This window comes from Somniosus microcephalus, chromosome 31 (genome assembly GCF_052327205.1).
Source record: "Somniosus microcephalus isolate GS21.2 chromosome 31, FLI_Smic_1.0, whole genome shotgun sequence".
NCBI classification, from domain to species: Eukaryota; Metazoa; Chordata; class Chondrichthyes; order Squaliformes; family Somniosidae; genus Somniosus; species Somniosus microcephalus.
Window position 1 is genome coordinate 20,955,826 of NC_141017.1, and position 63,452 is coordinate 21,019,277.

The window sequence follows — 63,452 nt, forward strand, 5'->3', positions numbered from 1 at the left end:
TAGTGGCAGTTTGGAGAACTACCCCCACTGACTAACTCGGCCACCGCGGGAGCCTCGGACTCGGACTCAGCACCATTGCCGGTTATTGAGGTGTTGTTTTCGGAGTATGAATTTTGCTGGTTAATAGAGAATTCTGGATATTTAGGTGCCGTTTAAACGAGAGTTTCCTGTAATAGTTTACATTGGGTCCCTCCCTTATTGACCTCCCCTTTAAACATAAACTCCAATCTTTCTCATACTTAATCAGCTTGCACGTTGGATCATTTTCGTTGTTCTTCTCCAATGCAGTTATCACTATTTGGAAACATGGGTGGGGGGGTCAGTTTGGGAGACGGACGCGATTAGTTGAGCGCAAGTTTTACTTTCCCTTCGATGATGTATATACTGTAATGGGTGGTGCATCTGATCCCATCAATCTCCCGCCTGGTGGGTTAGGTTCAAATTACCCCCATAGTCGCTCTAATTCTACCTCAAGTGAGACCTGCTCAGTACATTTCAAAGTCCCAGCCGCAAACTTGGCTCGCGTCCTGACCTACCGCCGGATGATATGTCCAACAGGGTCAGGGGGGGCATTTTTGTGGCCGGGGCGGCGGTAATTAAAGGGCAGCTGCCGGGCGGCCATTTTCTTGCGGGCCGCCTGCCAGCACCTGCCCCCTCTGGCCTCCTGCGGGGAGCCGGCTGCGATCGGTCAGCCCCGCGCTCCTCTTGCGTGTCGGGCTGATTTCCCGGCACCCCGCTCCCCGGTGGTCCAGCAGAGCCCCGGTGCGCGCTGAGCTAGGCCCCTCCCCATTAATCAGGGGAGGGAGGCCTGCAGTACCACGGCGCTATGTGCCGGCGCGTGTGGCGCTGTTGCACGTAGCGCCGCAATATTCAATGGAAGCGCCCCAAGAGGGAGGGGGAGCGCTTCCAGTAGTCCCGCCTCCTGCTTGAGGCGCTACCACTCAATTTCGGGTGCGGGGACGTTAACTTTTTCCAAAAGTAGCGCCCCGGTGAAGTTAGTGCCCCAAAGGGGGCGCGACCCAATTTTTCCCCTTTGTACTGTACTGTTTGGTTTGTGCGTCCCAAATTCAATTTGTGTTTTATAACTGTTTTCCCACATTGGGGATAATTTTAACCCCAAAAAAACACGAGGGGGTCGGCTGGGAGGCTAAAGTATTAAAAAGGTGAATCCCAACACCAACCCGACCCCAACCCGGCCCCAACCCGCTCAACGGAGGCGGGACGGGGGTAGGCAGCCAATCCACTGTCAGGAGGTGTGCTGGAGCCTGGGAATTTAACCTGATTTTGCAGGTTTTACTGTGGCCGGAGGGGCAGCCTCAGGTGGGGGGGCAATCCTTGTGGGCCGGGAGGAGCAGGAGTGCTTCCTCCCAGCCCCCTCAGGCTCCCCCACCACCCCCATTCAAACCCCCTCCCACCCCCAGGGATAGGGCCTACCTGTGGTTGCGGCCTCCTGTCCAGCGTTCCCCGCCCGACTGCCAGCCAGCCTGTCCATCCGTCTGACGTCCCGGGCGGGGAAACGTGTCCGTCACGTCACACGTCGAGTTAAACCTCCACAGCGTGCCGGGGAATCCTGGACATTCCGGGCTTTCCTGTGCTCAACTGGCCCCCGCCCCGCCCCACCCCCCCCCCCCCCCACCCCGCTCCATTGTCTCAGGATTGTCTCTGTAATACAGAACAAGGCGTGAATTAGCCTTTCCCATCAGTTTTCTAGTTGTGGTTATGGGGGGTCATTTTAACCTAACTCGCCCCGGAGGTCGGGTGCAATGCTGGTTTTAGACCCCTCCCCAATATTGACTTCAATGGAGAGCGAAATTGGGTGAGGGTGTTAAACCAGCGTCGCGTTCGATCCCGTCAGATTCCCGAGGGCTGGCTGGGTTCAAAACTCCCCCCTGTGTCTCTACTGCTTCAGTTACACGCGTGACTTCAATCTATTAGGAGCCTGACCTTATTCTTGTTGGTGTTTATTTACCTGACGTTTCCTCACAAGAATATTGGGGTTTGCACCACATCTAACTGTGGAATCTTCAGCTGCCGGGGCCCTAAGCTCCCTGAACCTCTCCGCTTCTCTCTCCTCCTTTAAGACGCTCCTTAAAACCGACCTCTTTGACCAAGCTTTTGGTCACCTGGCCTAATTTATCCTTATGTGGCTCGGTGTCAAATTTTGTTTGACATTCGCTCCTGTGACGCACCTTGGGATGTTTTACTATATTAAAGGCGCTATATAAATGCATGTTGTTGTTGTTGCGAGATACAACCCAACAAGCAGAGATATTCCGCGATCATTACTTTCCAATGATCTGTTATTACAAAATGACAGAGCAGGATATTTAAAGCAGAGAGAGCTTAGTACTGAAGCATTGCGATTTGTGTTTCTGGACCCGGTTGGAGCTGAATGCTGGGATTCAGTGATTTATTTTCTCGCTCTGTGTTGTTTCCCCCGTGTCAGAGATCATCCAGAGCACCGCTGGCTTAGTGGTGGGATCATCCGTGGTCATCTGTACCTGGGAAAAGATAAAATGATAGATTTTACATCTCCAGCGGCGACCTATCCATATCTTGGAACACCAAAGCAATCCAGCATGGTTGTAACAGCAAGACTTCTGAATTGTCTTTCGGATGAGATGTTAAACCGCGGCCCCATCTGCCCTCTCAGGTGGACGTGAAAGATCCCACGGCCACTATTGGAAGAAGAGCAGGGGTAAATCCCGTTTGCACACACGCACCCACTATAAGTGGTGGGGTCTGTGGTTAAAGGCAGACTAAAAAGTAATTGCAGTCCTACAGCTGAGTTGTCTCGCTCTGTGCATTGAGTGATGGGCTTTGTTACTGTCGAGCAGTAAGGGATTCCATCCAAAATCATCACTAAAAGTAGCGAGGCAGGTTACCAAGGCAACAAGACAAAAGCAAACAAAGCACCGGGGTTCATTTCTAGAGCGATAGAATTGAAAAGCAGAGAGGTTCTGTTAAACTTGTACAAAAGCAAAATACTGCGAATGCTGGAATGTAAGCTCGAGGAACAGCACCTCATCTTTCGATTAGGCACTTTACAGCCTTCTGGACTCAACATCGAGTTTGACAATTTCAGACTGTAACCTCGGCCCCTATGTTTTTTTCCCATTTTGTTTCACTCTCTCCCACATGGCAGCTGTCAATCATTCTGCCATTTACACTTCATCTAGAGCCATCTTTTGTTTCTTAACTTGTCCCATTACCATCTCCTTTTGCCTCGTAGCATCATCCCTTTTGTCTCTTAATCTCTCCTGCCTTCCATCCTATCACAGACCTTCCCTTTTGTTCTTTCCTCCCCTCCCCCCTTTCCTTGCCCCTACATAGAGTCATAGATAGAGTCATAGATTTATACAGCACAGAAAGAGGCCCTTCGGCCCATCGTGTCCACGCCGGCCATCAAGCCCTGTCTATTCTAATCCCATCTTCCAGCACTTGGTCCGTAGCCTTGTATGCTATGGCGTTTCAAGTGCTCATCTAAATGCTTCTTGAATGTTGTGAGGGTTCCTGCCTCTACCATCCTTTCAGGCAGTGAGTTCCAGATTCCAACCACCCTCTGATTGCTTACACTTGCTTCAAAACCTGTTCCATCTCCAACTTTTTCCAGTTCTGACGAAGGGGCATCAACCCGAAACGTTAACTCTGTTTCTCTCTCCACAGATGCTGCCTGACCTGCTGAGTATTTCCAGCATTTTCTGTTTTTATTTCTGTTAAACTTGTCCCTTGGTTAGACCACACTTGGAGTATTGTGAACAGTTCTTGGCCTTCACATTACAATAAAAGATATAGAGGCACTGGAGAAGGTAAAATAAAAATTTACAAGGATGTTACCAGAAGTGCGAGGTTATAACTATCAGGAAATAATGAACGGGCTGGGGCTCCTTTCTCTAACAACGAGAAGGCTGAGCGGCGACCTGATAGAGGTCTTTAATATTGTGAAGCGGTTGGATAAGGTAGACGTAGAGAAGGTGTTTCCACTTGTGGGGGAGACCAAGACTAGGGGACATAAACAATGCTCCCTGTAACTTTGTTTGAGGCCACGCAACCCCTTAAAAGGGCAAAGTACCACTCATGTGTGGATTTTCTATTGAAAACATAGAAACATAGAAACATAGAAGACAGGAGCAGGAGTCGGCCATTCGGCCCCTCGAGCCTGCTGCGCCATTCAATGCGATCATGGCCGATCATCCAAATTCAGTACCCGGTCCCTGCTTTCTCCCCATATCCCTTGATCCCTTTAGCCTTAAGAAATATATCCAACTCCTTCTTGAATATATTTAATGAATTGGCCTCAACTACCTTCTGTGGTAGAGAATTCCACAGGTTCACCACTCTCTGGGTGAAGAAATTCCTCCTCCTCTCTGTCCTAAATGGCCTACCCCTTATCCTTAGACTGTGACCCCTGGTTCTGGACTCCCCGACCATCGGGAACATCCTTCCTGCATCTAGTCTGTCCAGCCCTGTCAGAGTTTTATAAGTTTTGATGAGATCCCCTCTCATTCTTCTAAACTCCAGCGAGTACAAGCCCAATTGACCCAATCTCTCCTCATACGTCATTCCTGCCATCTCAGATATCAGCCTGGTAAATCTTCGCTGAACTCCTTCCATGGCAAGAACATCCTTCCTCAGATAAGGCGACCAAAACTGCACACAAAAGCCAGCAAGCAGGCCGCGTGGGACCACTGAAGCGTTGCGCGGTCACGCAGCTTACAGACAACATTGGCCATCAATATCAGATAGTCACTAATAAATCCAACAGGGAATTGAGGAGAAACCTCTTCACCCAGAGAGTGGTGAGAACGTGGAACTCGCTCCCACAGGGAGTGGTTGAGGCGAATGGCAGAGATGCATTTAAGGGGAAGCTGGATAAGTACATGAAAGGAACAGAAGGATCTGCTGATCGGGTGAGATGAGGAAAGGTGGGAGGAGGCTCGTGTGGAGCATAAACGGCCGGCATGGACCTGTCGGGCCGAATGGCCTGTTTCGGTGCCGGACGTTCTGTGTAATAAAAGAACTGGTTCTTCCTTGGTTACTCACTGACATGAATCGGTCATTCATGAAAGAAAGACTTATGAAATAATAATGAGCGGCCTACGGGTGGCGCTGTCCAGGGAGAGTATAAATACTCGGGCATGGGCCCAGCTTGCGCAGAACACTCTTAACAGGAACTAGTGAAGGACACAACTAAACCTCTATGTTGTAAAACAGTTGATTAAAGGTTTGTTTAACGCTTAGACCAAGTGCCTCGTAGTTTTCTTACGTCACTCACCATTATCTTGGAACTGTTCAACATGGAAGAGCAGGTGTCTGACATTTCTGTTTTCTTTGGCCTGTAAATTCTGATAAACCATTTCCAGTATTCTTTCCTCACCTGTAGATGTAGCAAAATACAGGACAGAAATAGTGGGCAACCCAAGTGGGACATAAAACTGGCTGACAGAAAAATGTGACAATGACAGGAAATACCTGTTACACAACAGGAAGTGCATGCAAAAGATAGAAAAGAGAGAGATTACCATGGGCTTTAATATTTTTGAGAAGTTTCACGTTGTTTTAAGTTCAACCAATTCTCGCAACTCTACACACGCACACACGCGCGCACACTCAAACATGCACAAACACACAAATGCACACACATACATACACACTCAAAAATACACCCACATGCAAATGCACACACAAATATGCACACAAACATACACACACAAAAATACACACAAAACCACACGCAAATGCATACACAAATATGCACACAAAAATACACATACACACATAAATGCACACACACCCAAAAGCAAATGAATACACAAATACGCACACAAACATACACACACACAAAAATACACACACAACCACATGCAAACGCATACACAAATACGCACACAAACATAAACACACACACAAAAATACACACACACCCACACACAAACACATACACAAATACGCACACAAACATACACACACACACAAAAATACACACACACCCACACACAAATACGCACACAAACATACACACACACACACAAAAATACACACACACCCATATGCAAACGCATACACAAATACGCACACAAACATACACACACACAAAAATACACACACACATCCACACAAACATACACAAAGGCACACACATAAATCCACAGACACACAAACACATGCATGCACAGGCACATAAACTTCCACCCATAAAATCTATGTACTTTGCTGTATAATGCTCTCAGATCAGTTGATGCTGGTGTACGTGCATTGCCTGTGGAAGCGCGATTTACTGCAACTTTCCAATTAGGACAGCGCGTGCATGCAAAATTCATGTTCCAAAGTCGTCTACCTGTTTGTTTAACACGCAGTGAATGCAGAAAATGAACAGACCCTGGGTAACGTTCAATATGGTGAATAGATATGACATCACGATGGTCCCCTCATTAATCTGAAACAAGCCGAAGACCCAGGAGCAGCCCAGCAGGACAAACTGTGCCACGGCTTTAAAGGTGAGCATCCTGTGAAAAGACAAGAACCGGTTCCGTGTGAGAGCTTACATAAGAACAGAAGAAATAGGAGTAGGGGTAGGCCACGAGGCCCCTCGAGCCTGCTCCGCCATTCAATAAGATCATGGCTGATCTTCGACCTCAACTCCACTTTCCCACCCTATCCCCATATCCCTTGATTCCCTTAGACTCCATAAAACCAATCGGTCTCAGCCTTGAATATACTCAACAACTCGACATCTGTGGTAGAGAATTCCAAAGATTCACAACCCTCTGAGTGAAGAAATTCCTCCTCATCTCAATCCTAAATGGCCGACCCCTTATCCTGAGAATATGCCCCCTATTTCTAGAGAGATTGGGTCGATTAGGCTTATATTCGCTAGAGTTTAGAAGAATGAGAGGGGATCGCATTGAAACTTATAAAATTCTAACAGGACTAGACAGAATAGATGCAGGAAGGCTGTTCCCGATGGCGGGGGAGTCCAGAACGAGGGGCCGAATGGCCTACTCCTGCTCCTATCTTCCATGTTTAGACTCTCCAGCCAGGGGAAACAGCCTCTCAGCATCTACCCTGTCAATCCCCCTCAGAATCTTATACGTTTCAATGAAATCACCTCTCAGTCCTCTAAACTCCAGAGAGTATCGGCCCAATCTACTCAATCCCTCCTCATGGGGCAAAACTTCTCATTAAACCCTTCCAAATGTAGAAAAATACTAGCGATATTGTATCCTGAAGATGCTGAGTATGGTTTTGTAAGTGGCAAGTGTGCTCCAGGACATCCCAAAATGAGCGTTATTCATGAGTATGGATAGGCTATTTGATCATGGAAGGCCTCGCAACAAAGTTTGATCCCGTCCTTGTCTGATGTCCAATTTCCAACAGGGGTTGCTGAATAATGACTCGGAGCAGAAACCCGGGCTGATGTTTCCATTCCAGAATTCACAAGTTGTTGTGATCTGGAATGCGCTGCCGGAAGGGGTGGTGGAAACAGATTCAATAGTAACTTTCAAAAGGGGAATTGGGTTTATATGTGGAAAGGAAAAATTGCAGGGCCACAGGGAAAGAGCAGGGGGGAAGCGGGACTAATTGGAGAGCTCTTTCAAAGAGCCGGCACAGGCACGATGCGCCGAATGGCCTCCTTCTGTGCTGTGTCATTCTATGAAGAGGATTTGAGTACAGGAGCAAGGATGTCTTACTACAGTTATACAGGGCCTTGGTGAGACCACACCCGGAGTACTGTGTGCAGTTTTGGTCTCCTTACCTAAGAAAGGATATACTTGCCATAGAGGGAGTGCAGCGAAGGTTCACCAGACTGATTCCTGGGATGGCAGGACTGTCGTATGAGGAGAGATTGGGTCGACTAGGCCTGTATTCACTGGAGTTTAGAAGAATGACAGGGGATCTCATTGAAACATATAAAAGTCTGACAGGGCTAGACAGACTGGATGCAGGGAGGATGTCTCCCCTGGCTGGGGTGTCTAGAGCGAAGGGTCACAGTCTCAGGATATGAGGTAGGACATTTAGGACTGCGATGAGGAGAAATTTCTTCACCCAGAGGGTGGTGAACCTGTGGAATTCTCTACCACAGAAGGCTGTGGAGGCCAAGTCACTGAATATATTTAAGAAGGAGATAGATAGATTTCTAAACACAAAAGGCATCAAGGGGTATGGGGAGAGAGAGGGAATATGGTATTGAGATAGAGGATCAGCCATGATCATATTGAATGGTGGAGCAGGCTCGAAGGGCCGAATGGCCTACTCCTGCTCCTATTTTTCTATGTTTCTATGAAGTTCGGAAATTTCCTCAGACCTGCTCCCACACCTGGGCCGTAACTTCACCAAACATGTGGCGGAAAGCTTGTTTACATGCCTGAGCAGAGTATCCGCTGTACCTTCGGTAAATTGTTCCTGTGACAGTGCGGGAGCAGCACTGCGGAGATTTCTGGTCTTCATAGAACCTTACAGCACAGAAGGAGACCATTCGGCCCATCTCTATACCTTCGACCTCAGGACATCTCCAAAGTGCTTTACAGCCAATGAAGTGCAGTCACTGTGGCAATGTAGGAAGCATGGCAGCCCAATGGCAAACTTCAACAAACAGCAATGTGATCATTTGTTTTAGTCACGTTGGTTGAGGGATAAATAATGGCTAGAGCACCAGGGAGAACTCCCCTGCTCTTCTTCGAAATAGTACCACTCAATCATTTACGTCCACCTGAGAGGGAAGATGAGGCCTGGATTTAACGTCTCATCTCTTGTTTGGCACCCCATCCACCACCTTAAACATTCACTCCCTCCACCACTGATGTACCCTGGCTGCAGTGTGTACCATCTAGAAGATGCACTGCAGCAACTCGCCAAGGCTTCTTCGACACACCTCCCGAACCCGCGACCTCTTCCACCTAGAAGGACAAGGGCAGCAGGCGCATGGGAACACTACCACCTCCAAGTGCCCCTCCAAGTCACACACCATCCCCACTTGGAAATATATCGCCGTTCCTTCATCGTCGCTGGGTCAAAATCCTGGAACTCCCTCCCTAACAGCACTGTGGGAGCACCTTCACCATACGGACTGCAGCGGTTCAAGAAGGCGGCTCACCACCACCTTTTCAAAGGCAATTAGGGATGGGCAATAAACGCTGGCCTTGCCAGCGATGCCCACATCCTATGAACATATTTTATTCAAATCCGAAAGACAGCACCTCCGACAGTGCGGCACTCCCTCAGTGTTACACCGGAAGGTTTTGCCCAGATTTTGTGCTCAAGTCCCTGGAGTGAGGCTTGAACCCACAACCTTCTGGCGCAGAGGTGAGAGCGCTACTAACTGAGCCACGATTGACGCCATCAACACCAAACATCATTAATTGCTCATTTGGACCATCGCTAATCTATGTTGATTGAGAATCAAAATCATGATCATGGCACCAAATAATTCTCAATCCTCGGATTGATAAATTATGGTTCACCTATTTTCCAGTGCGTTTTCAACACCTACCGAGATTCATTAATTGTTGAAACATCGGCGTTTAGGCTGGAAATCTTCTCTTTCAGGATCCAGAGTGTAATTGAGAACAGAATTGTATTAACCTGCAAAATAGGAGCATTCAGTTCACCCGTCTTAACCGTGATAATTCCTCATCGTTAGTATGATGCAAAAATTCACACTAGCTACAGGAAACAAAGGGCAGGCAATGGGAGGAAAGCCTCTGTCCATGTGTGACGCAGTTCTGAATCGGTTGGGCCACTTAGTCCATATGGATTATTTAAAGCTGGACGCCTCCATGAAGACGGTGTCAGGGACGCTCGAGTCCACTCCAACTGAGTGGCTCCTGGTGCTGTCCCGCTTTGCCCCACTTGCCATTTGCCATGATGCCACTGTGTTCGGTGAGATGGGAAAAACCACAAACAACACCGACATTCCCACCACGAAAGCGCTTAAAATCACGCCGGCCACTCTGGAAAACAGCAGCCGATATTCGCGCAGCTGGTATCGACCCACTATCCAGACGGACGGAATTGTGGGACGCACGCCACATAAAGAACCAACACCTCATCACTGCCCCAACAGCAGAGGTCCCTGGCTTCGACCTCCCTCGAAGACGGTGGACGGCGCTCAACCCAATCCGTACAAGGCACGGACAATGCGGCCGCCTGCTCCACAAGTGGAGGATGAGGGACAAATCGAAGTGCGGCTGTGGCCACGAGTCCCAGACCATGGAACACATCACATCAACCTGCCCACTGAGATATGCTGCGGGAGGCAGTTCATTTCTCCCCTCAGCCTCTCAGGAGGCCATCGAATGGACAGCCAAACTAGACATCCCATCATAAGCTTTTCCCGTCATACAGAACAATCTTACCAGAATTACGAAACACACTGGTCCCAGGAAACTCCACAAAAATCCTTTCTCCAGATCTAACCAGCAGCTGTAATGAAAGAAACATTTTTAATCCACTAAAGTGGTTTTAAACCCATAATGCATTTTCAAAAAATCTGCTTGGCCTTCCTGTCAATCGTTCCCATTGTCAATTGCTACATCCAGGTTTACAATGGAAACTGCAAATGTAACCTGGTCATGCTGTAGTTGCAGCCTCCCACCAGTGGGGGAGGTATTTGTAACAGGAATCCAAAAATGATGACAAAATCTGTGGCATTAAAATGACAGCTGGATGACATATCCATGCCACAATTCAATTACACTCTGCCCTTTAACCTCACTTTACCTGAATACTACACATGGTGCTGACAACCCGGGGTGGATCTTGACTTTGTGAGCTAACAACTACAACAACAACTTGCATTTATATAGCGCCTTTAATGCAGTGAAAATTCACAGGAACAAAATTTGACACCGAGCCACATAAGGTGACATTAGGGCAGCTGAACAACAGCTTGGTAGGTTTTAAGGAGCGTCTTAGAGGAGGAGAGAGAGGTGGAGAGGCAGAGAGGTTGAGGGAGGGAATTCCAGAGCTTAGGGCCCAGGCAGCTGAAGGCACGGCTGCCAATGGTGGAGCGATTAAAACTGGAGGAGTGCAGAGATCTCAGTGGGTTGTGGGGCTGGAGGTGGTTACAGAGACAGGGAAGGGCGAGCGAGGCCATGGAGGGGTTTGAAAACAAGGGTGAGAATTTTTAAATTGAGGCATTGCCACACTGGGAGCCAGTGTAGGCCAGCGAGCACAGGGGAGGTGGGTGAACGGGACTTGGTGCGAGTTAGGACACGGGGCAGCCGAGTTTTGGATGAGCTCGAGTTTATGTACGGTGGAAGATGGGAGGCCGGCCAGAAGAGGGCTGGAATAGTCAAACGTAGAGGTAACAAAGGCATGGCAAGTGTAAAATGGGTGATAACGAGTCTTGCAACGCGGTTTACATCTCTCCTAATTGAAGTCAACGGAAATAAAAATGGGGAGAGTAGTAAAACGGGCTACTGACTCACTATCCCATGTTTTACACAATCGCACAAAGTCAAGATCTACCCCACTGTTTACAACGCCACGGGAGATGGATTCGTATGTCTAAAAAGTGAACGCAAACTCATTGTCAATTTCCTAACAAGGTTTGGATCTTAATATGAATTTAGTCTATGCCTCCAGTATGGACAGATGCACATCACAGAGCATGGATATACACAGAAGGTAAATTTGACATCTCTCTCATGGTGGTTTAGTCTCTTATCTACTATTACAGTGTCAAAAAACAGGAGAATGTTCCTTATAGCAAGGACAGTTAGTGTTACCTGTTCAAATGTTGGTCCACCTATGTATATAAGTCATGAAATAAAACAAAGAATGCAGGAAATACAGAGGAGATCTGATAGCTTATGGAAAGAGAAAGACAGGTTAATGTTTCAGGATCAGAAGGCAGGAGACCTCCTTCATGGCAATACCCCAAGCAAAGAGACACAACAACAACAACAAGCATTTATATGACGCCTTTAATGTGGTAAAATGTCCCAAGGCGCTTCATGGGAGCGATTATCAAATAAAATAAAAACTGAGCCAAATAAGGAGATATTAGGGCAGGTGACCAAAAGTTTGGTCAAAGAGGTAGGTTTTTAAGGAGCATCTTAAAGAAGGAGAGAGAAAGGTAGAGAGGTAGAGAGGTTTAGGGAGAGAATTCCAGAGCTTAGGGTCTAGATGGCGGAAGGCACGGCCGCCAATGGTGGCGCGAAGGAAAAGGGGGATGCATAAGATGCCAGAATTGGAGGAGTGCAGAGATCTCGGAGGATTGTCGGGCTGGAGGAGGTTACAGAGATAGGGAGGGGCGAGGCCATGGAGGGATTTGAAAACAAGGATGAGAATTTTAAATTCGGGACGTTGTCGGACCGGGAGCCAATGTGGGTCAGCGAGCACAGGGGTGATGGGTGAACGGGACTTGGTGCGAGTTAGGGTACGGGCAGCAGAGTTTTGGTGAACAAGTAGTACTCACTGGTACAGCGATACTTATGGTCACAGAGGTATACCATGGGTTAGTAGCCTGTAAATAGATTATTTTTTTAAGTGTTGCAGGTACTTCATCCAGTGATTGTTCCTGGTGTGGTTGCCTAGACACAAGGGTCCGTAGAGTCTTAGACAGAGGTGTCGCATTGGAGCCTGATTCTGTCGTCACTCCAGCAGGTTAGTGATCAGGATCAGGGACCCCCGCTGATCTTTTCCTTTCCTAAACGAGGGATACCAAGACCAATTGTAGAGCCCCCCGCTCAGATCAGCTAACTTAGCATAGACCTGGGATAGACCCTCAGCGCTTCCCGGTCCGCTGTGCTCAGTAGATTGTGAGGCAGTGGAAGTGTTATCCGTGGCTCAGTTGGTAGCACTCTTGCCTCTGAGTCAGTGGTCGTTGGATTCAAGTCCCACTCCAGAGACTTGAGCACAAAATCTAGGCTGACACTCCAGTGCAGTACTGTCGGAGGTGCCGTCTCTCAAATAAGACATTGAACTGAGGCCCCGTCTGCCCTATGAGTATAAGATCCCAAAGCACCATTTGGAAGAAGAGCAGGGGAGTTCTCCCTGGTGTCAGGGCCAACATTCATCCCTCAAGCCAACATCTAAAACAGATCATCAGGTCATTTATTTTAATGCTGTTTGTGGGATCTTGCTGTGAGCAATTTGGTTACTCAGTGGGTAGCACTCTTGCCTCTGAGTTAGAAGGTTGTGTGTTCAAGTTCCACTCCAGGGACTTGAGCACAAAAATCTAGTCTGACACTCCCAGCGCAGTGCCGAGCAAGTGCTGCACTGTCGGAGGTGCCGTCTTTCGGATGAGATGTTAAACTGAGGCTCTGTCATTACATCAGTGACTACACTTCAAAAAGGTACTTAACTGGTTGCAAAGCACTTTGGGACATCCTGAGGTCGTAAAAGGCACTATAGAAATGCAAGTCCTTTTTTTATTTACCCAGTGAGGAGTCTCCGGTGGTTCAGTAATGTAGGATTTTGCAATAATTTTGACATTTTCTACAGCTCCGAAGATTATATTTTTGATCAAAGATAAACCTGGGTAGAATATACCTTTAAAAATCCAGGGGTCAAAATGGCCATCAGACCTCATGGCAGAAGACAAAAGACAGTCTCTCTTCAAAGCACGGGCTGACAAAAAGGACTTAAAAGGCAACCTGTGTGCCTGTGAAAAAGGAAAATCAAAGATGGCTGTCCGGCCTCGTGGCAAAAGACACAACACAGCCTGTGTGCATATGGAAAGGAAAATCAAAGATGGCTGACAAAGGGTTTAGAAAAAAAAAACAGCCTCTGAAGCAATGAGGTATTTAAACTGTCAATCAAAGGCAGTTTAGGGAGTTTCCCCACAGGACAATCAATGTTTGTTTACAGGAAGTCTACAATGTTGACACAAAGGCTTAACCACTTAAAGCTGTCAATCAATTGCGGTTGCACTGACCACAGGACAATGGCTTTGTTTACACTAACATCCAAGGGCTGTTTACCCAGCAATTAAGGAAACAGACATTTTTTTTCAAACTGAGACAGCTTTATTCAACCCAGTTTAAACAAATGGGTAATTCATCCAAACCCCATCACAGTCAATGGGGGCAGTTTGGATCCCTTTTGTTTAGCCCAGATACTTCCGGGTTTGGCCGTGAAGATTTTGACTCCAAATGGGGTATAAAGATAGCTTCTCAGGAAGCCATCTCGCTCTCTCTCTCTACCGCCTCGCCTCCATGCTCTGCCTGCAAGGAAGAACAACTCGACAGCCCGCCCAAAGGAGTGGATTACCAGCAGTTACTTTTAAACACTGAGGTATCTCCATTTCAGGGTGGTGAAGAATCTAAGACCGCAAGGGCACAGAGCAGGCGTCCTCTGGTGAGCATAGATTTTCTGACCCATCACAAAGCAACTTAGATAGGTATTTAGGGGTGGGAATTAAGGGGAATTATTGTTAAATTGTGATTTTAGTCAATTTTCCCTCGTTGTGTCCGTTCTCTCCTCCCCTATTAAGTAAGAGTGTAGTACTAAGCAAAGGTGCTGTAGTAAGCAAAGTGTACTGTATTAAAGGTGTGCTGCACTAGTTAAAAGTGCTGTATTTAAGTAAAAGAGTGTTGTACTAAGCAGAAGAGTGCTGTAGTAGACACTAAGTGTACTGTGAGAAGTAAAGTGCTGTATTTAAGTAAAGGAGTGTTGCACTAAGCAAAAGAGTGCTGTAGTGGACAATAAGTGTACTGTATTTAAGTATAAGTGCTGTATTAAGCATAGGAGTGTTGTATTGATTATTTTCAGTTTGTTTCTTTTATTTCAATAAATACTGGTCTGTTTTGCACCCAACCACGAGTCTCGTTTCTGTCTACATCGCTGCTGAATAAGTCCGGCGGTCAGAACCAGGAAAGGGGAGCGATTTGAAACTGCACGGGGCTCTGGAGCAGCTCAGAGACTTCTGACTGGCTAGAGGCAATAACCCCAAACCCACCCCCCTCTCAATTCCTACAGTAACCTAATGGAATGCTCGCTGTCTGCTAACCATGTTTGATTGTCCTATCAGATGTGCTCCCTCTCACGGTCTATGGCTCAATCAGAATCCTTGGCCTGTGTGTCATAAACTTCTCCCTACACAGTGCCTTGACTTCAGTGCACATGCATCGCTCTGAAACACAATGGATGCGCAGGCAGCCTCTTTACTTACAGTGTGTCGGTCCCATAGCCTTCGTGATTTACCGCGGCAGACACGACCACAATCACCGCCGGACACCCATAGCCGACGGGGTACATGATTCGCCTTGGAATGATACGGGTGCGGGAGAAGTTCACAACCTTGAGGTTTAGCACCATGAGACAGAGCTGGACTGCCTCCAGACACATCCAAGCAAAGGCGGCCAGGAGCAAGTAATGTAGACCACCGGCTACGATGCCACATAAAACCTAAACAGCAACAAAGATCCTTCATTACAAGGTTGTTATTACTTTGTTTTTATTCGTTCCTGAGATGTGGGCGTCGCTGGCAACGCCGGCATTTATTGCCCATCCCTAATCGCCCTTGAGAAGGTGGTGGTGAGCCGCCTTCTTGAACCGCTGCAGTCCATGTGGTGAAAGTGGTCCCACAGTGCTGTTAGGGAGGGAGTTCCAGGATTTTGACCCAGCGACGATGAAGGATCGGCGATATATTTCTAAGTGGGGATGGTGTGTGTGACTTGGAGGGGAACTTGGAGGTGGTGGTGTTCCCATGCACCTGCTGCCCTTGTCCTTCTAGGTGGAAGAGGTCGCGGGTTTGGGAGGCGCTGCTGAAGAAGCCTTGGTGAGTTGCTGCAGTGCATCTTGTAGATGGTACACACTGCAGCCATGGTACGCCGGTGGTGGAGGTATGGTAGCATAGTGGTTATGTTACTGGACTAATAATCCAGTGAGCCTAGACTAATGACCTGGGTAGAAGATGAGTTCCTATTCCCAGCACAGCTGCTGGGGAATTTAAATTCAAGTGAATGAATCTGGAATGAAAAACTAGTGTCAGTAATGGTGACCATGAAACTACCAAATTGTTGTAAAAAGCTGTCTGGTTCATTAATGTCCTTTAGGGAAGGGAATCTGCTGTCCTTACCTGGTCCGGCCTATATGTGACTCCAGACCCACAGTAATGTGGTTGATTCTTAACTGCCCTCTGAAATGGCCCAGCGAGACACTCAGTTGTACCAAACCGCTACAAAGCACTGTGAGCCTGGCTGGTGTGACGAGCTTGTCCCCTCTGCTCTAGATGTTTTGTGATGTTCATGCACCATCAACTAGCATGACAAGAAATTTCAGCCTGTATGTCTCTCCTCTCATCCTATCCTGAAGGCACCAACCAACTTGAGCTAGGGGGCAGTCCAATAAGTTCCAGACACCACCCAGTATTTCACTCAAGTGCCCCTCCTTTATGGGCGAGCCTTGGTAACAAGTGTTCCTATCTCTGTAACCTCCTCCAAGCCCTCCGAGATCTCTGCGCTCCTCCAATTCTGGCTACTTGCACATCCCCGATTTTAATCGCTCCACCATTGGCGGCCGTGCCTTCAGCTGCCTGCCTGGGCCCTAAGCTCTGGAATTCCCTGCCTAAACCTCTCCGCCTCTCTACCTCTCTCTCCTCCTTTAAGATGCTCCTTAAAATCTTCCTCTTTGACCAAGCTTTTGGTCAGGTGTCCTAATATCACCTCATATGGCTCGGTGACATATTTTGTTCAATAATTGCTCCTGTGAAGAGCCCTGGATCGTTTTACTAAGTTAGAGTGGCTATACAAATGCAGGCTGTTGTTGTTGATAGATTACGGAGGGTATCACAGTCTACTCACTCGTGCACTTCTTTTGATCAGGAATGGGGAGCCTTGTCTGACTTTTGACCTCTCTTGCCCAGGGAATGCCAGCCCATCTACTGGCCAGGCCTGAAGTCAGGTACACACCCAGGGATGAAACATGGGCTCTCGTGGTTTGTGTAACTCAACACCACACCAAGTGATGCCTTTACCCACTTAACCCAGGGTACCTAGTTTATTGTTCCTGCCATTTTGAGTCCCAAACCATTCCTGTTAGGAGTGATTTGGTCACCTCCACAGCTGAAACTTCACAAGGACAGTCAGCTAATTGTTGACCTACACCTAAAATCGAACCATAAAATGTCCAGTTGAGAAGCGTTGCGTTCTATGTTAATTATAAAACACTCCTCCAGTTCTAATCATCAGGAGGATGCAATCCACAAAGGGAAATGGTGCGAAGCTTTGAGGACGGTTTTCTTTGGTCCCTATATCCGGAGAAGTTGTAAGCGTCTCCTTTTAGGATACGTTCACCGTTTCTCCAGCTATAAGCAAAAAAGGAAACCTCAACTTTACCTCGCAGATGCTGAAAGTGCCATTAGCCGCCAGTGATCGCATTATAAACTTTGGATCAGTGGGTAGCACACTTGCCTCTGAGGCTAGATGGTTGTGGGTTCAAATCCGACTCCAGAGATTTGAGCTTAGGCTTATATTCACTAGAGTTTAGAAGAATGAGAGGGGATCTCACTGAAACTTATAAAATTCTGACAGGACTGGACAGACTAGATGCAGGAAGGATGTTCCCTATGGCCGGGGGAGTCCAGAAACAGGGGGTCACAGTCTAACGATAAGGGGTAAGCCATTTAGGACAGAAAGGAGGAGGAATTTCTTCACCCAGAGAGTGGTGAACCTGTGGAATTCTCTACCACAGAAGGCAGTTGAGGCCAACTTATTAAATATATTCAAGAAGGAGTTGGATATATTTCTTAAGGCTAAAGGGATCAAGGGATATGGGGAGAAAGCAGGGACAGGGTACTGAATTTGGATGATCAGCCATGATCTCATTAAATGGCGGAACAGGCTCGAGGGGCTGAATGGCCTACTCCTGCTCCTATCTTCGATGTTTCTATGTTCAAATTCTACGCTGTCATTCCAATGTATTGCTGAGGGAGGGCTGCACTACCAAATAGTACGGTCTTCCAAAACATAGAAACATAGAAGATAGGAGCAGGAGTAGGCCATTCGGCCCCTCGAGCCTGCTCCGCCATTCAATGAGATCATGGCTGATCATCCAAACTTAGTACCCTGTCCCTGCCTTCTCCCCATATCCCTTAGTCCCTTTAGCCTTAAGAAATATATCTAACTCCTTCTTGAATATATTTAATGAATTGGCCTCAACTGCCTTCTGTGGTAGAGAATTCCACAGGTTCACCACTCTCTGGGTGAAGAAATTCCTCCTCATCTCAGTCCTAAATGGCTTACCCCTTTGTTGGGTCTGTGTAGAATAAGACACAGACTGCAGGAGAACGGTACACAGGTGTTTACTCAACGTGGCTTACACGGGAACTGATCTGTACAGATTACTATTCAGTGCTATATACAGGTGTGGTCACTGCCGGTACTGCAGTATACATGAGCTGTAAAAGATAGTTCCCCCCTTAAAGGTATATACATTACAATTCCTCCCCTTTTAGATTAACAGTACCATAACACTCATTTAACAATTAAATATCAAACTAATTACAATTAACACTTTTAACATGCAACATTAGCTGAAAATAGTCTATTTATATATTCAGTCTTTGGGGAGGCTTCCTGATCCTTTCTGGATAGCGCCTTTCCCGAGTGTCTTGCTCTTGGTGCGGGGGCGATTCTGGCCCCCTGTCGTCGGTTGGTTCATCAGCTTCCGATGCTACTGTTTCTGGGGTAGATGCGACCTGTACGTCGGGTTCATCACCAGGTACGTATGGGCGAGGCATGGGGTTGACTTGTTCCTGTGACTCTCGGATCTGGTCAGCATGGCATCTCACTATGCTCTCCCCAACGTCCACTGTGTACATTAGTGGGCCCTGCCGTGTGCATATTGTTCCTGGCTGCCATTTTTCTGTTCGGTAGTCGCGGGCCAAGGCTGGTTGCCCTACATTGAAGCTCCTTGTTGGCTTCTCATGGGTGTGCTGGAATTGCTTACTCTCAACATCTCTTCGTACGTTTGGTCTGAGCAAATCCCGGCGAGATCTTAACCTTCGGTTAAAGAACATCATGGCTGGGGCCTGGTTGGTGACTGCATGTGTCGCATTCCGGTCGGCGAACAGGAAATTGTCCACCTTGTGCTGCAGCGGAATGTTGTCATTGTACATAGCCTTTATTGCCTTCTTAAAGGTTTGTACTGTTAAGTATGTGTATTGTATTGAACAATTAACACAAAGACTTAAACGTATAACTCAAACAGGTCTTTACTGGTTGGAGGTAGGGACTGCACGTAGGTCTTTACTTCATGCCCACAGGCGGGAACTGAGGGGAGATCAGTACCCACAGTACTATTTATACCCCTATGGCCAGGAGTGGTACTGCGTATCACTACGCCCTACAAGTAGTGCAGTCCTGTCCATAGGTTCAAAGTAGCACACATATTACATACACAACATTCCTCCCTTCTTAGCTTTACAGTCATCTCCCCATTTAACATAACGTAATAACATATATACATATATAACTTCAGGTTTACATAACAGAATAACATAGATACATAGATAACTTCATGTCAAAACAGATCACAGATTCAGTCTCTGCGGAAAACAGTTCACAGATTCAATCTCTGTGGTGTAGTCGGTTCACGTTGCTGGAGTGACTCATTCAATAGTCCTTCCATGGATTTAACAGTTTGAACTTCCGAACTGAATTGGCTCCTTTCGGAGGGACCACGTGTGTGATCTGGTAGAGGTAATAATGGTTCAGATGGGTCATCTTCTGTTTCGACTTTTCCTTTTCTGCTTCTTGGAGACTCTCTGGGCTCCACTGTCAGCTGCCAGCTGCATGCGCAGTTCCTCCTTCTCTTCCTCCTTTTTCCGTAGTAGAGCCACCCTCTCCCGATGTTCCGTAGACTTTCGGTGCTCCTCCATGATTTCTGTATGGTGGGAGTCGAAGTTACAAGTTGGGCAGGACAGGACATAGTAATATTCGGTGTCGTCCTGATCTAGGCCAGCGAGAGGGTCTTCTATTTCCTCCATACCCAGCTGGGCGTTAGCCAGCTTTTGTTCCAAGTCCAGACATCTTTCCTGAAGAGACTTCTTCATGCGTACCTCTTCATCCAGCTTTTTCTGGGCTTTCAGCAAGTCGTTTACTAATGACCTCATTTGAGATTTTACTACTTCAACTTCTTTTGGAGATTGATTGATCGGACTATTCAATCCCTCTACCGGAGCAGCTGTTTCAGCGGTCTGTTGTTCCATGTTGACGTGAGTCAGCGTACTTTTGGCATCCAAGGGCTGCTCTGTTGCAGTCATCTCAGTCTGTGTTGCCACCTCAGCTCTTCCAATAACCTTTGAGAGCTCCAAACCCCTTTCGTTTGAATATTGAAGTTCGTGTTCAAGTTTTTCCCATTTCAGAGTCCTGTCCTTCAGCATATGCAGGAGTTGGCTGACCGTTAACTCCTCTGACATCAGACGTTTTGTGTGCTCCTGCTCCATTTTCTCCATCAGCTGCTTCTGTTGTCTTTCCAGATTCTCCAACTCTATATCAAAGAACTCTTTCGTTGCATTCAACTCTTGCTCAAAACGGCAAAGCATTTGTTCTAATTGCTGTTGTAGTTTGAAATGGAGTTGAGTTCGAGCCCGGCGTCCCTCAGAAATGGGCACATCAGTAGACTTGCCAGACTCAGAATCCACAGTTAAACTATGTTGTTGTTGCTCAGTGGAATTCTGTGCTGAAACTTTGTCTTTTGCACCTGAGTTGGGCTTACCATCATCCGTTCCAGAGTCTGGGCCGACTATCTTCACCGAGTTCTCACTCGTTATTGTTTGTAGGAAATGCCAGTCCATATTCATTTTCCTAATCCACTCCCGTCCTAGTAGTGGAGGACCTCCCTCAGATATCACATATAAGTCCATTATTTGACTGTCTTCGCCCTTGTGGACCACTGCAACCTCTATTTTCCCGATGGGGTACACTCTTTGCCCCGTGTATGTTTTCAATATAATCCCCGTATCCTGTAGGGGAATATGTTGGAATAACTTTCCGTAATCTTTCTTATTTATGACCGTCAATGCCGATCCAGTGTCCAATTCCAGTTTTACTTGGACTCCTTCTATCTGAAGAGTGACCCAAATTGTCTGGAGGTCTGCACCCTTACCAGCGTTGAGTACTCTTAAGCTAGCCAGTTCATTACTGCTAGCGTCTGAATCGGACTCCTGTTCGGTCACCTTGTGTACCTTTGCGTATTTTCCTTGCGGTGACTTCTTGTTGCTGGTCTTCTTCGCTGACCTGCATACTCTAGCTATATGTCCAAGCCTAACACAAGTTCTACATTCTTGGTTTTTAAACCAACACTGGTTCTGATCATGCGTTGTCTTTCCACAACGATAACATTTGCCAGAACTCACACCCAATTTGTGTGCACTGAGCTCCGGTGACCGTAGCTGCATTACTGCCGTGCCTCTCGCTGCGGCTTCGTGTGCTGCTGCCATAGTGACCGCCTTCTCAAGCGTCAGCTCATTCTCCTCGAGCAGTCGCTTTTGTGTATCCTGTTTAAATAAACCACACACAAATTTGTCTCGTAGTGCATGTCAGTCCCGTTCCAAACTGGCAATATTTCGCTAATTTACGCAATTCCAGCAAATATTCAGCATTGCTTTCATGCTGTAGCTGCCTTCTGTCGTAAAATTTAAATCGTTCCGCTAGCATCAGCGGCGTGGGGTTTAGATGATCTTTCAGGACAGTAACAATCTCATCGAACGTCTTATCCGCCGGTTCATCTGGTGATAACAGGTGTTTCAATTGCCCGTATGTCTTCGCACCCATTAAATTTAATAACGTTAGAGCTTTATCTTGGTCACGAATTTTATTGGCCTTACAATAATTTTTTACTCTTTCAACATATATGGCCCAATCTTCGAGGTCACTATCAAAGGTGCTAATATTCCCGTGTTTAGGCATTGTAGATTTGCAATTTCTCAGATTTTATTTTCTTTACTTGTTATCAAAGATGGCGGCTTCCCGCTCTTGCCGTCGTCCTCCGCCCACAAAATGGCGGTTTTCCCGCGCTTGGCGGTCTTCACCCGTCCCCGACGCCGTCTCCCTTCAGCCCCCGAGTGCGGCCCTTATCTTCGCCGCGATCGCTGGCCCGCGCTGCGCCTCGCACTTGAAGCGGCTCCCGGCCTCTGGCTCACCCGCTCGCGCGGCTCTTGCTCGCTCCCTCCCGGGCTCTGGCTTACCCACGAGGTTATGGAGGCTTCAGGGTCCTAATGCCTGTCGCTTCCAGTCGCTGGAAGCTGTCAGGATTTCTGCTGCTCTTCAGTTTTGAGTGGGGTGTTGAGGATTGAAACCTCTCTTCAACGTCCTGTCTTTGGACGAAGCCGCCGTGGAATAACTGCCGCAGGGTTCGAACCGACTCGTCGCCAGTGTTAAGTATGTGTATTGTATTGAACAATTAACACAAAGACTTAAACGTATAACTCAAACAGGTCTTTACTGGTTGGAGGTAGGGACTGCACGTAGGCCTTTACTTCATGCCCACAGGCGGGAACTGAGGGGAGATCAGTACCCACAGTACTATTTATACCCCTATGGCCAGGAGTGGTACTGCGTATCACTACGCCCTACAAGTAGTGCAGTCCTGTCCATAGGTTCAAAGTAGCACACATATTACATACACAACATGTACGAACCTCTCAGCCAATCTATTTGTGGCTAGATGATACGGGGCGGATGTGTAATGCCTTACCCCATTCTTTTTCAAGAACCTCCAGAACACTTCGGACACAAACTGTGGTCCGTTGTCGGAGCAAATCTGTTCTAGCAAGCCATTCCTGGCAAAAATGGTCCGTAGGACTGCAATAGTTTTCTCCGTGGTGGTGGAGGACATTTTGATGACCTCAGGCCATTTCGAGTGCGCATCCACGGCTATTAAAAACATTGAGTCCATGAATGGACCAGCAAAATCAATATGCACCCGTTGCCATGGAGATGAGGGCCACTCCCATGGGTGTAGAGGGGCCTGTGGTGGTGCATTTTGGACTTTCTGGCATCCTGAGCAGCTCTTGGTCAGGTCCTCGGTTTGTTTATCGATTCCCGGCCACCACACATAAGCCCTGGCTAGGCTTTTCATTTTTACCCCTCCCAGATGACCCTCATGAAGCTCATTGAGCACTCTATCCCTTAACTTGGGTGGAATTACCACTCGGGATCCACACATCAAGGTCCCCCGGCACACTGACAGCTGTTCTCTCCTTGTCGAGAATGCTGGCAACAGTGAGTTGCCATGTGCTGGCCATCCCTTCACCGTCAAATCATATACCCGAGACAGTGTCGGGTCATTTCAGGTTTCCTTTTCGATACAAGCGTTAGTTACCGGTAGGTATTCAACTATAGTCGAATGGAATATTTCGACAGGATCCACTGCTGGTGCTTCCTCCGCAGTAGGCAGTGGCAGGCGTGATAGCCCATCAGCATTTCCATGCTGTTTCGTGCCCTTATATTCAATCTCATAGTGGTGCGCCCCTAGAAAAAGTGACCATCTTTGTAGTCGTTGCGCAGTCATCACCGGAACGCCCTTCTTCGGATTAAAAATGGAGACAAGAGGCTGGTGATCAGTCAGCAAGGTTAATTTATGCCCGTGCAGATAGTGATTGAACTTTTTCACTCCCCACACTAGGCTGAGGGCCTCCCTGTCAATCTGGGCGTAGTTACGCTCGGCTGAGGTTAGTGATCGTGACGCAAAGGCTATTGGCCTCTCTGAGCCGTCCGAGAATTTGTGCGACAGCACCGCTCCAATGCCGTAGGGTGACGCATCACATGCCAACCGAATTGGTAATGCCGGGTTGTAATGGGCCAATACCTCTTTCGATGTGATTAGTGTTTTGCTCTTCTGGAAAGCTCGTCTACATTCGTCACTCCACTTCCATGGCACCCCAGTTTGCAGTAGGGTGTTCAGTGGGTGTAGTATTGTAGACAAATTTGGCAAGAACTTATGGTAGTAGTTTACCAGCCCGAGGAACGACCTCAGTTGTGACACATTTTCCGGTGCTGGAGCCTTGACTACTGCCTCAATCTTCTCTGGGGACTTATGTAACCCCTCTTTATCGATAACGTGGCCACAATACGAGATCTGTTTTCTAAAAAACTCGCATTTGGGGCGGTTAGCTCGGAGCTCATATTCCTGCAATCTAGTGAGCACCTGCTCCAGGTTGGCAAGGTGATCACTGTCATTTTTGCCCGTGACCAGGATGTCGTCCAAATAACACTGGGTCCCTGGGATCCCTTGCAGGACTTGTTCCATTGCCCTCTGCCAAATAGCCGGAGCTGATGCTACCCCGAACACCAGCCGGTTGTATTGGTAGAGACCTTTATGGGTGTTGATTGTGAGGTATTTTTTTGATGCTTCTTCTACCTCCATTTGCAGACACGCCTGGGCCGGATCAATCTTAGTGAAGCGTTTCCCTCCAGATAGCGAGGCGAAAATATCTTCAATCCGTGGAAGTGGATATTGTACGGTGTGAAGGACCGGGTTCACTGTTACCTTAAAGTCCCCACAGATGCGAACCTTCCTTGGTTCCCCAGGCGTGCTGCTCAACGACTTTTTCATCACAGGGACGATGCGTTTAGCCCACTCGCTCCAGTCTACCTTGGAAAGTACACCTGAACGTTCCAGACTCTCCAGCTCTGCTTCGACGGCTGGGCGGATCGCATAAGGTACTGGTGTGGCCTTAAAAAATTTTGGGCTTGCGTTTTCTTCAATTTTAATCGTCCCTGTCATGCCTTTTAGTGTTCAGAGTCCTTGCTGGAACACGTCTTTCGCGTCAGTTAGGATCTTTGACAGTCGCCCAGGTGTGACGTCGTCATCCTTTTTGTCAGCCACAGTCAATGCCTGTATGGAATGCCAATCCAGTTGTATTTTCCGGATCCATTCATGTCCCAGTATTGGTGGTCCTCCATCTTGCAATACATACAGGTCTAGTTTTGGTGTTTCCTTACCGTTATATATAACGGTCACCCTTGTTTTTCCTTTGGGGTAGACTTTTTGCCCCGTGTACGTCTTCAAAATAATTTTTGTGTCTCTCAAGGGTATGTGTGAGAATAGCCGCTCGTAGTCCCATCGGTTTATGACTGTTAGGGCTGATCCTGTGTCCAATTCCATCTTTACCTGGACTCCTGCTATCTTGAGAGTGACCCAAATGGTTCGGTGATCCTCCGTTGTGATCACATTATGTAGTTTCAGACAACTCAGTTCCCTGCTTTCGGAGTCGTTATCACTCTTTTGTTCGTCTGAACTATTCTCCGTCATCTTATGTACCTTCTTGTACTTTTCTTTGGTAGGTTTCTTATTGCTGGTTTTCTTTCCCGACCTGCAGACTCGTGCTATGTGTCCTACTTTTCCACACTGTCTGCACACTTTGTCTTTGAACCAGTAATCATTCTGGTCGTGTGTTGTTCTGCCGCAGCGATAGCACTTCTCTGTTCTATATGACATTTCGTTTGTGCCATTTTTTTTTGGTCTCTGTTGTATCTCTGCAGCGCCCCGTACTGCGGCTTCATATGATACCGCAATGCTGAAAGCCTTTTCCAGCGTAAGGTCCTTTTCAGATAAAAGCCGTTTCTGGGATCCTTCACTTTGAAGCCCACACACAAACTTGTCCCTTAAGGTATCTGCCAGTCCCGCTCCAAACTGGCAGTGTTTCGATAGTTTGCACAGTTCTGTTAAATAATCAGCATTGCTTTCATCCTTATGCTGGTTCCGTTTGTGAAACTTGAATCTTTCTGCTATCAGCAGCGGTGTGGGGTTTAAATGTTCCTGTAGTATCGTTACTATGTCTTCAAAACTCTTTTCCATTGGCTTCGTTGGGGTTACTAGATTTCGTAATAAACCATACGACTTTGCACCCATTAAATTTAACAATACCGATGCTTTCTTGTCATCTGACACCTCATTTGCCTTGCAGTATACCTCTATTCGTTCGGCATATGTAGTTCAATCTTCGACTTCATTGTCAAACGCGGTGATACTGCCACTCTTCGGCATTTTGGGTGTGGTTTAAAATGGCGTCTCCCAATGGCTTAAAATGGCATCTCCCGTGCTATCCTTCCTCCCCCGCTGCTGCCAACGCTGCTCCCGGCGGTTCTCGTGGCAATGGCAGTGCCCTGTAGGTTTCGCGCGCTTCTCCTGCGCTGCTGCCAATGCCGCTCTCAGCGGTCCTCGTGGCAATGGCGGCGCCTCTCGGGTTTCTGCGCGTCTCTCTCTCCCTCTCTTCGACGCTGCTCGGCCCCTGAACACCGGCTGCGCCCTGTGTGCTCAGCCCTCTCTCTCTCTCCCCCGTCGACGCTGCTCAGCCCTTTGCTGTGCCGCTCGGTCGGGCTCTAACCCGCCGCTGTCCAGGAAGGGTCTGCGCACTACCTGTTGCCAGCCCGTTTTGCTGGTCCACCTCGACTGGAAAGCCAAGCCTGGCTCTCGACAGCCTCCCCCGCAATTCTCGAGTCTCTGCTGGATGACTGGGCGGTTGCCCGTGGTCGACGCCTGAATCTCTGGCCTTGACCTCCAATCCACTGATCTCCAGGAACGAATCCCCGGGAGGTTGCAGGTAGGTTCAAACTTGCCTTGTCGCCAATGTTGTGTCTGTATATAATAAGACACAGACTGCAGGAGAACGGTACACAGGTGTTTACTCAACGTGGCTCACACGGGAACTGATCTGTACAGATTACTACTCAGTGCTATATACAGGTGTGGTCACTGCCGGTACTGCAGTATACATGAGCTGTATAAGATAGTTCCCCCCTTAAAGGTATATACATTACACCCTTATCCTTAGACTGTGACCCCTGGTTCTGGACTCCCCCTTCATCGGGAACATCCTTCCTGCATCTAGTCTGTCTAGTCCAGTTAGAATTTTATAAGTTTCAATGAGATCCCCTCTCATTCTTCTAAACTCCAGCGAGTATAAACCAATCGACCCAATCTCTCTTCATACGTCATTCCTGCCAACCCAGGTATCAGTCTGGTGAATCTTCGCTGCACTCCCTCCATGGCAAGAACATCCTTCCTCAGATAAGGTGACCAAAACTGTGCACAATGCTCAAGGTGTGGTCTCACCAAGGCCCTGTACAACTGCAGCAAGACATCCTTGTTCCTGTACATGAACCCTCTCACTACGATATTAAACTGAGTTTGTAGGTGCTGTCGAAATGCAAGTCCTTCTTTCTTTGAAGGCTTTAGTAGAAATGGCTTGTGGTATTCATACCGGGGCTGCCCTGCCCTGCCAGTCCAGACAATGAAGAGGTAGGATTTTAAAAGATGATGTACATGTAAATAACAGCTATTTTAATGCACCTCTAACCCCTGTAAATTATATTTTAAAATTTAATTCCAATTTTCTGTATAGCCGTATTGGTACATACAATGGCCGTTCTACATATGGTGTGCAGTCCTCAGTCTTGAGAATTTAAATTTATAGTTGGAAATTAGACAGCCTGGGACCCAAATTCAGAACTTAAACATCACCATTGATAAGGCATTGTCAGCGGGTTGTAAGGAACCTTACCGTTTCGGTATCAATGGATATTGCTATCAGAAACACCACCTCCGCCAGGAACAGACTCAGACATAAGTGCGCTCGGATCGTGGTGTTCAGGTTCCGAATCGCCTGGCAGCAGCAGAAGGTCCCCATTGATAGCAAAAGGCACAGCATGGACACGGGCAATCCGAAATAGGTGATGCAGTTGAGAATGGAACTGTGGAGTGGATTCTATGGAATCGATTAGAGACAAAATTAATATTGTTAAGGCATCAGATTCCATTGCTCCACGTGGCTCAAGTCTAACAGTGCAGTGGGACATTTTCCGAACTTGCATTGCAATATCTATTGGAACTGATTTTGTGTGTCTCAGTCTTTGTGTGTCTGTGTATCTGTCTGCATGTGTGATTGCTTGTGTGAGAGCTTGTGTCTGTTCCGCTCGCCCATCACCCACTGTGCTCGCTGACCTACATTGGCTCCTGGTTAAGCAGCGCCTCGATTTCAAAATTCTCATCCTTGTTTTCAAATCCCTCCATGGCCTCGCCCCTCCCTATCTCTGTAATCTCCTTCAGCACCACAACCCCCTGAGATATCTGCGCTCCTCTAATTCTGACCTCTTGAGGATCCCTGATTATAATCGCTCCGCCTTTGGTGGCCGTGCCTTCTGTTGCCGAGGTCCTAAGCTCTGGAATTCCCTGCCTAAACCTGTCCGCCTCGCTATCTCTCTTTCCTCCTTTAAGATGCTCCTTAAAACCGACCTCTTTGACCAAGCTTTTGGTCACCTGCCCTAATTTATCCTTATGTGGATCGGTGTCAAATTTTTTGTCTTAAAATACTCCTGTGCAGCGCCTTGGGATGTTTTACTATGTTAAAGGCACTATATAAATACAAGTAGTTGTTGTTGTTGCTTTGCATGTATTTGTCTGTCTCTGTTTATGTGTGAGTGTGTGCGTGTGTGTGTGTGTGTATGTTTGTTTGTGTATCTGTGATCCCAAATCAAAACCATACTTGGTTTAAAATCAAATTGCGTGATATCAACAGTGAATAATTAACACGCTTACATGGAATGTTAAGTTATTTTAGTGCAGGCGGCAATTAATGCCTTCCTTCAAATAGCAATAGAATTGACACATTTGTTACTAATATCACTATGATTTCACCCTGATTGTATTTGGAATCACTTCCATTAAATATCACTAGAAGTGGTTTTAAAAGTAACTCCTGTGCACCCTCGCCTGAACATTTACCCCCCTATCTTTCTGTGGGAGTTCATTTTAACAAGTTCAGAAATGCAGAGGGAAGCACTGGGGGGCGATGGGCGAATACAGAAACCACCTGATCCAAAACAAATCGTCACGAGCAAAGTAGCTTCATTTTACGTAGTGCCTATACTCGAAAACTCAGGATAATGTGGGGGAATGAAGCAACGTTTCTGAGTGTAATGGGCTGCGGATCACTGGCGACGGGGTCACTCGTACACCCAGCAAGAAGGATATATTGGCCTTGGTGAGGGTGCAGCACAGAATCACCAGAATTCACTGAAAGGGTTAAATTATGAGGACAGGTTGTATAGACTAGGCCTGGATTCCCTCAAATATAGAAGATTAAGGGGTGATCCAATTGAGGTGTTTAAGATGATTGAAGGATTTGAAGGGTAGATCGAGAGAAACAATTTCCTCTGGTGGGGGGAGTCCAGAACAAGGAGGCAGAACCTTAAAGTTAGAGCCAGGCCGCTCAGGGGTGATGTGAGGAAGCACTTCTTCACACAAAGGGTCGTGGAATTCTGCAACTCTCTCCCCCAAAAACTGTTGAGGCTGGGGGGTCAATTGAAAATTTCAAAACTGAGATTGACAGAAGGGTTACGGAGCCAAGGCAGGTAGATGGAGTTAACATGTAGATCTATTAGCCATGATCTAATAGCGGAACAGGCTTGAGGGGCTGAATGGCCTAATCCTGTTCCTATGTTCCTTCCCACATTACAACAGTGGCAACACTTCAAAAGTGCTTCATTGGCTGTAAAGCGCTTTGAGACGTCCGGTGGTGGTGGTGAAAGGCGCTATAGAAATGCAAGTCTTTCTCTCTTTTCTATGTGGAGAAAGTGCTACCTGCAAGCCTTGGGTAAGGGGCGCAGTGAGTATTGGAGGTTCAGGCTGGTTCCTGTGCGACTGACTGCTCATTGCTACCCCCAGGTGAGCAGTAGTGCCTGGGCGTGGACTCAGGACAATCGCCCCCTCAGTGTGATCCAAAGGCAATGGGGAGTGTGAGCTCTACCGTTATGTCATAGAGGGCCATTAGCACCGCGAAGCTGGACAGGTGATTGCAGCTGCATTCGGTGTGTGTCTCGTTCTGAACCATCAGTCGGCAGCCTTCCGTAGACCAGTAGCCACTCGTCGCGCTCGCTTTCCAAAAGGCGCAAACTTTCCTTCTGCCAGCGACGCCTTCCTGTGGAAAAGAAGCAGCTTCCATGAACCGTTGCCATGACACTGGGGGGCGCTGCCAGTCCAAGGCACAGGTGGGCGCACGGTGTCAGCTGTGGCTCAGTGGGTAGCACGCTTGCCTCCAAGTATAGTAATCTGGGATGTAATGCTTAAGTTATCCACCAGATGGAGGCAAATATTAAGGGATCACATTTACCAGTGTTAAGGTAATGTCCTGTTACTCCAGTTATTAAGGTAATGTGGCATTGTGGGTATGACTCAGAGGTTGATCCTCCATCTTGGTGATCGCACAGTAAGAATTGGAAGTGCTTTGCCTGCAGCTGTAAGAGATGTTTCTCTGCTACATATGTTCTTGACCTTACCACTCGGATATCACACCAAGTCAAAAGGTTGTGGGTTCAAATCCCACCCTGCAGGGGGGAATTTTGCCAGCCCTGGGGAGGCGGGTATGGAGGCGGGACTGCCGGGAAAATGGCAGAAACTGGGAGCGGGCGCCAAACTCGCTCCTGACCCGCCTCCGTGCCATCTCCCCGGGAGGCGGGCCCTCGACTCGCGCAGGGACCCGTCTCCTCGAGGCGGGAAGGGGATTACAGCCAATTAGTTGCCTGTTAACAGGTAGGGCTTAACAAGGTCAATCAAGGGAAAATAGCGTGAGTTGGCCGGACGTCGCTGGGGACGGGACAGAAACCCAACAACCAGCAGTCCCGCCCCCAACATGTCCCCATTGAGAAAATCCAGCCCCATGAGACTCGAGAACAGAATCTGATACTCCAGTACAGCACTGAGGGAGCGCTGCACTGTCAGAGGTGTTGTCTTTCGGATGAGACACTAAACCGAGGCCCCATCTGCCCTCTCAGGTGGACATTAAAGGTCCCATGGCACTATTCAAAGAAGAGCAGACGAGTTGGCCCTGGTGTCCTGGGGCCGATATTTATCCCTCAACCAACATCACTAAAAACAGATGATCTGGTCATTAGCGCATTGCTGTTTGTGGGAGCTTGCTGTGTACAAATTGGCTGCTGTGTTTCCTACATTACAACAGTGACCACACTTCAAAAGTGCTTCATTGGCTGTAAAGCGCTTTGGGACGTCCTGAGGTCGTGAAAGGCGCTATATAAATGCAAGTCTTTCTTTTTCAAATCAGATCATTACTATCAGTGCAAGACATTGGAGTGTCACTGGGTTAAGAGTGTATTGTAATTGATTGATAACACAGTTTAATGATTTACAGAAATCGCATTAATCTGTTAAAAACTTATACAACAATTGCATTAAGTGCACAAACCTCTTTCCCTTGGAAAGTAATGTTAACTGTTCCGTTCAGTTTATGTGTCCTTGTGTTCCCTTTTGTCACAGTTACTATCTTTGAATTAAACTGGCTCTTCAGTAGCTTTCTGGAGCCGTTGCTATGCTCCTTCAGCAACGCTGCATCAAAAATGGACTCCACATCACTGTAGGAGATGAAGGCGAGTAAAGCTGCCGGTACAGACAGAAGAGACGGAAACAAAATCAGACCACTAAAACATTTGTATTTCAGAATGTGTGGGGTGAAATCATGCAGGGTGATACTAGTTAAAATTCCAAACTCTACTATATCCTAACTCGCACTTAGTCCCAGTCACCCATCGCCCCTGTGCTCGCTGACCTGCATTGGTTGCCGGTCCAGCAACGCCTCGATTTTAAAATTCTCACCCTTGCGTTCATGGCCTCGCCCCTCCATTTCTCCGTAACCTCCTCCAGCCCAACAGCCCTCCGAGATCTCTGCGCGCCTCCAATTCTGGCCTCTTGCGCATCCACGAATTTCATCGCTCCACCATTGTCGGCCGTGCCTTCAACTGCCGAGGCCCTAAGCTCTGGAATTCCCTCCCTAAACCTCTCCACCTCTCCGCCCCTCTCTCGTGCTTTAAGACGCTCCTTAAAACCTACCTCATTGACCAAGCTTTTGGTCGGCTGTCCTATTATCTCCTTATGTGGCTCTGTGTCAAATTTTGTTTGATAATCGCTCCTGTGAAGCACCTTAGGACGTTTTACTACGTTAAAGGCGCTATATAAATGCATGTTGCTGCCGTTGTTGTGGTGAACAAATTAATTTTGTTTGGATTTACTAAGGAAGGTGTGTCCCTGGGAGGGTGTCCCTCATTTGCAAAGGGGGTTCCCAGGAGTGCGTCAATACTTTCAGGGTGGGGCCTCAAGGTGCATCAATGTTTGCAGGGGGGTCCCTGGGCATGTGTCACTGTTTGCAAGTGGTCCACACAGTGGAAAAGTTTGAAAGCTGTGACGCAAGCCATTTGCTCGCGAATACTAGGAAACAGAATGGATGTAAATAATGTAGAAATATACCAGAATCATCATCACCGATAATCGTACTGGAGTAAACGGTCATGGTGTTTTCCTTGGCATTTAAAGTCATGATGTCACTGCCTGTGATCTTGTCCCTTTTAACGAAACCAATTTCAAGATCTGAGGGGGATAAGGGAAGATGATTTTAAAACCACAGTTGAATTTTTGTAGACAGGATAGTTTAGGACTATGGGGTAAAAATTGGCACAGCGCCTTTCGTGACCTCAGTATGTCCCAAAGCGCTTTACAGCCAATTAAGTACTTTTGCAGAATAGTCACTGTTAAAATGCAGCAGCCAATTTGCGCACAGCAAGCTCCCACAAACAGCGACGTGATAATGACCAGATCATCTGTTTTTTTTGTTATATTGATTGAGGGATAAATATTGGCCCCAGGACACCGGGGATAACTCCCCCACTCCTCTTCGAAATAGCACCATGGAATCTTTTACATCCACCTGAGCGAGTAGAGGGGGCCTCGGTTTAACATCTCATCTGAAAGACGGCGCCTCCGACAGTGCAGCACTCCCTCAGCACTGCACCAGGAGTGTCAGCCTCGCTTTATGTGCTCAAGCCCCTGGAGTGGGACTTTAACCCACAAACCTTCTGACTCAGAGGCGAGAGAGAGTGCTGCCCACTGAGCCACCTAAGGTGGGAGCAGGATCAACTAACAGAGAACCAGGTTTTTCTTGTACAGTGTGTAGTACGCTTTGAGTATTCTCTGTTTATGAGGTAAATGTCGGGCTTTACCTAAGGCGGGACTTGATCGTTTTGTCTTTATGTCGCTGCGTAAGCCCAGGGCAGCTGCAATGACGGCGCTTTCCATGACCTCCAGGAAGCGGCTGGCTGCTCTCTGTCGCTTCTTGCTCTCTAGACTTCTCCAACGGGTTACGTTGCTGAGCAGACTCTGCGAAAATTCAATGACCTTCTGTGGAGTGAGACAACACCTTAGTTTTGAGTTACGGCAAAGATTCTTTTTTTTGAAATAATATTCAGCAGAGAAAGGGGGCTGAAGGGTTCGTTCTTTCTCCTGAACAATATGACATCCAAGGTCAAATAGATAACGGTCATGCGAGTAAAGGTCAAAGGTCAGATTAATAACGCAGCATCCAGATCATCCAGCACTTTCTCCCTGCCACAGCTTTTGTTACTTCGGGGGCAATTTTGCGTTGGAGGCGGGACGGCTGCTTGTCAGGTCGTTGTCCCGCCTCTGTCGACTTGTGGCCAACCCACACTATTTTCCCTTGATTGACCTTGTTAAGACCATCCAGCGGGCTCAGCAAGCCAATTAAGGGGAAGCCGGTTACAGAGAATGTCAGCGTATGATGTGTCATCTGTCAAAATTCTTTGACAGATGAATTGTCATCGTTTGACAGCTCCGTGAAGCTGCCAAACACTGACATTCTCTGTAGTTTGATGAGTCCTTGTATTCAAGACTCACCAAACCTCTTTCTTTAGCAGAAATTAGATGGTTGTTGCATCGGAGAATGCAGCAGCCATCTGTCATCTCTGCCGGTGAGATGCGAGACTCTCCGCATCCCCAACGTTTGAAGCCTGCAGAAAGAAACAAAGGTAAGTAAACATTTTCTATCACTTTTCACTCACCTCACATACTCACTTGCACCCATCACTCACCTCCACAGCGCACTTTTGCACCCCTCGCAGACCCACTACTCGCCTCGGTGACCCTGGCGGGGTTTTCCAACGTCGGGAAGCCCGTGCCTCTCTTGGAAAAATGGGGATAATCCTCTTAACTGCCTGTTAACTACCTGTTAACAGGCAGTTAAGTGGCTGTAATCCCCTTCCCGCCTCGCGGAGACGGGACCCGGCGCGGGACGGCTACCCGCCTCCCGGGAAGATGGTACAGAGGCGGGTTGGGAACGGGATGGGCACCCGCCCCCAGATTCTGCCATTTTCCCGGCAGTCCCCCCTCCAAACCCGCCTCCCCAGGGCTGGCAAGATCGCGCCCTTCGGCTCAAAGTCCAACTGCACGACAAAAATGAAAACTTTGTAAAATGATAAAGCTGGAAAAACGAAAGAGTTGAACAGATCTGTTGGCGTGTTCAAATACAGCGTGACCAACAACAACTTGCATTTATATAGCACCTTTAGCGTAGTAAAGCGTCCCAAAGGCGCTCCGCATGAGCGTAATCAGACGAAAATTGACAACGAGCCGAAGAGGGCGCTATTCGGACAGGTAATCAAAAGCTTGGTCAAAGAGGTAGATTTTGAGGAGCGTCTTAAAGGAGGAGAGAGGCGGAGAGGTTTAGGGAGGGAATTCCAGAGGTTAGGGCCCAGGCAGCTGAAGGCGCGGCCGCCAATGGTGGGGGGGGGGCGCGAAGGAAGCCAGGGATGGGCAAGAGGGCAGAATTGGAGGAGCGCAGAAATCTCAAGGAATGCGGAGTCCTCACGCGCAAGCAAGGAATTGCTGGCGGGGTTTTGATGGCTGCCTGACTTGCCGAGACGCTCGTTGGCCTCACAGCTCATCAGCACCATCACTGCATCCTTTCGATTAAAGGCTCCGCTGGTAAATTGCTCCTGATAATTAAACGCTGCCTTTCTGTTTGAGAATCCTGCTCGATAAAGGATTCGGGGATAGCTCACCTGCACAGGAAAACCGGCTTCAGACGTTTTGCACACGTCCTGGTTGAAGAATGTGGTCCAATTCATGAAGTTACAAAATGTAGCGTCCGTGGTGGTTTTCTGTTGTGTAAAACAAAGCGTCGAGCACTTTAAGAAATTATAACAGAGCACGCAATGGTCTATTCTTTCATTGCCACCTAAATTGTACAATTAAATATAAGGGGTGGCCCACCATTGCCAGCTGCTGCACTGCAATGGAGAAATATAAAGCATTTATCAGTAGAGATCCCCGTCTCCCCCCCCTCCGCACACACCCACCCACCAACCACTTACACCGTCCATGCTGGAGGGGACAGATGGAGAAAGTGGCTGGGACTTGGGAGGTGGGTTGGAGGATTCGACAATAGGTCAGTAGAGGACAAGTGGAGCGCCTTTCAAAGCATAACGCCGAGCATGCGGAACCAATGCTGTAAGGACCTCGGATCGCCAAGCACCAACTAAACAATGTGACCCTAAATGGATGAACAAATTGATCAGCGGCACGATAAAGAGGAGAAACAACGTCTGCAACGTCCTCCAGGGGGAAATGTGAGAAGGAATCGATTATATCAGAACAGGCAGCTGCATGTTAAATAATGGTCAGCGGCGCAAAGGCTAGCTGCAGATGGAAAATATAGCAAAAACAACAACTTGCTTTTATATAGCGCCTTTAATGTAGTGAAACATCCCCGAGGTGCTTCACAGGAGCGTTATCAAAGAAAATTTGACACCGAGCCACATAAGGAGTTATTAGGACAGGTGACCAAAAGCTTGGTCAAAGAGGTAGGTTTTAAGGAGGGTCTTAAAGGAGGAGAGAGAGGCGGAGAGGTTTAGGCAGGGAATTCTAGAGCTTAGGGCCTGGGCAGCTGACAACAGTAAGAGATTCTTTCAGTTCTTAAAAGTGAGACCGCAGTCAAAGAAGAAATGAGAAGGGGCCGAAACCGAGGATGCAGACCAGATAGTTAATATACTACATAATTACTTCCTCCAAATATCCTTTAAGGAAGATGTGAGCCTTCCTCAAGCCAGAATAACCCAAAGAAGGATTAACAGCTTCAACTTCAATACACCAAAGTCTTAGACAAGCTTTTCAATACTCAAAACCAACAAATCGGCAGGGACGAATCGAATTTACCCCAGAGGCTGGAGTAGGATTTCTGAGTCACTGAGGGATTGGAAACAAGGCTAACCTGGTGACAAGGCAGGATGAAGACAACTTCAGACCCATTGGTCCTACTTCAATACCTGCCTGGATGAGTGCAGCTCCAACAACACTCAAGAAGCTCGACACCATCCAGGACAAAGCAGCCCGCTTGATTGGTACCCCATCCACCACCTTAAACATTCACTCCCTCCACCACCAGCACACCGTGGCTGCAGTGTGTGCCATCTACAAGATGCACTGCAGCAACTCGCCAAGGCTTCTTCGGCAGCACCTCCCAAACCCACGACCTCTACCACCTAGAAGGACAAGGGCAGCAGGCGCATGGGAACACCACCACCTCCAAGTTCCACTCCAAGTCACACACCATCCTGACTTAGAAATATATCGGCCGTTCCTTCATTGTCGCTGGGTCAAAATCCTGGAACAGCACTGTGGGAGCACCTTCACCACACGGACTGCAGCGGTTCAAGGTGGCTCACCACCACCTTCTCAAGGGGCAATTAGGGATGGGCAATAAATGCTGGCCTTGCCAGTGATGCCCACATCCCATATACGAATAAAAAAAAAATACCACGCCAAACAGTAGAATCGATTATCAGAAGCAAAGCTGTAAAAAGCAGCCCACGTAAGTTGACAGGAAAGATCCTGAAGGAGTTTGGACTTTTCCATATGAACTTTTAAAGCTAAAAGAGTGGTCTGGAAACACAGGAACTGTTCAGTTTGCATGATGTTTGGTTCAGAGTATGGGTCTGTAGCCTTTAAGATTTGCTGTATTTTTGAAGGACAAGGAGTAAAAAAAAAAGCAGCTTGTTTAAAACGTGGGAAGTGAGAGAAATGGTAGATTGTTTTTTTAGCAGCAACCAGGTTATGACGGGCACTTTACAACAACAACAACTTATATTTATATAGCGCCTTTAATGTATTAAAACGCCCCAGGGCGCTTCACAGGAGCGTTATCAAAGAAAATTTGACAGCGAGCCACATCAGGAAATATTAGGGCAGGTCCTTGGTCACAGAGGGAGGTTTTAAGGAGCATCTTAAAGGAGGAGAGAGAGTTGGAGAGGTGGAGATGTTTAGGGAGGAAATTCCAGAGCTTTGGGCCCAGGCAGCTAAAGGCACAGCTGCCAATGGTGGAGCGATGGAAATCGAGGATGCTCAAGAGGTCAGAATGAAAAGAGGAGACAGGCTTCCCCTTCAAGGCATCTGTAGACCTAAGATATTTAATATGTTATAAATGGAGAGATACAATAGCTCAAACATGAGCCTGGGAAGTTCTTACCTGTGATCGAGAGTCTGACTGGCATTCCTCAAGAGAGCTAGGACGTTTATCGTCAGAAAGACATTTAAAAGGCCGAGCTAAAAGACAAATAAAAAATTTGAACATCCAGATCTCCAGTTTGTAACAAACATTAATAGAACCACTGTTAGTGTGAAAGGAGGTAAATTTTACTTATTTTACTTGATTGCCGCTGAATTCTAAACGTTATGAATGAAATACCTCGTCACTTGCTGATGGGTCTCAGTTCGATCTCGTGTCAGACTTTTATGGATTGCTCTGAGCGAACACATTAACAATTTTATGTGAAATTCTGTCGTTCGTTATTTTAACAGCGGTGATAACTCGCTTAATGTAACAAATTACGCATGTTGACTTTGGTGCCCATTGCCCCTTTTCACTGGTGCCCACGTTTCTCTTGCTTTAATCCAGCCCGGACTATATCTGAGAAAACCACTGCCCACAATCAACCCTTACATGGAGCAACAAAATAAGTTTTTTTTTTTTTTGCAGTGCACGTCACTCACAACTTAATTTATCAACATTTTTTTGGGAACTGAACCCAATGGTGCTTCAACACTTGTGGGTTTATTGGAGTGACGAGGTTCTTGATCCTCCTACCAGGCCTCGTTATTGTATGAAAATGAAAAGGTCAGAGGGGACAGGCAACAGGACATAAGAAACTAGGAGCCGGAGTAGGCCATACGGCCCATTGAGCCTGCCCCACTGTTCGATGACTTCATGGCTCTATTACAGCAACTCCACTTTCTCGCCCTATCCCCATATCAGGGGGGTTATGCTCCAACTTTACAAAACACTAGTTAGGCCACAGCTAGAGTGCTGCGTACAGTTCAGGGCACCACGTTACAGGAAAGATGTGATCGCACTGGAGAGGGTGCAGAGGAGATTTACGAGGATGGTGCCAGGACTGGAGAATTTTAACTATGAGGAAAGATTGGATAGGCTGGGGTTGTTTTCTTTAGAACAGAGGGGAGACTTGATTGAGGTGTATAAAATTGTGAGGGGCCTAGATAGAGTGGATAGGAAGGACCTTATTTCCTTTCGCAGCGAGGTCAATATTCAGGGGGCATAGGCTTAACATAATTGGTAGAAGGATTAGAGGGGAGTTGAGGGGAAATCTTTTCACCCAGAGGTTGGTGGGGGGTCTGGAACTCACTGCCTGAAAGGGTGGTAGAGGCAGAAACCCTCATCACATTAAAAAAGTACTTGGATGTGCATCTGAAGTGCCGTAACCTACAGGGCTACGGACCAAGAGCTGGAAAGTGGGATTAGGCTGGAGAGCTCTTTGACGGCCAGCACGGACACGATGGGCCGAATGGCCTCCTTCTGTGCCGTAAACCTCTATGATTCTATGAATCAGCTTCCACCAGCCTTTCAGGCAGTGCATTCCAGATCATAACAGCTCGCGGCGTAACAAAATGTTTTCCTCATCTCCCCTCTGGTTCTCCTGCCAATTATGAATCGCAAAAGGTTAGTGTGCAGGTACAGCAAGTAATTAGGAAAGCTAATGGAATGTTATCGTTTATTGCGAGGGGAAGTGAATATAAAAGCAGGGAGGTTATGTTTCAGCTATACAGGGCATTGGTGAGACCAAATCTGGAGTGCTGTATTGGTCTCCTTATTTAAGGAAGGATGTAAATGCGTTGGAAGCAGTTCAGAGAAAGTTTACTGGACTAATACCTGGAATGGGCGGGTTGGCTTATGAGGAAAGGTTGGACAGGCTGGGTTTGTATCCGCTGGAGTTTAGAAGAGTAAGAGGTGACTTGATTGAAACATATAAGATCCTGAGGGGTCTGGACAGGGTGGATGTGGAGAGGATGTTTCCTCTTGTGGGAGAATCTAGGACTAGGGGGTCACTGTTTAAAAATAAGGGGTCGCCCATTTAAGACAGAGATGAGGAATTTTTTCACAGAGGGTCGTGAGTCTTTGGAACTCTCTTCCTCAGAGGTGATGGAAGCAGAGTCTTTGAATATTTTTAAGGCAGAGGTAGATAGATTCTTAATAAGCAAGGGGGTGAAAGGTTATCGGGGGCAGGCAGGAATGTGGAGTAATCGGATCAGCCACAATCTTATTGAACGGCGGAGCAGGCTCGAGGAGCCGAGTGGCCTACTCCTGCTCCTAGTTCGTAATTATCTTAAATCTGTGTCCTCTGGTTACCAATTCTCCTGCCTGCGGAAAAAGCTTCACCTTATTTATCTGTCAAAGCCCTTCAGGCGCTCTGAATGATTCAGCAGCGAATTGTGAAAGATACGAAAGGAAGGCAATTTCAGTCCTTTGTATTCGGATACGTTGCAGGAACTCACCAGGTGTAACAGTGAGGGTGAAGTGCTCTTTTTTATCATTGAAAAGCCCAGGAATCCTCACACGGCAGCAGTACAGACCCTGATCTCCGAAGTTCAAATCATGTATGGTTAGAGACAAGTTACCTCGCCGTATGTCCCCGTACAATTTATATTTTGATCTGAAATGATAAATGGTATGTGTCCCATCGGTTGCAAGCAATGACTGTTTGCAGTGAATTAAGGGGCACTTCCCTCGGCCCCAGCACATGGGAATTAAACCGTAGTCGTCAACGTCGTAGCTGCAAGGCAGGGTGACCGAGGAGCTCAGTTTTCCGTTAATGTGCACCTCTGCAAGCTCTGCAAAAAGGAACAGAAATTACATTCAGAGCACGTAATGTAGAGGAGGAAGCACTATCAAAGCGACTGAACAGCAACAAATAAGTGGAAATGTAATTAAATCGGAGTGACACTTTTAAGATTAGCAATTGCAGATTTTGATTCATGACTGCCCAAAAAAAATGTTGCAGCATAGAGTTAAAAGAAAAAGACTTGCATTTCTATAGCACCTTTCACAACCTCAGGACATCCCAAAGCTCTTTACAGCCAATTAAATACTTTTTGTTTGAAGTGTAGTCACTGTTGTAATGTAGGAAACGCAGTGGCCAATTTGCACACAGCAAGCTCCCACAAGCAGCAATGTGATAATGACCAGGTAATCTGTTTTTAGTGATCTTGGTTGAGGGATAAATATTGGCCCCAGGACACCGGGGAGAACTCCCCTGCTCTTCCTCAAAATAGTGCCAGGGGATCTTTTACGTCCACCTGAGAGCAGACGGGGCCTCGGTTTAACGTCTCATCCGAAAGACAGCACCTCCGACAGTGCGGCACTCCCTCAGTACTGCACCGGAGTGTCAGCCTGGATTGTTGTGCTCAAGTCTCTGGAGTGGGACTCTGAACCCACAACCTTCTGACTTCAAGGTGAGGGTGCTACCCACTGATCCATGGCTGACACTGATACAGTCCATCACGAGTCATACTCTGGGTATCAGGAGAGAGCTGCCTGCATGTGTGTAGGCTTACAGGCAATGCACAAAGCTCTGCATTCACCTGGTAAATTCCAAATGTTTCAACAGCATAATTTAAAAATTCCGCGCTCTCAAAACACAAAAAAACTCCACTTATAAACTGCCCATAGGGTCCAATGCACTCTTTGGCACCATGCTGGAGCTATACAGCTCACTGAGCCAGGACCAATAGGTGTGAGGCAGCCTCTCTGAGCCTCTCTGCCTTCATCAGAGTGTCTATTGATACCACTGTCAGTCAATGAGTTGGTGGTGGGGCAGGACCTATGGCAGGACTCACAGCACACAGTTTATTTTATATCAAACAAAGTCTATTTACTCAGTAAACAGAGTCTATTTAAACATCACATGACAACCAACAGTCTACAGAGTCTATTTAAACGGCACACTGCAGCAAACAGTCCACAGAATCTATTTAAAAAGAGTCTCTATGAACTACAGCAAACAGAACTCATGACTGAAACTACAGCAAAGTCTCCCAATAAAAGCAGGGTGATTTCTCCAGTAAAATGCAATGAGTGGAGGAAAGTTAAGTTACACAAAAATAATGTGCATAACCTCAGCTAAAAGTAGCGCCCCAAAGGGGGCACGATTGAATTTTTGCCCCATACTATCATAAAGTTTAGATTAGCTATGGAAAAGTATAGGGAGCAATCTAGAGTAAAATACTTATTTAGAGGAAGGTCAATTTCAGTGAGTTCAGAACGGATCTGGCCCAGGTTAAATAGAATCAAAGATTGGCAGGCAGAACTGTAATCGAACAATGGGCTACCTTTAAAGAGAAGATGGTTCGGGTACAGTCGAGGTACAAAGGCAAGGCAACCAAAGTCAGAGATCCCTGGATGATGAAAGAGATAAAGAATAAGATGAAGCAGAAAAAGGGGCGTATGACAGATGTCAGGTTGCGAATACAAGTGAGAACCAGGCTGAATATAGAAAGTTCAGAGGGGAAGTGGAAAAGGAAATAAGAGGGGCAAAGAGAGAGTATGAGAATAGATTGGTAGCTAACATCAAAGGGAATCCAAAAGTCATCTATAGGCATATAAATAGTAAACGGGTAGTAAGAGGAGGGGTGGGGCCGATTAGGGAGTAAAATGGAGACCTGCGCATGGAGGCAGAGGGCATGGCTGAGGTACTAAATTAGGCGATTGCATCTGTTTTTACCAAGGAAGAAGATGCTGCCAAAGTCATAGTGAAAGAGGAGGTAGTGGAGATACTGGATGGAATTAAAATTGATAAAGAGGAGGCACTAGAAAGGCTGGTTGTACTAAAAGTAGATAAGTCACCAGGACCAGATGGGATGCATCCTAGGATGCTGAGCGAAGTAAAGGTAGAAATTGCGGAGGTACTGGTCATAATCTTCCAATCCTCCTTAGATACAGGGGTGGTGCCAGAGGACTGGAGAATTGCAAATGTTACACCCTTGTTCAAAAAAGGGTGTAAGAATAAACCCAGCAACTACAGGCCAGTCAGTTTAACCTCGGTAGTGGGGAAGCTTTTAGAAACAATAATCTGGGACAAAATTAACAGTCACTTGGACAAGTGTGGATTAATTAATGAAAGACAGCATGGATTTGTTAAAGGCAAATTGTGTTTAACTAACTTGATTGAGTTTTTTGATGAGGGAAATGCGGTTGATGTGGTGTACATGGATTTCCAAAAGGCGTTTGATAAAGTGCCACATAATAGGTTTGCCAGCAAAGCTGAAGCCCATGGAATAAAAGGACCAGTGGCAGCATGGATACGAAACTGGCTACGTGACAGGAAACAGAGAGTAGTGGTGAGCGGTTGTTTCTCAGACTGGAGGAAGGTGTCCCTCAGGAGTCAGTACTAGGACCACTGCCTTTATTGATATATATTAATGACTTGGATGTGGGTGTACAGGGCACAATTTCAAAATTTGCAGATGACACAAATCTTGGAAATATAGTGAACAGTGAGGAGCAGAGTGATAGACTTCAAGAGGGCATAGGTAGGCTGGTGAAATGGGCAGACACGTGACAGATGAAGTTTAATGCAGAAAAGTACAAAGTGATACATTTTGGTAGGAAGAACGAGGAGAGGCAATATAAACTAAAGGGTACAATCCTAAAGGGGGTGCATGAACAGAGAGACCTGGGGGTATATGTGCACAAATAGTTGAAGGTGGCAGGGCAGGTTGAGAAAGCGGTTAAAAAAGCTTCCGGGATCCTGGGCTTCATAAATAGAGCTGTAGATTACAAAAGCGTGGTGATTATGATGAACCTGTATAAAACATTGGTTCGACCTCAACTGGAGTATTGTGTCCAATTCTGGGCACCGCACTTTAGGAAGGATGTGAAGGCCTCAGAGAGGGTGCAGAAAAGATTTACAAGAGTGGATCCAGGGATGAGGGACTTCAGTTACATGGATAGACTGGAGAAGCTGGGGTTGTTCTCCTTAGAGCAGCGAAGGTTGAGAGGAGATTTGATAGAGGTGTTCAAATCAAGAGGGTTCTGGACAGAGTAGATAGAGAGAGAAACTGTTCCCATTGGCGGAAGGGTCGAGAACCAGAGGACACAGATTTAAGGTGATTGGCAGAAGAACCAAAGGCGACATGAGGAAAAACCTTTTTAACACAGCGAGTGGTTAGGATCTGGAATGCACTGCCTGAGAGGGTGGCGGAGGCAGATTCAATCATGGCTTTCAAATGCGAATTGGATAAGTACCTGAAGGAGAAAAAGTTACAGGGCTACGGAGAAAGGGCGGGGGAGTGGGGCTAGCTGAAGTGCTCTTGCAGAGAGCCAGCATGGACTCGACAGGCCGAATGGCCTCCTTCTGTGCTGTAACCATTCTATGATTCTAATGATTCTATGAAGGAGAATAGTCCTAACTTTTCAAATCTCTCTTCATAAGTCCCTCATTCCTGGTAACATCCTGGTAAACCTCCTCAGCACCCTTTCTAAGGCCTTTACATCTTTCCTGATGACAGAATTGCTACCCACAATTCACTGCCCCATTCATGCTGTGATTGGAGCACAATTTAATGAGGTCACATGAGTCTGTACTACCCAAAATTTCTGCCTCTATGATGCTTCTAACGAGCAGTTTCAGAACAGGGTGGAGACCCGACCCGTCCCAACCATTTCAAGAGAGACTCCCAAATTTTTGTTTAAGAATAAAACTTATTTTGACGCTTCTTCAACAGCAACTCCCAAACCCGCGACCTCTTCCACCTAGAAGGACAAGGGCAGCAGGCGCATGGGAACACCACCAGCTCCAAGTTCCCCTCCAAGTCACACACCATCCTGACTTGGAAGTATATCGGCCATTCCTTCATCGTCACTGGGTCAAAATCCTGGAACTCCCTCCCTAACAGCACTGTGGGAGTACCTTCACCACACGGACTGCAGCGGTTGAAGGAGGCGGCTCACCACCACCTTCTCGAAGGCAATTAGGGATGGGCAATAAACACTGACCTTGCCAGCGACACCCACATCCCATAAACACATTTTTAAAATCTCATTGTGAAAGGGAAGCACAGCTCCAAATGTTCAACAGTGCCTGGAGTCTTGCTCTTTTTCACTGTAAATCTCGCTTCTGCGATATTTCTGTCATATTGCTTACACTGGGTAACAAGGAAGGGCTGTCAGTACAAATTGCAGCAAATTAGTAGAATAAATTTTCCCCTTTAATACACTTCAGACCTTTTAGCCCCATTTCTAGGTGTAAGAAGGCTGAGTACAATTGAACTGTAGACCTCAAACTGAAAATGCTTTACAACTTACCAGATTGATGAATGTTTTGATTCCAAATGACCCAGTGTAAAACAGCTGGAAAAAAAGATTGTGATTACTGAGATTATATCTGAACAGCTCACTGGAAAGGCATTAAAAGTTGTATTATATTTGAGTTAACAAGGAAAACCAAACAGAAAACTGACAAGGAACAAATCTACTATGTCTGGGGAAAGACACTCTCACACTCTCACACTCACTCACACTCACTCACAATCTCACACATATACAGTCACTCACACACACACACACACACACACACTCATACACCCTTACTCACACTCATACACTTTCATACTCACAAACACACACATATGTTCATCATTAATATCTTATATTAATTACAATGTCTTTCACATGAGACGCTAAACCGAGGCCCCGTCTGCTCTCTCGGGTGGACGTAAAAGATCCCACGGCACTATTTCGAAGAAGAGCAGGGGAATTCTCCCCGGTGTCCTGGCCAATAGTTATCCCTCAACCAACATGACTAAAACAGATTATATGGTCGCTATCACATTGCTGTTTGTGGGAGCTGGCTGTGCGCAGATTGGCTGCTGCGTTTCCTACATTACAACAGTGACCCCACTTCAAAGGTACTTCATTGGCTGTAAAGCTCTTTGAGACGTTCGGTGGTCGTGAAAGGCGCTATAGAAAGGCAAGTCTTTCTTTTTCTTTTATATCACACAAGGCGGTTTCGACCTTTGCGTGTGGGGTTACCAGACGATAATTATTTGTATCGGATTCTTTACTCAGTTAGGTATTTGTTTTCTGCTCATTGTGATTATTTCACAATACCTTCAAAAACCGTGAAGCTTCCTCTTTACTTAATACTCAGCAATTAGTCACGGACAAAGGTTTCCTCCGTGTGCTATTTGTCGCAAAATCGTGCAACAACAGACTACCAGCGTTATGAGCAGAAAGGAACCTTTCCCACAAGTTGTTTTAGGACAAAGCACACTTTGGACTAGATTGTAAAGTTTAACAATCTATTCCTGCACTGCATCCCAGTGAAAACACCAGGTTCTGACAGCAAATGCTGCAGAGACTGGAGAAGCCGGGGTTGTTCTCCTTGGAGCAGAGAAGGTTCAGGGGAGAGTTAATCGAGGTGTTCAATATCATGAAGGGTTTCGATGGAGTGAATAAGGTGAAACTGTTGCCATTGGCGGGAGGGATGTTAACCGGAGGTCACAGATTTAAAACAAATAGCAAAAGAACCAGGGGGGGATGAGGGGAAATCTTTTTTTAACGCAGCTTGGAATGCGCTGCCTGAAAGGGCGGTGGAAGAAAATTCAATCGTAACTTTCAATAGGGAGTTGGATAAATACTTGAAAATGAAAAAGGCGCAGGGCTACGGGGAAAGAGCATGATCAATATTTATCCCTCAAATCAATGTCACTAAAACCGATTATCTGGTCATTATCACGTTGCTGTTTGTGGGAGCTTGCTGTGTGAAAATTGGCTGCCGCGTTTCCCACATTACCACAGTGGCTCCACTTCAAAAGTACTTCATTGCCTGTAAAGAGCTTTGGGACGTCCTGAAAGGCGCTATAGAAATGCAAGTCTTTCTTTCAGTAATCAGTAAATTACTGTCAATTACAATTAGACACACCGTTAACTCACATGGGCATCGGTGCACTCGCGTGAACCTGCTTGGGGTTTGGAAATAGTCGCCATGGTCTCTGTTATCTTGGATAGCGGTCTCCCAATTACAGATCAGCACCATTAGCTGAAGGGATTTTCTAAAGAGCCATATTTCCCCCATTGTGCCGTGCCTGATTACTGAATTGCTACGCTGATCGATTGCAGCTAATAACCTGAATTACTGCACTCGCTGAAAGGGTACTCAGAACCGGAGTCAACGGGCAGCGCTGTGGGAGCGCCTTCACCACAGGGACTGCAGCGGTTCAAGAAGGCGGCTCACCACCACCTTTTCCAGGGCAACTAAGGGATGGGCAATAAATGCCGGCCTTTCTACCGTCGCCCACATCCCATGAATGAATATTAAGAAAAGATAAACAGATGTAAATCTGCTGTATTGCATGTGCAAGCAATATGAAAAACAGGATTCCACCTCTAAATAGCAGCACTATAGGACAACGTCAATGGACTTTGGAAGACATTGAAGATTTTTTTCCCCGTCTTATCTTCCTACATAGGTAAAGGTGTAAAAGAAGATATAAATATGGTCATGCATCATTAGATACATCAACTCGTACATATAATCCGACCAAACTCACCATGGAGTACCAAGCAATTCCTCGTCTTCATCTTCCTGGTGTTCTTTGCACCGAAACAGCCCCACCAATCTGTTGATATTTGAGAAGAATTTCAGGACATTCACAATTCACAATTGTGATCGCAGTCACCCCCGCAACAACCTTAAACTGGATTGATGGTGAAAGCTGGGCAGTCCTTTCAGTTCAGCCGTGGCTCAGTGGGCAGCACTCTCGCCTCTGGGTCAGAAGTTTGAGGGTTCAAGTCCCGCGCCAGAGACATCAGTACATAATCCAGGCTGACACTCCCAGTGCAGTGCTGAGGGAGAACCGCACTGTCGGAGGTGCCGTCTTTCAGATAAACCGAGGCCCCCGTCTGCTCTCTCAGGTGGGCGTAAAAGATCCCACGGCGCTATTTCGAAGAAGGGCAGGGGAGTTATCCCCAGTCAATATTTGTCCCTCAATCAACATCACTAAAAACAGATTACCTGGCCATTATCACATTGCTGTTTGTGGGAGCTTGCTGAGTGCAAATTGGCTGCAGCGTTTCCAACATTACAACAGTGACCACACTTCAAAAAGTACTTCATTGGCTGTAAAGCGCTTCGGGATGTCCTGAGGTCGTGTAAGGCGCTATAGAAATGCAAGTCTTTCTTTCTTTCGGGTGCATTTAAAATCAAATGCGTAAGGAAACTATTGATCGCAACTTCACCTGACCCCTGACAGCACAAACCTGTCAGTTCCATGAGTGGCAATTTAATATTTAATCACTTGAAGAAGATCGAATATTTCGGTCCAGCTCATCTATAAAAAGTATTGTCGCTCAGTCTGCGGGACTAATAATTGAACGTGCGTTACCTCATTGTGAACGCAATTCATTTGTGCGTGGGGGAGGAGAGAAACAATTACTAAAAGAAAGAAAAGGGAAATAAAGACTTACATTTATATAGCGCCTTTCACGGCCACCAGACGTCTCAAAGCGCTTTACAGCCAATGAAGTACTTTTTTTGGAGTGTAGTCACTGTTGTAATGTGGGGAACGCGGCAGCCAATTTGCGCACAGCAATTTCCCACAAACAGCAGTGTAAACGTGACCAGATAATCTGTTCCTGTTAAGAACTTACAGTCTTGTAGATGAAACGACCTCTCGGGGAGCAGGTAATGAGCAGCTGTCAATCTCACAGTCCTTTCAATGAGAAGAGGTTCCTTCCTGGCGCAGCCTATTGTCTATGACATGGCAAATTGATGGGGAACTGCTGTTAACTCATTCAGCGCTGTGGGTGCACTTGCAGTACAGACATCAACCTGATTGTTATGTTGCTGGACTAGGATATGACCAGAGATCTGTTCCACTCAGATAAGCTAAGGAGAAGTGGGCGATTATTTAAATATGTTTGAGTGTGTGTGTGTGTGTGATTCAAAAGGAAATGACAATGCTTTTTCACCCAACTTTAATAAACTGGAAGTTGTGAGCGGATGTTAAATAAATGGGCGGCAGATTGTATATAATAAAAGCAAAGGTAACTAGCTTTCATGCTAACCTTGTATTGAGTGTTTTACGCAGCAGCACTCCACCCTGAGTGCATTTGTGTAGGTTCCCTTGACTTGCATCCAAGAAGCATAAAGTACATACTGACCACGGCATTTGAAAATGACATTATAATCCCTACTGCACCCATAGGAACACTTTACATTCAGTCTCAATTAGATTAGTGTGCGAATTGTGGATTCCAGACTGGTTAATACTTTTAGTTCCAAGCAGACAGCATCCAATGTCTGAATAAATCGACAGTTAGAAACAAGAGCTGAAGTGATTTTGGTCGGTCTCATATTTTTTCCAGCATGGTTGAATCAACCCTCCTTCCGTATCCAACCTTTGCACTAATTTAACTCTTTAGCTTCTGAATGATGCTGGGAAGTCCCATAGCTTGAAGTTCTGCACGGAACAATGGGTGGAATTTAGTCCCAGAATCGCTTATAATTAAAACAGAGATTGACTTATATCGTCACCATAAGCCAGTGACTCTGATAGAAACATAGGAACATAGAAGATAGGAGCAGGAGTAGGCCATTCGACCCCTCGAGCCTGCTCCGCCATTCAATGAGATCACAGCTGATCATCCAAATTCAGTACCCTGTCCCTGCCTTCGCCCCATATCCCTTGATCCCTTTAGCCTTAAGAAATATATCTAACTCCTTCCTGAATATATTTAATGAATTGGCCTCAACTGCCTTCTGTGGCAGAGAATTCCACAGGTTCACCACTCTCTGGGTGGAGAAATTCCTCCTCATCTCTGTCCTAAATGACTTACCCCTTATCTTTAGACTGTGACCCCTGGTTCTGGACTCCTCGGCCATTATAGGGGTGTAATGATATCAGCAAATAGAGATGGTATTTGCCTGTTCGATTATGATGCCTTAGCAGCATGATTGCAGGTATTGATTGCTTGTGCCTGACCAGCAGAGGTCATGTAACCTAGACAAGCAAGGCAGTTTAGTTTAGTTTCAGTTTCGTTCTAGATGCATCACTAGCATAATGGTGTCTCCTGAATGCTGTATAAAGAGTTGAGCAGACTTTAGATTAAAAGACATTCTCTTTCATAAATGTCTCATCATTGAACCCACAAAGAAATCAATACAAGGGGGAGCAGATCCAAGCTGGATAGTGGTGCAAAAAGGTTATAATCTGGGGTCAGCATTGGAGGCAGGACCAGGTGACGTCAGCTTTCATTTCTTTATTACTACCACGACTGTAATACTGAACTGCAGTCAGCCCTGGCTCAGTGGGCAGCACCCTCTCGCCTCGGAGTCAGAAGGTTTGTGGGTTCAAGCCCCCCACTCCATAGAGCCTTGAGCACAAAAGCTAGGCTGACACTCCCAGTGCAGTGCTGAGGGAGTGCCGCACTTTCGGAGGTGCTGTCTTTCGGATGAGACGTTAAACCGCGACCCCGTCTGCTCTCTCAGATGGGCGTAAAAAAGACCCCACTGCACTATCTCGAAAAAGAGCAGCGGGAGTTCTCCCCGGTGTCCTGGCCAATATCCCTCAACCAACATTACAAAAACCAGATGATCTGGTCATTATCACATTGCTGTTTGTGGGAGCTTGCTGTGCGCAAATTGCCGCTGCATTTCCTACATTACAACAGTGACCACACTCCAAAAGTGTTTCATTGGCTGTAAAGCGCTTTGTGATGTCCAGTGGTCATGAAGGTGCTGTAGAAATGCAAGGGCTCGATTTTGCCAAGCACGAGGAGGCGGGTTTGGAGGCGTGTGAGGTGGTAAAATCGCAAAAAATGGCAGGCGGCTCTGACCCCATTTCCAGCCCGCCTCTTGGAGGCGGGATAGGCCCCTAAGGCCCTTAACAACCACTTAATTGCCTCTATAATCCCATTTTGAGAAGCCTGTCCGATTTTTAGACATTTCCCCCATCCTACACACCTCCTCTGGAACATGCCGGGTAATCCTGTCAGCCTCACAACTGGATAGCTTACTAACAGCTGCAGCTCCACCATTAAAAAAGGAGTTTTCACAAATCATCATTTGCAGGTGGCAGAACTTTGATGTCTCCTCATTTTCCCTCTTATTGTGGGCTCTCTTTTCCTGCAATGAGGGACACAAGTGGAGTTTGAGTGAGAATGAAGGAGTGAGTGTAGAGAATCCATAGCATTGATGCATAGAAGGAGACAAAGGACCCTCCCTGTGTGTTGTAAGTTGTTGTCATTGCTTCACAGTGATAGGGAGTGTGAGGGCTGCATGGATGAATAGTTAAGTGAATGTGACCATAGAGAGAGAGGGAATGGGTAAGAGTGCAGGGATGTAAGTGTCAAGTGGGATGTGGAGGAAGAGGTTGGCAAAGCAGAGTGCTGGTGAGGAGAGGCGATGGGGATGAGATTGAGGGTGATGGGAAAGTCATACTCACTTTTCCTGTGCGGAGAAGGTCATGAAACCGCTTCCTGCATTGCAGTCAGGTTCTGCGGTTCATCAAGATGGAGTTGACCTCCTGGGCCACTTGCAGCCACACAGCTTTTGTCTGCTGGGGAGGCTTTTTTCTCCCTGAGGAAGGGAAGAGCACCTCCTTATTAGATCTTGCTCCCTCCACCAGAGCTTGGAGGGAGGGCTCATCAAAGCGAGGTGCACACTTTTGCTTGCTGGTGGACATGGTCGGTAAATGAAGTCCTTCATACAATGTCCAAAACGTTTCCAGTCTCCAGAAGAAGCAAGGCTGCTTGCAGGCCTTAAATCCAGCAGCATTGATGATGTCATCGGAGGTGACTTTCTGTATGAAAAGACTCATTGGGTCAGGGGTTCCCACATGCTGGAAATCAATTGCCCAATTAGAGGAAAATCACACTTTTTTAACACTTCACTTCAGAGTCGGGGTCCTGACACGAATTGCACCTGACCCGCCCCAGCCCGCCCCCCAATGGCAAAATCCAGCCCCAAGGGGGCGATTTTCTGACATCGGAGGAGGCGGGTTTGGAGGCGGGAAAGGCAGGAAAATCAGAATCAAAGAGGTCGGGTTCGGAACCCGCCTCCAACCCGCCTCCACGGGATTTTGCCGGTGCCGGTTTTGGAGGTCGGGAAACGCTCCCGCCTCCAGCTGGCCATTGCGCTATTAAAGATCCTTAACTGCTCATTAAGGGCCTCTCTAAGCCTATTTTGAGAGGCCCTCGTGATTTTTCCAGCTTTTCAGCATGCTCCACGCACCTCCTAAACCACGCCAGGCAAACCTGGCGGGTTGACTCATGGGTGGCCTCCTCACTGCTGCAGGTCTAACAAGACATCGTTTATTGCAGCAAGGATTACTTGCAGGTGCCAGACCTTGACTTTAAAAGGGCTCTGAGCACTTTTAGAAGGCCTTCCGAAGCCGGAGGTGCTGCAGCTTGACTCCATCAACTGTGGGACCTCCTTGGAAGACCCTCTCCCCGCTTGCAATGAGCGCTTCCCCAAAGGAGGCATCTACAAGCAGCATGGGAACCATTTGTTTTCTTTCGGCATGGACCTCAGATAAGGATGAGGAGGAGGAGCAGCATCTGGAGGAGGAGGAGGAGGAGGAGGATCTGGAGGAGGAGGAGGTTTGAGCGCCAGTGTATCGACTAGTGGCAGCGGCAGCACACGAGCACATGGCTGCCCGGGATGCAAGGGATGAACTTATCCTGGCCAGATTTGCATAGGTTGCCCAAGTTGGCACATGTCAATGGCTCCATCCTAGGACATTATTGACAATGGACATGGCTCTCTGGCGTCCTTTCACTCAGGACAACAACCTGCCAATGCAAGTGTGGCAGTGCCCGCAATGTGGAGTTGCCTAAGGCAAAAGAACAGATGGCATAATGCCAACATTTTGGCTTCAAATCATTATAATGCTTTCCAACAGGGATGGCATTTCATCAATACACAGAAACAGTCTCCCAATCTGCACACAGGTCTGGAGGGTATATCACTTGCCAGCTGGACCCACACAGCCTTGGTTTATTTGGCAGGCCCCTTCCTCCGAGATGAGTGGAAGAGCACCTCCCTGCTAGTTGTCACCCCCTCCAACAACATTTGCAGCGCCTCATCCGAGAGCCTCAGGTAGGAGCCTTGCCTTGAAATTGGACATAGTGGTTTCTCAAAAGATGTTGGAGGTGGTGCAGGAGACGCAGAAATGCTGTGGAATGAGCCAAGGGAGCAAGAAGCCATAAAATCAGACTGGAAAAGTGCTGTCAACAGAGGCGAGTTCCAGTCCCAAAACACTAATTGTGCAAGGGCATCCCACACCTCTGAAATCAAGTGGCCAATCATGGGAAAATCACAAATTTTTGAAACTTATCAGTGGAGGCGAGTTTCAAACCCACCCAAACTGAACCCCGCCTCCATCTCGCCTCCGGTGGGAAAATTGCCCCCCACGTCTCAGATGCTACCTTTGACCCATGTCAGCTGCTGGTTGCCTTCTGGGCAAAACCTGGACAGTTTTCTGACTCCTGAAGCTGAGATTGCTGAGGATAAGATTTTAATGGCGCTGGGCTGCTTTTGGATGACTTGTAAACAGTTCGACTGCAGTCATGGGTGGTCTGGTAGGGCTGCCTTTGGGGCTGGAGGAGGAGGAGGTGGAGCAAGGAAGACAGGCAAGGACAGGAGAAGAGGGAAGAGCAGGAGGAGGGCACTGCGCCAGGAGGCCATATTCAGGGAGGACTTCTCTGACATGAACCTCTTGGAGGAGCCCCACCAAGGAGGCTATCATTGAGCTATGTCACCCACTGCAGCCACAACTCCAGCATCGCACCAGGACATGGACGGTACTCCCTGTGGCTGTCAAGGTCACTGTGGCTCTTAGCTTTTATGCCACTGGTTCCATCCAGGCTACAGCAGGTGACGTCATCGACATACCCCAGTTCGCAGTCCACCGAGGTATCAGGGAGGTCAGCAAGTCTCCCTACTCCAAGAGGAACATCTTTATAAGAACATAAGAAATAGGAGCAGGAGTAGGCCATTCGGCCCCTCGAGCCTGCCCCGCCATTCAATGAGATCATGGCTGATCCGATTTTGGCCTCAACTCCACTTGGCCATGAATCCCCTGTTGCTCAAATGTCCGTCTATCTCAGCCTTGAATATATTCAATGACTCAGCCTCCACAGCTCTCTGGGGTAAAGAATTCCAAAGATTCACGACCCACTGAGGGAAGAAATTCTTCCTCGTCTCCGTCTTAAATGGGCGCCCGCTTATTCTGAGACTATGCCCTCCTCGTTTTTATCTCCTTTCCTGTGGACAGAGTGGGGCTGGGTGTGAGAGCACTAGGCTTCGCTCACATGACAGGCTTCCCCAGGGTGCAAGGTACCACAGACTGCACCCTCATTGCCTTGCGTGCTCCCCCTCTCCAGCCGGGCACCTTTGTCGATAGAAAGGGATTCCACCCCCTCAGTGCCCAGATAGTTTACGACCACAAGTAGCGCATCATTCAGGTCTGTGCCCGCCATAATGGCAGAAGCCATGACTCATTCCTGACGCGCCAGTCATCTGTTCTGGCTTTATTCCAACCAGGCGGTCAGGTCCCAGGCTGGCTACTGGGTGACGAGGGCTATCCTCATCAGACATGGCACATGACGCCTGTCAGGAACCCGGGCACAGCTGCAGAGCTGGCCTCCAACGAGATCCATGCTGCCCCCAGGAATATCATCGAGCAGTCAGTCGGCATCCTGAAGCAACGCTTCCGCTGCCTGGACCGTTCAGGAGGAGCTCTGAGCCTGTATTCAGATTTATGGTCTCCACAACTCTGCCACCATGTGGGACCAGCCCTTACCACCAACTGGGCAGCAATAAGTGCAGCAGGAGGAAGAGTATGAGCAACATTGAGCCCCTAGTTACCAGAGCTCGCCCGCAAGTGCTACACGTGAACCATCCCCCCAATCCCCAATACACCAACTGTCCTGCTATCCTGATCACTATAACTTCCATCCCATTGCCTTCCTTCAGTCCAGCCTTATGGGCCTTGTCCTCATTTCACCACAAATAGAACCTCCAACACCAAACAGGAATAATTATGAATCACCGCTGTGCGACCCCTTGGTGCCTGCCTTGTGTGCTCGGTTATCCATCCGAGTGCTCCTATGAGGTGTGTCCCCAGTGGCTACAGCTTGGGAGGTGGAAGCTGCTGAGCTTTCATGAGGGCACTTCAGTTGACCATGGTGGGCAACCTCGAGCAGCTCTGGGCCTTGAGGGCTCGGCCTACAGGCTGCAGCATCTCTGCCTGGGCCGGGGCAGCCTGGCCCAGTTGGGCGCGTGACACTAACAAGGGCACTGGCAGAGAGGGTGGCGAGGGGAGCCGGCATTCTCTTGTCCTGAAAGAGGACAGCAGTTGCCTCTCCCGCCGAGCCAAGGCCATGCTCCTGGGGCTGAACCTCCTCACTCCAACGGCTCTGCGCGAGAACAGAGTGTCTCCTTCTTAGGCAGTCCCTCGGAACCGAGGACAACTTGCTTCCATGTTAAAAATGAGTTCTCAGGTGACTGATGAGTCCAATGCAGGACCTACAGTCTCTGTCACAGGTGGGGCAGATGGTGGCTGAAGGGGCGGGTGGGTGAGGTGCTTGGGTTGACGTGCGCGCCTTCCGCTGCCTGCGCTTGGCTTCCGTTTGCTTCCGGTGAAGAGACTCGAGGTGTTCGGCGCCTTCCCGAATGCATCTCCTCCACTTTGTGCGGTCTTGGGCCAGGGATTCCCAGGTGTCGGTGGGGATGTTACACTTTTTCAAGGAGGCTTTGAGGGTGTCCTTGAAGCATTTCCACTGCCCACTGGGGCTCTCTTGCCGTGCCGGAGCTCCGAGTAGAGCGCTTGTTTTGGGTGTCTCGTACCAGGCATGCGGACGATGTGACCCATCCATCGGAGTTGATTGAGCGTGGTCAAAGCTTCGATGCTGGGGATGTTGGCCTGAGCGAGAACACTGTCGTTGGTGCGCCTGTCCTGCCAATGGATTTGCAGGATCTTGCGGAGGCAGCGTTGGTGGTACCTCTCCAGTGCTTTGAGGTGCCTGCTGTGCATGGTCCATGTCTCTGAGGCATACAGCAGGGCGGGTATCAGAGTGTAGGAGTGATGTGACAGTCAGGAAGCCCCTCTCATTATTAACCCCAATAGCTAAGGTGGCAGCCATCTGAGCTTCCATAAAGGCAGCGTGAGCTGTCGGCAAAGGCTTCATTATGGTGGGTGCCACTGTACTGGTACAGCTGACCACTCACTCCATGTTGGAGAACATGGTTTCCATGCCATGCGCAAACCCTGACACAGGGTGGAGCTAGACTCCTCCATTCCCTCAGCCATTGAGTTTGAGCTTGCTGGTAGGCTGCCCAGTGTGCCTGGCATTTGCCCAACAGCATTCTTTTGTAGTCTGTGCCCTCGAAGCCAGCATCTCAGTCCTCTGCAGCAACCATCTCGCCCTCCGACAAGCCGGCACCTATAATATCCTATCCCCCCTGCCCGAGCTCCTGCACACTTGTGCCCTGGCTCCATTCACTGCATGAAGACCCTTCCTCTGGCCTAGCCTCTAAAGTATGCAAGGTGCCAATCTGTATGCTGGTGGTCCCGAGGGTCAGATCTAGTGACACTGAATCTTCATTTTCCTGCACCTGAAATGAGAGAGAGGGACAAGGGTTGGCTTTTTAGTGTGATGGGAGAACAAAGAAAGAAGAGGCTGGTGAAAGCATCTGCAGTTTATCGTGCAGAGTGCGTCGGCCGAGATAGAAGGAAGGAGGGAAAAAGAGGATAAAGAGTAGAGAAACCCTGCGTGATGTCTCCTCCAGCGTTGCCAATCACCACGGCCAGCACCCTTTCTTCCAATGCAGGCTCGGCATCCTCCAGTGACGATCCCCTGTCCGAGGTTGTGGGCATCCTTCTGCTGCAAGTAGGAAGAGTTTTCAGTGACAGCTTTCGCAGATGTTTAGAGAATGTGCCTGTCATGGTCGAATAGCTCGTCTGCCTTGTGCAAGAGGTGAGATTTTGGAGTTGTGAGGTTGGCAACAGTGGTGAGAATAGGAATTGCAGAGTATGTGAGTAGGAGGTGGTGTGAAGTGTCATGCAGTGATAGTAAAAAGAAAGAAAGACTTGCATTTATATAGCGCCTTTTACGACCACCGGACATTTCAAAGCACTTTACAGCCAATGAAGTACTTTTTGAAGTGTAGTCACTGTTGTAATGTGGAAAACGCGGCAGCCAATTTGCGCACAGCAAGCTCCCACAAACAGCAATGTGATAATGACCAGATGATCTGTTTTTGTTATGTTGAATGAGGGATAAATATTGGCCAGGACACCGGGGATAACTCCCCTACTCTTCTTCGAAATAGTGCCATGGATCCTTTTACATCCACCTGAGAGAGCAGACTGGGCCTCAATTTAACATCTCATCCGGAAGACGGCACCTCCGACAGTGCAGCGCTCCCTCAGCACTGCACTGGAGTGTCAGCCTAGCTTTATGTGCTCAAGTCCCTGGAGTGGGTCTTAAACCCACAAACTTTCTGACTCGGTGGAGAGCTGTGCTACCCACTGAACCACAGGTGACAGTAGGAGAGTGAAGGGAAGTGAGGGAGGGCTGTAGCGTGAGCAGTGAGGTTGGAGGTGTGAGCAGAGAGCAAGTGAGCAATATTGTTACCTTGACCACTCTGGTGAGGTCATTGAACTTCTTCCTGTATTGCGGCTATGTTTCGGGAGCTAAGCTCCTGGCATTAACTGGCTCTGCAAACTCCTCCCACTAGCAGTGGAGGCGTTGCCTGGAGGGCTTTCTGCACTCACAGGGAGGGGAACAGGATCACCCTCCTACGGTCGATGGCCAGTACCAGAGCCTCCAACATGGGTGGCCTCTCAGTACTTCCTGTAGTCATTTCTCTGTTAAGAAGTATTTGCCTGTTGTCTGCAGCCAGTGTGCATCTCCCCTTTAAGAGGTGCTGGCTGCCTTTAAGTAGCATCACTGAAGCCCGATTCCACCCCCCCCCCCCCGCAAAATAGGCACGCCTACAGCATTATAATGAGGCCCCAGCACCAATTTCACGTGCAGGCTGGGACCAGGTAAACAGGCAGGTGAATTGTGAGCCCGGCTCAGTGCCATAAAATGGTCGCGATCGAATCTCTCGACCTTTATTTCAATTGCTATCCAGGCACTGAACTAACAAGGAACATAGGAACAGGAGGAGGCCATTCAGCTCCTCGAGCCTGTTCCGCCACTCAATTAGATCATGACTGTATCTCCATCTTAACTCCACATATCTGCCTTGGTTCCGTAACCCTTAATTGCCTTGCCTAACAAAAATCTTATCAATCCCAGTTCTGACATTTTCAATTGACCCCCAGCTTCAACAGCTTTTTGGGGGAGAGAGTTCCAGATTTCCAGCCTCAGCTCATCTGCTGCTGAAACCCTCATCCATGCCTTTGTTACCTCTAGACTTGACTATTCCAACGCACTCCTGGCTGGCCTCCCACATTCCACCCTACGTAAACTTGAGGTCATCAAAAACTCGGCTGCCCGTGTCCTAACTCACACCAAGTCCCGTTCACCCATCACCCCTGTGCTTGCTGACCTACATTGGCTCCCGGTTAAGCAACGCCTCGATTTCAAAATTCTCATCCTTGTTTTCAAACCCCTCCATGGCCTCCTCGCCCCTCCCTATCTCTGTAACCTCCTTCAGCCCCACAACCCCACCGAGATATCTGCGCTCCTCTAATTCTGCCCTCTTGAGCATCCCTGATTATAATCGCTCAATCATTGGTGGCCGTGCCTTCTGTTGCCTGGGCCCTAAGCTCTGGAATTCCCTCCCTAATCCTGTCCGGCTCGCTACCTCTCTCTCCTCCTTTAAGACGCTCCTTAAAACCTTCCTCTTTGACCAAGCTTTTGGTCACCTGCCCTAATTTCTCCTTATGTGGCTCGGTGTCAATTTTTTTGTCTTGTAACACTCCTGTGAAGCGCCTTGGGATGTTGTACTACGTTAAAGGCGCTATATAAATACAAGTTGTTGTTGTTGTTACTCTTTGTGTGAAGAAGTGCTTCCTGACATCACCCCTGGACAGCCTGGCTCTAATTTTAAGGTTATGCCCCCTTGTTCTGGACTCCCCCCACCAGAGGAGATAGTTTCTCTCCATCTACCCTATCAACTCCTTTAATCATGTTAAACACCTTCTGAGTCAGAAGGTTGTGGGTTCAAGTCCCACTTCCAGAGACTTGAGCACAAAAATCTAGGCTGACACTCCAGGGCAGTACTGAGGGAGTGCTGCACTGTCGGAGGTGCTGTCTTTCAAATGAGACGTTAAGCCGAGGCCCCGTCTGCTCTCTCAGGTGGATGTATAAGATCGCTTGGCATGATTTTGAAGAAGAGCAGGGGAGTTATCCCCGGTGTCCTGGCCAATATTTATCCCTCAATCAACATCACTAAAACAGATTGGGCTAAAAATTCAGTGGCGCCGCATTTGGGGCGCCAAGCTCGCCTGGGCGCCGGAATTTGCGCTCCGGGCGGAGCCGCTTGCGCCCTCCTGATATTCAGTTGGAGCGCCCCAAGAGGGACTCGGGGCGCTGCTCGAGGCTCCCCGCGTCCCGCTTGGGGCGCTCAAACTGAATATCGCAGCGCTACGTGCCACAGCGCTACATGCTGCGGCACGGCGCGCTGCGGTACTGCAGGCCTTCCTCCCCTTCTTAAGGGGGAGGGGCCTGCACCAGCGCGATCACCGATCGCGAGTGCCGGCAAAAGAGCCCGGCAGCGAGGAGAAGTGCTGGGCTCTCAGGACACAGCCGGCACTGCCCGGGGTGGGGGGTATCAGGAGGCCGGGGAGGGCGGCACGAGGAGGTGCTGGCAGGCGGCCACCGAATAAAAAACGCCGCCCCGCACCTCCACCTTAATTTGCGCCACTACCACCACAGGTACAGGGGGGGGCGCAACCTAATATTGCGCTCGGGGCGGTCGCGGGGCGCTGCGCACACCAATGACATCATCGGTGGCGGCGCAACACTACAGGCTAACGCCGCCATTAGCGCCCCGCTAAATATCGCGGGAGGCGTGGCCAGTGGCGCTAAAGCCACTGAGTGCCCTCTTTAGGCGCTAACTGGTGGCACAGCCCACCGAACTTCTAGGCCATTATCTGGTCATTATCACATTGCTGTTTGTGGGAGCTTGCTGTGCGCAAATTGGCTGCTGCGTTTCCGACATTACAACAGTGACCACACCTCAAAAGTACTGCATTGACTGTAAAGCGCTTTGGGACGTCCTGAGGTCATGAAAAGCGCGATATAAATGCAAGTCTTTCTTTCCTTCTTTTACCTTGTACCTGTCCACTAGCTTTAAGTGATTTCTGTACTTGGACACCTAAATCTCTCTGCTCCTCCACAGTTCCCAGCTTCTCGCCATTTAGAAAATACTCTGATCCGTCTTTCTTTGGTCCAAAGTAGATGGCCTCACACTGTCCCCACATTGAACTCCATCTGCCAGTTTGGCCCATTCACTTAATCTATCAATGCGCAGAAATGTCTAGACTTTAGAAAGAGGGAAAGCAGAAGTGCCTGTGCCGGCTGTTTGAAAGAGCTCGCCAGTTAATCCCACCCACCAGCTCTTTCCCCATAGCCCTGCAAATCTTTCCTTTTCAAGTATTTATCAAATTTCCCTTTTGAAAGTTATTACTGAATCTGCTTCCTCCGCCCTTTCAGACAGCGCATTCCAGATCACAACAACTCGCTGCGTTAAAAAAAAGCCCCTCATTTTACCTCTGTTTCTTTTGCCAATTACCTTAAATCTGTGTCCTCTGGTTGCCGACCCTCCTGCCAGTGGAAACAGTTTCTCTTTATTTACTCTATCAAAACCCTTCATAATTTTGAACACCTCTATTAAATCTCCTTATAATTTTCTCTACTTTAATGAGAACAACCTCAGCTTCTCCAGTCTCTCCACATAACTGAAGTCCCTCATCCCTGGTACCATTCTGGTAAATCTCCTCTGCACCCTCTCCAAGGCCTTGACATCCTTCCTAAAGTGCGGCACCCAAAATTGGACACAATTGGGGCGATCTTGCCAGCCCTGGGGAGGCGGGTTTGGAGGTGGGACTGCCGGGAAAATGGCAGAATCGGGGGGCGGGTACCCATCCCGCCCCCAACCCACCTCTGTGCCGTCTTCCCAGGAGGCGGGTACCCGACCCGGGCCGGGTCCCATCTCCTCGAGGCGGGAAGGGAATTACAGCCACTTAACTGCTTGTTAACAGGTAGTTAACAGGCAGATAAGAGGATTATTCCCATTTTTCCAACAGAGGTGCGGGCTTCCCGACGTCGGGAAACCCCGCCAAGATCAGCAAGGCGAGCAGAGGGTCTGCGGGGGTGAAAGGGGTCCAAAAGTGCACTGTGGAGGTGAGTGATGGGTACAAGTGTGGAGAGGTAAGTATGTGAGATGAGTGAAAAGTCTTAGAAAAAGTTTCCTGACCTTTGCTTCTTCCTGCAGGCTTCAATCGTTGGGGATCCGGAGGTTCCGGCATCTCCAGGGCAGAGATGACAGAATGGCTGCTGGATTCTCTGATGCAACAACCATCTGCTTTCTGCTCGGGAAAGAGGTTTGGTGAGTCTTGAGTGCAAGAACTCACCAAACAACAGAAAATGTCAGTGTTTGACGGCTTCTCAAAGCTGTTGAATGATGACAATTCATCTGTCAAAAATTTTGGACAGATGAAATGTCATACGCTGACATTCTCTGTCACCGACCTTCCCTTAATTGGTCGGCTAAGCCCGCTGGGCGGGCTTGACAAGGTCAATTAAGGGAATATAGCCGGACGTTGATGGAGGCGGGACTAAAACCCGACAAGCAGCAGTCCCACCTCCAACGCGGCCCCATTGGCAAAATCACCCCCAGAACTCCAGCTGAGGCCTAACCAGTGATTTATAAAGGTTTAGCATATACTTCCTTGCTTTTGTACTCTATGCCTCTATTAATAAAACCAACAATCTCTTTTTTTAACAACTTTATTAACTTGCCCTGCCACCTTCAAAAATGTGTGTATGTGAATCCCCAGGTCTCCCTGTCCTGTACCCCTTTAAAATTGCCCCAGTTAGTTTATGTTGCCTCTCCTCATTCTTCCTTCTAACATGTATCACTTCACACTTCTCTACGTTAAATTGCATTTGCCATGTTACCAGCGTGTCTACATCCTCCTGAAGTCTGCTACTATCCTGCTCACTGTTTACTACATTTCCAAGTTTAGTGTCATCTGAAAACTTTGAAATTATGCCCAAGTCCAGGTCATTGATATATATCAAAAAGAGCAGTGGTACTAATACTGACCCCTGGGGGACACCACTGTACACTTCCCTCCAGTCTGAAAAACAACCGTTCACCACTACTCTCTGCTTTCTGTCTCTTAGCCAATTTTGTATCCAAGCTGCCAATGCCCTATTCATCCCGTGGGCTTTAATTTTGTTAACAAGACTATTATGTGGCACTTTATCAAATGCCTTTTGAAATTCCAATTATACAACATCAACCGCACTACCCTCATCATCTCTCTCCGTTGTACTGAATGCAACGTTGAATTGAATGGCCCTACATGGGCAACATCACTAGTGAGGAGACCAAGATACTTGGGAAAGCAAAAGAAAAATCCCAAGTATTTAGGCCCTCTGGGAAGTGTTATCCTCCATTTAACTCTTATGTGGCAATCGTCATGGCAATGAGGCCTGTGTTCTTGTCATTCCGCCTTCCTCTCATGCTGTTGTATTCAATTAACCGAGTGCAATGGACGGCTGACTGAATCTACACGTTTTCAGCTGCAGGCTTCGTGCTTTAGCAGCGAAATGACTTTACCTAAGGTGCACCAGTGAATCTGTATAAGAAAAAGCACTGATTTCCCTGTTGGTCAACATTCTTCCCCACACAGCCCCCCCACCCTGTCCACCATAGTTCTCTATTTCACAAATAGAAATGCAAACAGATGCAGATAATAAGACCGGCTGAAGGATTTCTTTGGAATATGATTCACAGATGTCTTGAATCGCAGTGTCAGCCTCTGACGGTCCCAGAGTGAAGGCTAACAACTTGTGCAGAGGCAGCGAGCTGAGAGACCGAGAGGGAGAAAAGCTGTCGGCAAAATGAAGTCCATTTGCTGGGCAAGCCTCCTAGGTAAGTCGTTGATAGTGAACACCAATATCTATCCCTCAATACATAGCGGTTCCGATGTAGAATGCACACCCGACACGTGAACCTATCTTTTCTAACTTCCTCTATGACTGACCTGCTCTGAATTTCCAGCATTGTTTTCGCCTGAATCCATCTGTCTACTTACTGGCGGCATTTCTGCCAAGACAGAATATTTTCGAACACCTCTGTGTCTATTCTGAGCATTTCGCCTTCCATCAATAACCTGCCTGCAGGGTTTCAATCGTGTTTGAGTTTGGTTGCCATTAGCTCAGCCGTATCCTGTATAACTTGACATGTCGACCTTAAAAGTTAGACAGAAACTCTTCTCATTTAACGTGCCTGGAAATCATATTGAGCGCTCCATTCAGTGATGTATGCAATATCTTTCCTAAAGAATTATGATTATTATCACTATCCTCTACTGTATAATTGCTGTGTCTGCATTAAAATAATCCGTAACAATCACACCTTCCATTGCTCAACTTCCTGCCGGTTTCAATCGTGTTTAAGGGTTCTTTGGTTATCATTAACCTTTCAAAATTATCAGGGGTTTTGATAGAGTAGAGAGGGAGAAACTGTTTTCACAGATTGAGGATAATTGACAAAGGAACCAGGGTGGAAATGAGGAGATTTTTTTTTTACGCAGCGAGTTGTTGTGATCTGGAATGCAAGGGTGGTGGAAGCAGATTCAATAGTAACTTTCAAAAGGGAATTGGATAAATACTTGAAAAGGAAAAATTTGCAGGGCTACGGGGAAAGAGCAGGAGAGTGGGACTAATTGGAGAGCTCTTTCAAAGAGCCGGCATAGGCACGATGGGCCAAATGGCCTCCTACTCTGCTGTAAGATTTTATTCCTTGTCACTGCCTTAGCCACTTGCACATTATATTGTTTGGAGAGTAACTTTTCTACTGCATTCCTGCAACAGTGCCTTTCCTGTTTGACATGTCCCAGAAATTTCCATCTGTTAAAAATAATGGATGGAAACTCGGGAAAATTGGCTCGCGCCCCCTTTGGGGCGATAACTACTTTTAGCGCCCCGAAAAAGTTAGTGCCCCATGCCCGAAATTGGAATGGTAGCGCCCCAAGCAGGAGGCGGGACGCTACTGGAAGCGCTTCCCCTCCCTCTTGGGGCGCTCCCATCGAATATCACGGCGCTACATGCAACAGCGCCACACGGGCCGGCACATAGCGCCGCGGTACTGCAGGCCTCACTA

General features: G+C 47.8%; 1 protein-coding gene across 2 annotated transcripts; it reads right to left on the reverse strand.

Moving 5' to 3' along the window:
* Positions 1-1,641: 1,641 nt before the first annotated feature.
* On the reverse strand, positions 1,642-47,963 carry LOC147097615 (adhesion G protein-coupled receptor E3-like). Of its 2 annotated transcripts, none has more exons than XM_085971585.1 (17): positions 47,747-47,963; positions 46,648-46,716; positions 44,402-44,446; positions 39,595-39,930; positions 37,274-37,350; positions 34,812-34,910; positions 32,958-33,135; positions 32,209-32,328; positions 31,154-31,344; positions 29,702-29,872; positions 27,458-27,661; positions 15,119-15,354; positions 10,356-10,422; positions 9,491-9,582; positions 6,338-6,506; positions 5,276-5,377; positions 1,642-2,501 (listed from the first exon to the last, which is right to left on the reverse strand). In XM_085971585.1, exons 2-17 carry the CDS (start codon positions 46,676-46,678, stop codon positions 2,403-2,405), a joined length of 2,217 nt encoding a protein of 738 aa, XP_085827711.1. In that variant the 5' UTR covers positions 46,679-46,716; positions 47,747-47,963; the 3' UTR covers positions 1,642-2,402. The 2 variants fall into 2 exon arrangements, with proteins under 2 accessions (XP_085827711.1, XP_085827712.1); XM_085971586.1 differs by lacking the exon at positions 47,747-47,963 and adding an exon at positions 47,564-47,728.
* Positions 47,964-63,452: the final 15,489 nt, after the last annotated feature.

Coding starts and splice junctions, on each gene's coding strand:
- LOC147097615 (XM_085971585.1), bottom strand. CDS start 46,678: ATGAAGACGAGGAATTGCTTGGTACTCCATG. Junction 44,447..46,647: donor GAATTGCTTGGTACTCCATG/GTGAGTTTGGTC, acceptor CTTTTTTTCCAG/CTGTTTTACACTGGGTCATT. Junction 32,329..32,957: donor ACGATCAAGTCCCGCCTTAG/GTAAAGCCCGAC, acceptor TATCCCCCTCAG/ATCTTGAAATTGGTTTCGTT.